General features: G+C 57.6%; 3 non-coding genes across 3 annotated transcripts; 2 read left to right on the forward strand and 1 right to left on the reverse strand.

Annotated features, from left to right (window-relative positions):
• Positions 1-4,683: 4,683 nt before the first annotated feature.
• Positions 4,684-4,755, forward strand: TRNAE-UUC. The gene has a single exon. It is a non-coding gene; the product is annotated as a tRNA-Glu (tRNA).
• Positions 4,756-28,588: 23,833 nt separating this feature from the next.
• TRNAT-UGU lies at positions 28,589-28,662 on the forward strand. The gene has a single exon. It is a non-coding gene; the product is annotated as a tRNA-Thr (tRNA).
• Positions 28,663-48,612: 19,950 nt separating this feature from the next.
• LOC120376329 lies at positions 48,613-48,802 on the reverse strand. The gene has a single exon (XR_005587215.1). It is a non-coding gene; the product is annotated as a U2 spliceosomal RNA (small nuclear RNA).
• Positions 48,803-70,146: the final 21,344 nt, after the last annotated feature.

The following is a 70,146-nucleotide window of genomic DNA, read 5'->3' on the forward strand; positions in this document are numbered from 1 at the left end:
AGCCTCACGGTGCTGCCGGTAGTAGTGGCAGGAGCCCCCAGGGCCTTCAAATCACCCAGGCCAGCTGATCTGACTTTCTGATAGGAAGCCACAGGAGTGGTCATGCACCCCTCATGAGCAGTTCTGGGAGTCTTTGGGGGCTCCTGGAGTAGGCAGCAGAGAGGTGCAGCCTCACCACAGAGTCTGTTTCCTGGAGAAGAGAGGGGGCTGCAAGGTGATCTCCACCTCTGTGCTTTCAGGAGCCTCTGCTCCTCTACCATGCTGGAGCCTCCACATTTATTTATTGGCAAATAAAATTTGCAGAATTTGAAAATATTGTGCACAGAATTTTATTTTTGGTGCAGAATCTCTCAGGAGTGAAACTGACTCAGGGAACCTCCTTGGATTGTCACCGCTGGTGAACCACTCACCACCACACCAATGTACAGAGAGTGCCAAGTCCTGCTGCTATGTGGGGCTGGGGCTGGGGCCGGGTCACACACATTCAGACTGTTCGCTCCCCAGCTACAAACCGCTGCTGATTTCCCAGTTAGACATTAGCCGTTACTGACAAGGTTTGTCCAGGTTCTTTTCTTTATCTCATGCTGCTAGTTAGAAGGATCAGTACTGATTTTGTTTTTCAAAAATACACAACCCCCTAAACCTGCTTTTAGCAATCAGAATAATTTACTGTCACCTTATTTTTGTCTACACCAGTACAAAATAAGAGGCTTTTGTGGGTTTCCTGACTCAGAGGATGAAAATGACTGTGTGTCGGGCCGCACTGCTGTGAATCGTTGTCGAGCGGAACCCGTTGTTGGCATTGGTAGTGTAGACACAGCCTCAGACTCGGTGCTGGCCAGGGAAGTATTGCTCTAGAGACACCTAGGTGGTGTGGGATTGTCCCAGGTTACTGGGTGGGGGCTCGAGCGGGTTCTGTGTTGTGTTGTTAAAAAGGATCCCAAGATATTGAACCCTGGGCCATGTTGCTGCTGACTCCCAGTGGCAGAAGGGTCACAGAGAGAAGCGGGGGGAGGGGAGGAGCACCAGTGAATTTACGCAGTTATTCAGGGAGGCAGAGGCCTGGCAGAAGGAACTACCTGTGCAAGCCCCCTGGGCAGAGAGGGGATCTGTGATGTCCTCGGCCCTGGAGATACAGCCCAGGGATGGGGCAGTAACTGGAGCGGGGAAGATTTGTGAGCTGGGAACCCCTCTCCCCGGGGATTTCCCCTGCAGGCCTGTTTCAGGGTCTCTTTGCTCTTTCCCTGTGTAACCCAGTGGGGCTCAAACTTTTGGCACTGGTGACCCCTTGCACAAAGCAAGGTACCGAGTGCGACCCCCCCCCCACCAATTCAAAACAATTTTGTTCATATTTAACGTTATTTGAAATGCTTAATTTATAACCCAGTTCTTTAAAATGAGTTTAACTTTTCTCCCACTTTTAAATTCAGCCTAGAACACACAGCGATTGAATTATTGTTATAAGCAGAAAAGGGTTTTTAAATAGTTACTGATTAATACTGGGGGTGTGAAGACATTTGTCAATATCACTTTTCACAGCAGACTTTGCTCCATTGCCACCCTCACTGCTGCTGCCTGCAGAGCTGGGCGGTTTGTGACCCCCACATAATAACCTCACCCCCCCCACGAGGGGCTGTAACCCCCCGTCTGAGAACTCCTGGGCTGCCCCCTTCCCGCTCTGCCTGGGACACTTGGCCCCTGTCCCGTTCCCAGGGGGCACCTGCTCTCCTGGAGCTGGATCGGCCACTCCTGAGGGGAGCCAGAGCCGGGGTAGGGGATGTCAGTGGGGCCAGCAGCGCTGGGAGCCACAGACACAGGGGCAGAGATGGGCTGAGGAGGGGCCGCTTGTGCAGAGTCACTCCTGCCAGCCCCAGTGCTCCCCAGCTCCCCATCCCCTGGGGCTGCCTTAATTCAGACAGTCCCTTTCCGCCATATCCCCAGCACATCAGTGATTGCGATAGCAGGGGGCAGGTTTTCTGGGGCACTGAGCTTTGCCAGGGGGTTGGTGGCTCCTTTCTATCCTCACCCTGGAGTAAACTCAGCTTTTTATACCATCCTTGTTGATTAAAGGAATAACAACAGCAGCAAGAAGAAAGAGGTGGGCACAGCGGGTCTCAGGGGGGGAGCAGAGAGGTGCAAGCGGTGGGGCTGGGCTGGGCTGGGCAGGGGAGGGGAGGGGCAGAGAGGTGTGAGTGGCAGGCAGGAGGGGTGTCACGGATGGGGCCGAGAGGTGTGGGGGGGGGATAGGATGGGTGTCCCAGGAGGGGCAGGGAGGGGGGGGTGGGGCGCAGGGCGGGTCTCAGGGGAGGGGCAGAGAGGCGTGGATGGCAGGCAGGACGGGTGTCACAGGAGGGACAGAGAGGTGTGGGTGGCAGGCAGGTCGGGTGTCATAGGAGGGGCAGAGAGGTGTGGGTGGTGGATAGGATGGGTGTCACAGGAGGGGACAGAGAGGTGCAAGTGGTGGGCTGGTCTGGGTAGGGTGGGTGAGGGGTGGGGCTGAGCGGTGTGGGGGGCTGGCAGGCTGGGGCAGAGAGGTGTGGGTGGTGGGCAGGACGGGTGTCATAGGAGGGGCAGAGAGGTGTGGGTGGTGGATAGAATGGGTGTCACAGGAGGGGACAGAGAGGTGTGGGTGGCAGGCAGGACAGGTGCCATAGGAGGGGCAGAGAGGTGTGGGTGGCAGGCAGGATGGGTGTCACAGGAGGGGCAGAGAGGTGTGGGTGGTGGGCAGACCTTGGGCAGAGGGGTGTAGAGGCACGAGCAGCAGGTAAGGAGGAGGGAGGAGAGGAGCGAGCAAGAAGTGGACTAACTTCTAGGGAGCTTCCAGAGCTCATGCCCAGCCTCCCCACATGCAAGAGTCATGGGCCACCTGTTCTCTGGGTCTTCACTAACCAAGTCACTCCCAAGCTCTGTTGATGGAAGAAGCCCTCCTGTTGACACAGCGCTATCTACACATGGGTTAGGTTGATAGAATTGCATTGCTTGGGGGCAGGGGTGTAAATTTTTTTACACCCCTGAGTAATGTAGTTAAACCGACCTAATTTTGCAGCATAGACCTGTGCAAAGAATCACACACCCACCTTAGGAGTAAAACGTCACCTGCTCCTCTGCTTTACAGAATCCAAACAAAAGCAAAGCTTGTCAGGCCCCAGTGGCGATGGCAGGGAGTCAGGTGTGGGCAGACACTGTGTTATAGCTACCCACAGGCACCCTGGCTTAAAACATCTGTTTTGTAAACAGGAGATCCTGGGTTCAACTCCCAGTGGTGCCTGGTTGTTGGGGCACCTGGTATTGGCTACTGTCAGAAGACAAGATTCAGAGCTAGATGGGCTTTTGGTCTAGCCCAGTGTGGTTTTTCTTATGGTTTAAATTACACTCACAGGCACTGACAATAGAGTTACTGAAAGTTTGGGAGTTAGGAGCAGGTAGGTCAGTGGTCCAGTCCCCACACAGATGACACCCTCCTCTGGGACAGGGGCAGGTCTGAGCTCTCACCCGAATGCTCATTGTGGCTGCCAGAATCTGTGAGCAGCCTGTTTAGTTTACGCCAAAGGTTGAGTCCTGCTTTGTGCACCGTGTGTGAGACTGAAAATCCTAAACCGCCCTTTGAAATAACGAATGCAGCAGGACGTGTTATTGTCCCTGCCCCCAAGCAGACAGACCAATGGGGAAATGCCGTCAAGTCCAAGGTAATACTCCCCTGCCATTTTACCTTTTTTGCTGGCTAAACTCCTTCTTATCTGCCCGGCCCAGGCTGTCCTCTGCCTCAGCTGCTGCTCCCGGCCTGCTCTAGAGTCAAACACGCAGGGCCCCTAGGGGAACAGAGGCTGGGACAGGGCAGCAGCCTGGGCTGGCTGGGAAGATGCTGGGAGTTCTCATTCCCAGAGAACTGGCCTGGCTCCTTCTCAACAGCAAACAAATCAATTCCACGTCCCTCCCCAGAAAACCAGCCTGGAGCCAAGGGCAGCAGGGGACGATTCCCGCCAGTTCCCACCAAGGCAGGAGAGAACCCAGGTGTTTCTAGCAGAGCTTATGGAACTGATGTGGGAAACCAGCCTTTAATAACAGGCAGTTCCAGTTTAAGCTAAGAGTTTTTAACAATTTCGACACTATTAAATAACCCTTTAATCGTAGTGTCACCATCCATAACATTGCATCAGCCCTATAGGGTCCCAAGTGCAAAACTAAACATCTCTTCAGATCCAAGGGAGTGGAGACCAGTCAATGTTCAGAGTCATCCCACAGAAAAGAACCATGTTGTGGTACATACTGGCTCCATCATGTGGCCATCACCTTTCCCTCCTCCTCCAGAGTCAGACTATGATCAGCTGACACCCAGGGGGAGCAACACCCCTCCCTTGGTCTCTATGCCAGAGTTTCCTATCAGCTCAGCGTCCTTCCCACAAGAGTTGGCTGCTGAGAGGGTTGTGATGGGGTAAATGAAGGCAGAGGAGGATTGTTCCTGCTGGGTTTTCTTTGTGTTGCTCTGTGATCCTGCTGGAGGAAGCATCATTTGAGTTTGTTTCAGTGTCTTGGGCTGGGCTGAGGTTGTGACCCTGAGTACAGGGATTCCTGCGCTTTCTGCCTTAGCCCTCAGGGAATGGACAATGGAACAACTTCAGAAATTGGATAGAAAGTAGCCTAAGAAAGTGTAGCATAAGTGAGAAGAAAAACAGTGTCATCACCTCCCTGGTGGTCTAGTGGTTAGGATTTGGCATTTTCACTGTCACGGTCTGGGTTCAATTCCCAGTCAGGGAAAACTGACTGTAAACCAAAACTGCTTCAGTTTTTCACTTACAACATAAACAAATCCCTGGTATTTTCCTGATTCCCCCCATCTTCCCAGTGTCTCCATAGCAGGGGCCTAGGCACCAGCACAGCAAGCAGGTCCCTGGGGCGGTCAATGGAAAGGGGAGGCTGCAGCAGCAATTCGTCCCTCTCAGAGCGAAGGACTTGAGGCCAAAAGCGGCAGAGGTAGAGCTGCAGCTTTTTTTATTTTTTTTCCACTTGGGGTGGCAAAAACACTGGATCTGGCCCTGCTCCATGGAAGAGAATTTGTTAAATCCCAGATGAGTGCAGTTCTATCAGTTCTCAGCCTAAATCCTTAGGTCTTGATCCTGAGGATCCTGGGGCCATTTCCCGCCTCTCTTTCATACAGAAGCACAATTTTCCTTGCACAGACACAGGAACAGCAAGATCTTTCTCTGTCCCTTGTGCAAAGCAGGGGGCCAAATTCCATGGAAACAATGGACAAGCAGGGGGCCCTGGGCACATCCAGCCCTGGCCGTGAGATGTTCCCTCCTCTTCTTTATGCCCTGTTGTTATTTCATGGATTGTCTGGGATGGGGGAAAAGCTGAGTTCACTCCAGGTGGAGGGGAAAAAGGACCCTGAAAATCTCAGGCCCCAACCCCTGCTACCAGGATCACCGAGGTGCTGGGGATTTGAGTAGGAAAGGGACTGTGTGAATTGTCAAGGTGGGGAATGAATAACAATCTACAACTAGATCCACCTCATTAACCACTGACACAAGCTAATCCTGCTGCAGATAGAAGGGAAACTGGGAGTGATTCTTTGCTGCTCAGCCATGGAAACAGTGACCCAATTGCACTGCAGTGAATGTGCTGGGGAAAGCTGGACTTCACAGGCAGGTGGTAATAGCAGATCCTAGAAACACCTGGAGCTCCCCACAGCACTTCTGACTCCAGGGTCAGGTGTTGAGCGACTCACAGCGCCCCTCCCCTCCCATTACCTTCCAGCAGGGGGTGGCAGCACCCCCCACCCAATGCAGGGGAGAGGGCTGAGTGTATCTCTGCACCCTGAGCCCAGGGCACCCACTCTCTCTGCCCCACACATCGAATGTGGCCCTGCTGCAAAGTGACCCTAAGAACCAGCAATCTCCAGGACAGCAGGTTTGCCCTCAGAGCAGGGAATGTGTCCCCATGCTGCTCTTAGGCCACTGGGTGCTCTGGAAACAGGAGGGATCTGAGTGTAACTCAGGTCAGCAACCTTTCAGAAGTGCTGTGCCGAGTCTTCATTTATTCACTCTAATTCAAGGTTCCGCATGCCAGTGATACATTTTAACATTTTTAGAAGGTCTCTTTCTATAAGTCTCTAATATATAACTAAACTATTGTTGTATGTAAAGTAAATAAGGTTTTTTAAAATGTTTAAGACGCTTTATTTAAAATTAAATTAAAATGCAGAGCCCCAGGACTGGTGGCCAGGACCTGGGCAGTGTGAGTGCCACTGAAAATCAGCTCATGTGCCACCTTTGGCACACGTGCCATAGGTTGCCTACCCTGGTGTAACCCATAGCAAATAAAGGCTATCTGGGGATGTAGCTCAGTGGTAGAACACATGCTTTGCATGTATGAGGTCCTGGGTTCAATCTCCAGGTTCATTTTTCACCCTGTGGCTTTGCTCATGCCCAGAGGGGATGTGGCCCAGCAGTCTCCCTGCAGGAGCTTCAATCCTGCGGAGTGAGGGGCAAGTGCCAATTGCATGGAAGGTCTGGGGGGGTTTCTGCTCCTAAGTCACCTCAGTACATGTAAGATTCCCACCTGCTGTGCTGCTGGGGACAAGGGTAGATGAGAAGGAGAATCCTCCAGCACTGCAGGGAAAGAACCAATCTGCACAGACTGACAGTCCAGGAAATAGAGGGGCAGTCAGTGCTCAGAGAGGAGGGAGGTCAGTGATTTACACCCACCAGGGGACACTGTCTTTTTGAGGTGAGTGCAGCTTGCTTGGGATGGTGCTGACGATGGACAGAAAAAAGGCTGGAGTCAATGACTGATGAGACCACAGAAGGAAGGGGAATGGCAGCCCCACAGAAGGTCCTGGTGCTCAGATGCCCCAGTTATTGCACCCTGGCCCATCACAGAGAGAGAAAAGACACAGCGGGACCCAGCTGCCCACAGTGATCCCATGGACAAGTACCTGGCTGGGAGTGGGGTGAAGGTTCCCGCTGTGCAAAGGGGATCTGAAATCCCTCAGTGTCCTGGAGTTTAAGCAATGGAAGCTTCAAACCCTGCACGGGTGTGGGCTGAGGTGCATCAGCAGAAGGTTGGGCTGGACAGGGCGGCAGGTTTGGATAATTCTTGGTGGCGCCCAGAATGGGACCAAGTCCTGCCACACCCCACCCCACCCCGACACAGGACCAGCTTTAGGCCGATTCTCCCAATTCCCTGAATTGGGCCCCACCCTAAGAGGGCCTCGTGCCCAAGCCCTGGTACTGTACCAGCAAGAGCCGGTTCGCCGCACTGGGGTGGCCCGGCTTCCCAGGGGCAATTTAAAGGGCCAGGGGTCCCAGCAGGGCTGGGATAGGGCTGTAGGGCTGCAGGTGCTGGGGCTATTTAAAAGTCCACGGTTCCCATTGCTTCTACCACCCCGGCCCTTTAAATAGCCCCAGAGCCCCGCCGCCTCCCAGGGCTCCCACAGCTATTTACAGGGCCGGGCGTAGAAGCAGGGGAGCCCTGGGCCATTTAAATAGCTCCCAAGCCCTGGCTGCTGCTGCTACCCTGGTGCTGAGGGAGGAGGAGGGGCATTTACTGTACAGGGTGGGCTGTACCTCTGTACCTGCACCCCTGCCTGCAGCCAGCCCCTGCTGCACCCCCTGCCCTGCCTGCACCAGCCCCTGCCCCCAGCCAGCCCCACACCACCTGCCTGCAGCCCGTCCATCGCCAGCCAGCCCTGCACCCCCTGCCCTGCCCGCAGCCAGCCCTGTCTCCAGCCAGCCCTGCACCTCCTGCTCACAGCCAGCCGCTGCTGCACACCCTGCCTGCACCAGCCCCGCACCCCTGCAGCCAGCCCTGCACCCCGTGCCCTGTCTCCAGCCAACCCTGTCGTACCCCTGCGGCTCTGCCTGAAGCCAGCCAGCTCCCACACCCCTGCCCGCACCAGCCCTACACCACCGGCCCCGCACCTCCTGCCCTGCCTGCAGCCATCCCCTGCTGCACCCCCCTGCCTGAAGCCAGCCAGTCCCGCACACCCCATCTCCAGCCAGCCCCGCACCCCATGCCCTGCCTGCAGCCAGACCCTACCTCCAGTCAGCCCCTGCCCTGCCTCCAGCCAGCCCCATGTCCACTGGTGCCTGCAGTTCCCAGGGCAGTAACCCTGCACACCTGCTTCAATGAGGGGCAGGAGCAGCTGGGACCCACACATGTGCACACCGTAGGGTGACCAGACAGCAAGTGTGAAAAATCGGGACAGGGGTGGGGTTATTAGGATCCTATATAAGAAAAGTCCCAAAAATTGGGACTGTCCCTATAAAATCAGGACATCTGGTCACCCTAGCACACCCCGGGAGTGGCGGGGACCCACACATGTAAACGGAGCTCGTTTCTAGTTCAGGCCCATCTTTTTAAAAGAACTTTAGGTAGGGTTAACATACACCTGTATTTTCCTGGACATGTCAGGCTTTTGGTTCTTAAATCACTGTCTGGGAGGAATTTTTAAAATTTAAAAATTTAAAAATTCCTCCTGGGAAAATACGGACGCATGGTAACGCTTATTGGTACAAAAATACATACTGTGGCACATCCCTTAAATCAGAACTTTTATAGGTAACCGGTTCCTAAGGAATGGAAGTCTTTTTATATATACATATATATATCTATATAAATTTTTAGTTATCCTGCCGTGGCCCGGCCGAAAATGACTGCCCAGAGTTCGAGAACTGTCCCTGTTCTCATTGGACAGATGGGGAGACGCCTGAAGTACAAAGAAGGGAAGTGACCTTCCCAAGGGCCTACACAGCAAGGTGGTGACAGAGCCAGAAAGAGAAGCCAACAGTCCTGACTCCTGTTCTAATGGACAAAAAAAAACAGAGAAAGGGATAGAGCCCAGGAATCGAGATGGTGGGAAATTTCATTGAAACCATTTCTGTCAGAAAATCCCCTTCAGACTAAACCAGTTTGTTTCTCGAAATCAAAACAAGTGAGATGAAAGTTCTTTGCAAAAATATTTTGTTGCAAAACAAAAGCATCTCCTGTTTGTCACAGTGTGATAAATTGTCTGTCGCACACAAAGAGGAGACACTTAGATCTCAAACATTAGATAAGATGCTTCAGTCTGAGCTAAGTAATTGCTGCTCTTAACAATTTCAAAATAAAAATACAAATCAAATAGACTATTTCAGCTATTCTATTATGTCATAATCTGCTCAGAGTAAATGTGATAGGACACCTCATATTACACACTACTCCTAGTGACACTCTCCAATGGATCCCCACCCACCGAGAGGTAGGTAGGAGCGGATCATTATTATCCCTACTTGAAAGAGGAAGAAGCTAAGGCTGAGACAGGAGAATTGACTTGTCTTAGGTCACACAGCCAGCCAGTGGCAGAGTTGGGAATAGGACCCAAGAGCCCTGATTTTCAAACTAACCATCAGATCTTGAATTTCAGACACTGAATGACCTGAATAAAGTGCTCTCAGATGAGCTCCAGACCAACACCAGTGCACAATAAATATTCAGCAAGTATTTGAGGAGAACTGCAATGTTAGAGAGAATCATGAACTGCTCAGAGACAATTAATGCAGAGAAGCAGCAAAATCCATCAAACATATGACTGGTTCTGACTTATTTCCTTGGGCTTAAAAGAGAACAACAAGGACCTGAGTCTCCTCCCTGTCAATAACCCCCTGCTCAGCCAATCAGGGTAAAGACTGAGGACGGGAGGCTGAGGGTTCTCAGCAGGGAGCCTAAAGGATGGCCCAGGTCACTGGTGGGATCATTGCCTGAGCACTATTTCAGCCCCACACTTTCGGGTGGACCTCCCACAGTGGGAGCTGCAGAGCATTCCCCTGAGACACATATGCACACCCCTCCTGGTGTTGGGAGGGGAACAGGAGAAAGGACAAAAGAAGCAAGAGACAAAGAGAAAGGAGGGAAGGATGGATGGAGGAAAAGGTGAAACCAAAAGGACAAACCCTAATGACCCCTGTGATTCTAAGGGACAAAATCCCAGGTGCACAATAAAATTCTGCCTCCTTAAGCTCGTGTTTTCCATGCCTAGAATTCAACTGTCACCAGATGGATCAGACTGAACAGGTTTCAAACCTCGAGGAGGCTCTTACCTTCTAAACAAGGACGGCTGTTTTCTAGTAAAATCAGGAAAAGGGAAGGAGAAAACTCGAAAGAGGTTCCTCCTGGCACTCACGTACGTGAACCCGAATACTCTCTCAGTCCTCAAAGAGAGACCTGGAGAAGGAGACTTGCTGAAGCAAAGCCACAGGGGTCTCTGAGGTTTCCCTGGCCCCTCGCCCTGTCCTGCCTGGCTGATGTCAGCATCTCTCTGTGAGGTCACCACCTCCCCACCACCTTTGACCAATAGTCTGAGGTCCTGCAAAAGGCCTTTGTGATGTCACTGCCACACCCCTCCCTTGCTGTGCTAATGTCCTGCCACTGGCCAGGCACTTTGCAGGTTTGAGCTGCTCCCTGTGGATCACCCCACTCAAGGAGCGTTCGTTCTAGGAAGCAAGCCGGCTAGACAGGAAAACAGCAGACGCTGCTCCCAATGCTACACTCAGTTATTCAGAAATTAGTCGTCTTGATCGCCAGAAGAGACCAATAGAGCATCAAATCTGACCCCTGCATATCACAGGCCTCCTGTATGACACAATAGCTACTTTTGGGGCAAACACATTCCAGAAAAGCATCTAAATGACATCAGGAGATGGTGAATCCAGCACTTTTCTTGGTAGCTTGTTCCTGTCGTGAATCATCCTCGCTGTTGAATATTTGTGTCTTATTTCTAATATGAATTTGTCTCTTTCACCTTCCAGCCACTGAGTCTTGTTATGCCTTTCTCTCGTTGATTAAAAAGCCCTTTAATGCCCAATATTTTGTCTCCATTAAGGCCCTTCAACACTTCAATGAAGTCACATTTCAATCTTCTTTGATAAGCTAAACAGGTTGAGCTCGTTCAATAGCTCACTAAAAGCATTTTCTCCAGCCCTCAGAACACTTCGTGGCTCTTTGGTCATCAGACTCCTGAACTGCAGCTGGATGTGGTTCTTGTTCTTCTGCACAACATAGCTCCTGGAGAAGAGGGATCTGCAAAAGTACATTCATATGATCCCTTTGTTTAACTGATGAAAACAGAAACTAGACACTTAGAGGATTGGAACTGATTTCAGCTGATGGACAGCTTTGCTAGGTTTTATGCATTTGGACAGCGAAATGTTGATTGTTTACATTGATATCAAGCACTCCTGTATAGAGAGCCCTGAACATAATTGAGAATGGAAATGAAAATGTTTTCCTTTTTTTAAAAAAAAGAAAGAGGGTTATAAGAGAACACGGCGGTTTGAACTGAGAACTACTTGAACTGCAGTCAAGCACTGTAACACTGAGCAATATCCCCATGACACTAAGAGTGTGGAATCGTGATGTTCAGGACTTTGAAGGACAAACCCTGAATCCTCGAGCTCCTTTGCAATTCCCAGACCACAGCTGGTTTTAAAAATGGGGTTTGATTAAACTTCTTAAATGTGGCAAACACCACAGCTTGCACCCACCGATATAGTTTCTCCAACTGACATAGCTGCCACCTCTTGAGAAGTGGATTAACTGCACCCCCAGGAAAACTCTCTCCCATCAGCATAGAGCAGTGGTTCTCAAACTGTGTCAGGACCCCAAAGTGGGTCATAACCCTGTTTTAATGGGGTCGCCAGGGCTGGCATTAGACTTGTTAGTGCCTGGGGCTGAAGCCAAAAGTCTGAGCCCCACCATCCAGGGCTGAATCCCTCAAGCTCTGGTTTTGCCCTCCCCTCACTGGGGCAGGGCTCAGGCTTTGCCTCCTCTGCCTGTGCTCAGTGTGGAGGGGCTTGGTGCGTCTTTCTAGGGTCATGTAGTAAGGTTGTTTTGTTTTGTTTTGTTTTGTTTTTTTGCAAAAAGGGGTTGCAGTGAAAGGAAGTTTGAGAAACCCTGGCACAGAGCCTCTGAATATGTCTAGACTTGGCTCCCTGTGGCAGATCAGACACTGAAAGTGCAGCCATGGAGACACCACACACCAGCCTGGCCTAACAGGCAAGAATCAAACCTCCACAGACAAATGCCTGTTGCTTTCTAACCCATCTCCCTCAGCCACCACCACTTAACAAAGGGGTTTTTCTACACTATGGTTCTGGTCTCACTGAAGGGTCATTTCCAATTGTTTGCTCAGTCCAGCATTAGGGAAAATGGTGCCCTGGGCAAAGCTTGTACTTTGGCACTTCCCCATTGCCCCTGGACGATCCCCACTCCCCCTTCACCACTAGCTCCTGCACTCCCAACCCTTGCACCTCCTTCACCCCTAACTCCTGCCCCCTCCTGTGCCCCCTTTGCCCTTAACTCCCTGGGCCACCAGCCATTGCCCCTCTCCTGCAGCCCCTCACATGGCTCCAGTGCTGGGGGGCCTGCACTTGTTCTCCCTTGCCCTGGGCTTTGGCATCACTAGCCCCTGCTTAGCGAGTAGGGTTCAGTGGTTCCCAAAAAGTGGGGCATGACTCCTAGGGGGACACAGAGGAACATTCATAGAGTCAATGAAATCAATTGAGCTTCTTCAGTCTCTCGCTGTAGACATTTTCCTTGTTTTTAAAGGCAAAAATCCTGATCTTTCCAACGGAGCTGCTGCCCCTTCTGGGTAATAGTAGAGTGTGTGGGTGTCCCCCCACCCATTAAGGATCCGTGTTGTGCGGATGCCCCCGTTCTTCTCATTAAGAATGGTGCAACGGAGCATATGGGTGTGTGTCCCCCCATGAACTAGCGCCCGTGTGTGGTTCTCCTGCCCCCATCCAGGCTCTGTGGTATGTGGGTGTCGCTGTTCCTCTTTCAAGATCCGTGTTGCAGGGGCATCCCTCCCCAAGTCAGAATCCCCAGCATGTGGGTGCTCCCATCCCCCTCCAGGCTCTGCGGGGAGGAAGGTCTAAAGAGACCACGTCTCACTCAGGCTATGCTGCAGGGGCTATTCACAGGTGTGATCCCACTACTGATCAGCACAGGAGTTTTGACCTGCTCTGTTTCTGATCTGGGCCAGTTCACCCCTCCTAAGGCAACCTGGAGACCCCAAGCTTCCCCGGGATCACCATATTGATGCTGAACTTAGTGCAGACACCTGATCGGCACAGCCCCCTACAGCCTAAAACTCCTGAGCTCAAGTGATCCGCCAGCCTCAGTCTCCCCAGGAGCTGGGATCACAGGCACCAGCCACAGAGCCCAGCTTGCTTTGTGGCCTGGCAGCTGGAGCTTTAAACTCTGCTTGTGAGCTCTGTGCCTTGGCCAGACGGGAGAGCCTGGAACTGGGAAATGCTCCTGCTCCCGCCCCGTCTCATGTCAAGCTCCAGGCGCCGCTGTCCTCCCAGGTAAGATCCCGGATGTTTTGGTGCCCCCCATCCCCCATCCAGGAGCCCAGGTGTCCGGGTACCTCTGCCCTTCCTACAGAATCCTGGATGTGTGGGTGTCCGTCCCTCTGCAGAGGATCCCGGAGTGTGGATGCCCTTGTCCCTCTCTAGAAGATCCTGGGTGTGTGGGTGCCACTCTCCCCCCCCCCAGAAGATCTCTGGTGGGTAGGTCCCCAGGGTGTGAGTGCTCCCATCCCCCGATACAGGCTGGGGGAGGGGAGGGGTATAACTGGCTCTCCCTGTCCTGCCCAGGCGGTGCTACAGCAGCTGTTCACAGGGGCAGCAACCCCACTGTCACCCTGCAGCTTTAACCTGCTCCAGGGGTGACCTGCTTCACCCTCCTGTGGGAGCCCGGGGACCCCGAACTTCCCAGAATCACCTGATTGATGCCGAGCTTAGCACAGACACCGGCTCAGCATGGCAGGGTGCAGCCCTGACCATAGGCGGCAGGTTTGTATAATTTTTGGAGGGGCCCAAAATGGTGGTGCCCCCCCCCCACTCCCACCCTGTAAGCCGATATAAAATGAAGCTACAACACGTCAGTACCACAAGATTACAAGGTTGGAGAAGGGGTAGGGGGTTCCAGGGGCCAGTCAAGGGACAAGGAGCAGGGGGGGTTGGATGGGGCAGAGGTTTGGAGGGGCAGTCAGGGGACAGGCAGCAATTGGATAGGCATGGGAGTCCAGGGGTTTATCAGGGGACAGGTAGGGGTGGGGTCCTGGGGAAGTTGGGTGGGGTCTCAGGAGGGGGCAGTTGGGGACAAGGAGAAGGGAGGCTTAGATAGGGGCTGGGGTACCAAGGGGCAGTTAGGAGCAGTTGTCTCAGGAGTGGGTAACGGGGACAAGGACCAGTGGTGCTTAGATAGGGGTGGGGTCCTGGGGGCAGTTGGGGCAGGGGTCTGGGAGGGGGCAATCAGCGGCCAGGGGCTGGGATTCAAAGGGCTCTGAGCTGCTGGCAGCCGCGGGAGCCCTGAGCCCTTTAAATCCCAGCCGCCGCGGCTGGGATTCAAAGGGCTCTGGGCTCTCTGCCCCTGTGGGCAGCCCAGAGCCCTCCGATTCCCAGCCCCGGCTGAGATTTAAAGGACTCTGGGCTCCCCGCTGCTGCCGGCAGCCCAGAGCCCTCTGATTCCCAGCTGCGGCTGGGATTTAAAGGGCTCTGGGCTTCCCGCGGTTGCAGGCAGCCCAGAGCCCTCTGACTCCCAGCCGTGGCTGAGATTTAAAGGACTCTGGGCTCCCCGCTGCTGCCGGCAGCCCAGAGCCTCTGATTCCCAGCCGCGGCTGGGATTTAAAGGGGCAAAACCTAGCTCCAAATATTGGTGGAGCAGAGCCCCTGATTTTGAATATTCCTGGGGCTTTAGCTCCACGAGCCCATATAAGTTGGCGCCCATGGCCCTGACCCCTGACAACCAGCTTCCCTCCGCCTCCTGCTGCACAGCGAGGATCCCACGTGAGAGCCTTTGTGCCCCACGTGTCCAGCCAGGTCCGTTCCAGCTCCAGCTTTCAACTCTGCTTGTGAGCTCCCATCTCCGGCCACACGGGGGCAGCACTAACGGCCTCATCTAAATTTGACCCTTCAGACCGCAGATTATAACCCAGCGGCAGATTATAGCCCAGGAAGCCAAATCCTTCCCCAAACTGACAGCTGAAGCAGAAGATCCCCTTGGAAAGATCAGGAATTTTGCCTTTAAAAACAAGGAAAATGTGCATTGGTCTCTTCTGTCTACAGCGAGAGATTGAAGAAACTCAATTGATTTCATTGACTGGAGGTTAAGAGGGGATTTAGTCACTGATTTTAAATACACAGTTTTAAAAATTCCCAGAGGGGGGAATATCTGATTTGAAAGGGTTCTTTAATTCACCAGACAAAGGTTGAACACGACCCCCTTGGTTTGCAGTCAATGTCACAAAACGCCAACTGGAAATTACCATTTTTTAACCGTGAGGCTAATTATCTAGTGGAACAAGTTCTGCGCAGGAATTGGTTAAATCCCCATCACTGCCCTGTGTAAATGAAGACCACAGCTCTTGCTGCAAGACACCTGGTGTGTGGGTGTCCCTGTTCCCCCTTCAGAACCTCTGGTACATGGCGCTTCCCTCCTCCCAGTTCAAGATCCCCATCATGTGGGTGCTCCCATCCAGGATCTCTGGTGGGTGTCTCTGTCCCCACCCCATGAACTAGCTCCCATGTGTGGTTTCCCCTGCCTGCCCCCATCCAGGATCTGTGGCTGTCTCTGTTCCCCTTTTCAAGATCTGTGTTGCTTGGGTGCGTCCCTCACCCCAAGTCAGAATCCCCCGCGTGTGGGTGCTCCCATCCCCCCCTCCAGGCTCTGCGGGGGGGGGGGGGGGTCTGTGTAAAAAGAGACCATGTCTCACTGTCTTGCCCAGGCTACGCTGCAGGGGCTATTCACAGGCACAATCCCACTGCTGATCAGCACGGGAGTTTTGACCTGCTCCATTTCTGACCTGGGCCAGTTCACCCCTCCTTAGGCAACCCCAAGCTGCCCCAGGATCACCATATTGATGCTGAACTTAGTGCAGACACCTGATCGGCACAGCCCCCTGCAGCCCAGAACTCCCAAGCTCAAGGGATCCGCCAGCCTCAGCCTCCCCAGGCGCTGGGATCACAGGCACCAGCCACAGAGCCCGGCTTGTTTTGCAGTTTGGCAGCTGGAGCTTTAAACTCTGCCTGTGAGCTCTGTGCCTTGGCCAGACGGGGACAGCCTGGAACTGGGAAATGCTCCTGCTTCCCCTGCCCACGTCTCATGTCGAGTTGCAGGCGCCGCTGTCCTCTGATGTAAGATCCCGGATGTTTCGGTGCCCCCTTTCCCCGCCCAGGTGTCCGGGTACCTCTGCCCCCCATACAGAATCCTGGGTGTGTGGGTGTCCGTCCCTCTGCAGAGGATACCGGAGTGTGGATGCCCTTGTCCCCCCCTACAAGATCCTGGGTATGTGGGTGCCACTCTCCCCCCCTAGAAGATCCCGGGTGCGTGGGTGGGTGCCCCTGTTCGCCCTTACAGCATCCCTGGTGCACGGGGGCCTCCCTCCGTCCCAACTCAGGGCCCGAGGGTGTGAGCGCTCCCATCCCCCGATACAGGCTGGGGCGGGGGAGGGGTATAACTGGTTCTCCCTGTCCTGCCCAGGCGGTGCTACAGCAGCTGTTCACAGGGGCAGCAACCCCACTGTCAACCTGCAGCTTTAACCTGCTCCAGGGGTGACCCATGCGGGTCGGGAGTGAGGGGCACCAGCAGAGCTGAGAGTCTGGAGGTCAGGACTGGGATAGCAGGGGCTGCGGGTCGGGAGTGAGGGGCACCGTCAGAGCTGGTTGACGCCTAAGGGGCTGCGGGTCAGGAGTGAGGGGCACCAGCAGCGCAGTAACTGGGGAGCTCAGCGAGGAATCGAGGGGGCTGCGGGTCGGGAGTGAGGGGCACTGTCAGAGCTGGAGGAGCGCAGGGGCTGCGGGTCAGCAGTGAGGGCACCAGCAGAGCTGATTGTCGGGAGGTCAGGACTTGGATAGCAGGGGCTGCTGGTCGTGAGTGAGGGGCACCGTCAGAGCTGGTTGACGCCTAAGGGGCTGCGGGTCGGGAGTGAGGGGCACCAGCAGCGCAGTAACTGGGGAGCTCAGCGAGGAATCGAGGGGGCTGCGGGTCGGGAGTGAGGGGCACCAGCAGAGCTGTGAGGCTGGAGGTCAGGAGTGGGACAGGAGGGGCTGCGGGTCGGGAGTGAGGGGCACTGGCAGCGGAGTGTCTGGGGAGCTCAGCTGGAAATCCAGGGGGCTGCGGGTCGGGAGTGAGGTGCACCAGCAGAGCTCTTGGTGTGGAGATCAGGATTGGGATAGGAGGGGCTGCGGGTCGGGAGTGAGGGGCAGCAGCAGAACTGTGAGTCTGGAGGTCAGGACTGGGATAGCAGGGGCTGCGGGTCAGGAGTGAGGGGCACCACTAGAGCTGGGGGGAACCCAGGGGGCTGCGGGTCAGGAGTGAGGGGCACCGGTAGAGCTGAAGGAAGCCCAGGGGTCTGTGGGTCAGGAGTGAGGGGCACCGGCAGCACAGTGACTGGGGAGCTCTGCGGGAAGCCCAGTCGCTGCAAGTCGGGAGTGAGGGGCACCAGCAGAGCTGTGGATCTGGAGATCAGGATTGGGATAGGAGGGGCTGCGGGTCTGGAGTGAGGGCAGCAGCAGAGCAGGAGGGAGACCAGGGGCTGCGGGTCGGGAGTGAGGGGCACCGTCAGAGCTGGTGGACGCCTAAGGGGCTCCGGGTCGGGAGGGGCAGCAGCAGAACTGTGAGTCTGGAGTCAGGACTGGGATAGCAGGGGCTGCGGGTCGGGAATGAGGGCACCGGCAGAGCTGGAGGGAGACTAGGGGGCTGCGGGTCGTGAGGGGCACCAGCAGAGCTGTGAGGCTGGAGGTCAGGACTGGGATAGTAGGGGCTGCGGGTCAGGAGTGAGGGGCACTGGCAGCGCAGTAACTGGGAGCTCAGCGGGAATCCAGGGGCATGCGGGTCGGGAGGAGGGGCACCAGCAGAGCTGTGGGTGTAGAGATCAGGATTGGGATAGGAGGGGCTGCGGGTCGGGAGTGAGGGGCACCATCAGAGCTGTGAGTCTGGAGGTCAGGTCTGGGATAGTAGGGGCTGCGGGTCGGGAGTGAGGGGCACCAGCAGAGCTGTGAGTCTGGAGGTCAGGTCTGGGATAGTAGGGGCTGCGGGTCGGGAGTGAGGGGCACCGGCAGCGCAGTAACTGGGTAGCTCAGCGGGGAATCCAGGGGGATGCGGGTCGGGAGTGAGGGGCACCAGCAGAGCTGTGGGTGTGGAGATCAGGACTGGGAAAGCAGAGGCTGCGGGTCGGGAGTGAGGGGCACCGTCAGAGCTGGTGTACGCCTAAGGGGCTGCGGGTCGGGAGTGAGGGGCACCGGCAGCGCAGTAACTGGGGAGCTCAGCGTGGAATCCAGGGGGCTGCGGGTCGGGAGTGAGGGGCACCAGCAGAGCTGTGGGTCTGGAGATCAGGATTGGGATAGGAGGGCTGCATGTCGGGAGTGAGGGCACCGTCAGTGCTGGGGAACCAAGGGGCTGCGGGTCGGGAGTGAGGGGCACCAGCAGAGCTATGGGGCTGGAGGTCAGCACTGGGATACCATCCAGCCTGATGGTAAGTGATGCCCAGCTGAGCCCATGGCCAGTATGTCCTGCTCCACCCACGGCCGGGCTGGGAGTCAGGACTCCTGGTTCTTCTCCCCAGCTGTGGGAGGGCAGTTCAGGCTAGTGGTTAGAGTGGGGGTTGGGAGCCAGGGTATCCGGGTCCCACCGCTGGCTCTGGGAAGGGAGTGGGGGCGAGTCTTGTGCACCCCCTGGCTTGAAGTGGTTTCCATCCTGTGCAGGGTTTACAGGTTTGTTCACTGGCTCTCAGCACCTCCCAGTCTGCAAATTGTCCCAGTGCCGCTGGGTCTAGTGGTTAGAGCCGGGGAGGCCGGGAGCCAGGCCGGGGCGGTGGGGCGAAGGGGCCCGGGGGGGCACCTGGCCTGTGCTCCACCCAGCGGCCCTGCTCCCACTGTCCTCTCCCCGCAAGGCCCCATCCTCACTTCGCCCTTTCCCAAGCTCCATCCGGCCACATGGGGCCGTGGGAGAGGCCAGGGTGCAAACGGCAGAGAGGCAGTTGGGGGCCTTGGGGTGGGGCGAAGAGGCACAAGTGGCAGGGCCTCGGGGAAGAGACGTGAGAGGTGGGCGGGGTCAGGGGAGTGGAACAAAGGGGTCCTGAGGGGCGTGTGGGCGGGGCTGAAGGGGCGTGTGGGCGGGGCTGAAGGGGAGTGTGGGTGGGGTGGAGGGCGTGTGGGCGGGGCTTTGGCAGGAGGAGGCTGAGTGGCAGCAGGCCTTGGGGCAGGGCCACAGTCCGGGCCCGCCCAGCCTCCCAAGTGGAGGAGTCCCAAGCTGCCCATGGAGCCAGGACTCCTGGGTTCTATTCCTGGCTCTCCCCCAGACTCCCAATCTGAGCTGGTGCAGCCCATCTCGCCCTCCCTGGTGCCTCAGTTTCCCCCGTGTGAGGCGGGTCCCAGTGTGAACGGCTGCAGCGCCGTGGAGAATCTCGTCCCTTCTCCCGGCGGCTCCTTGGTAGCCCTGGGAAGCAGCCAACTGCTGCAGCCCCGGCTCCCGTCTGGGCAGCCCGGGGTGGGGGTGGGATCTGGGCAATGGGAAGAAGGAATCCCCCCTTCCCCCACCCCACCCCGGGGACATGGGGGGAGGCTGGTGCTGCGGGGGCAGGGAGTCCTGCAGCCCTCGCAGGAGAAGGGCAGGTTCGGCTTGGCTGCTGATGGGGCGGGCTGGGGGCACTGCTGGACTGGGGCTCCCCCTGCGGGGTGGAGATGGAGCACGGCCTGCTGGGAGCGGACGTCTCCTCTGGATGGGGGAGGGTGACACTGGCCAAATTGTGGGAGCCCTGTCCCCCAGACAAGGGAGGGCCTCTCAGCCTTGCCGGCTCGTCTCTCTTTCACCAGGATCGGCCCAGCACCTGGCCTGGCCCAGACCCCCTTCCTCAGCGCCAGCAGCTGCCCATTGTGGGGAGTGGAGCGGCCGGGGGTGGGGCTCTCAAGCCCCCGCCCGGGAGCAGGGCCGGGGCACTGGGGGCAGAGGCTGCGATGGGGAGGTGGGTTGGAGAGATGTCGGGGTGAAGCTGGGACTCAGGGGAATGGGGCAGGCTGCAGGGAGGAAGTGTGGGGCCACCGGAGGAGCTGGGGGCTGGGAAGCTGCGGGGACACAGCCGGGGGTAGTGGTGACACCGCAGGGGGCTGCTCAAGAGGCAGTGGGCTGGGAAGGGCGGGAGCTCGGACAGGGGTGGGGGTCAGGCTGTGCGGGTCTCCTGTGAATGGCACCAGGCTGCAGGAACCCCCGGCCGGCAGCCCCCCTGCTGGGGGCTCTGGTCACTGCAGCCCCCACCGCTGCACCCTGCTGGGGGGTCTGGTCACTGCAGCCCCCCCCGCGGCACCCTGCGGGGGGCTCTGGTCCCTGCAGCCCCGATGCACCCTGCTGGGGCTCTGGTCACTGCAGCCCCGATGCACCCTGCTGGGGGTTCTGGTCACTGCAGCCCCCGCTGCACCCTGCTGGGGCTCTGGTCACTGCAGCCCCGCTGCACCCTGCTGGGGCTCTGGTCACTGCAGCCCCCAACCTCACACTGGAACTGGGCGGGGAAGGTTTCTTCTCGCGCTCCCCTTGGTCAGGGCTCTGCCTCCTCTTCCTATTGGCTGTCTCGGGAGAGGCGGAGTTTCCGAGAGGGCGTCACGTGGCCTTGAGGCGTTCGCGAGGCGGCTCCTGAGCAGCCCAACACCCCCCCGAGCTCCCCCTCCCCCACTGCCGCCCCTCCCCCTCTCTGCCCCGCCCCCAACCCGCCCCGAGCTCCCCCTCCCCGGTGCCGCCCATCCCCTCTCTGCCACCGCCCCTAACACCCCCACCTCCTCCCCACTGCCGCCCCTCCCCATCCCCCCCGCCCCCAACCCCGACCTCCTCCCAGTGCCCCAACATCCCCTCCTCCCCGCCCCAACACCCCAGGCTCCCCTCCCCAGTGCCGCCTCCCCTCCTGCCCCGCCCCAACACCCCAGACTCCCCCTCCCCGGTGCCGCCCATCCCCTCCTCCCCGCCCCAACACCCCAGGCTCCCCTCCCCAGTGCCGCCTCCCCTCCTGCCCCGCCCCCAACACCCCGACTCCCCCTCCCCAGTGCCGCCCATCCCCTCCTCCCCGCCCCCAACACCCACCGAGCTCCCCACCCCAGTGCCGCCCATCCCCTCCTCCCCGCCCCAACACCCCCAGCTCCCCACCCAGTGCCGCCCTCCCCTCTCTGCCCCTGCCCCCACACCACCAGGCTCCCCTCCCCACTGCCGCCCTTCCCTCTCTGACCCAGCCCCAACACCCCCAGGCTCCCCTCCGCCAGCGCTGCCCATGCCCCTCTGCCCCTGCCCCAAATACCCCTGAGCTCCCCTCCCCAGTGCCGCCCATCTCCCTGAGCTCCCCTCCCCTGTGCCGCCCCTCCCCTCTCTGACCCCGCCCCAACCCCCAGGCTCCCCTCCCCGTGCCGCCCCTCCTCCTCCCCGCCCCCAACACCCCCAGGCTCCCCTCCCCACTGCCGCCCTCCCCATCCTCCCACGCCCCGACCTCCCCCTCCCCCGATGCCGCCCATCCCCTCTTCTGCTCCTGCACTCAAACACCCCATGAGCTCCTCCCACAGTGCCGCCCATCCCCTCTTCTGCCCCCACCCCAAACACCCCAGAGCTCCCCTCCCCAGTGCCGCCCCTCCCCTCTCTGCCCCGCCCCCAACACCCCCAGCTCCCCCTCCCCGGTGCCGCCCATCCCCTCTCTGCCACCGCCCCTAGCACCCCACCTCCCCTCCCCACTGCCTCCCCTCCCCATCCTCCCCGCCCCCAACCCCCAGAACTCCCCTCCCCGGTGCCGCCCATTCCCCTCTCTGCCCCCGCCCCTATCACCCCAGCTCCCCTCCCCAGTGCCACCCATCCCCTCTCTGCCCCTGCCCCAACACCACCTGAGCTCCCCCTCCCGGTGCCGCCTCCCCATCTCTGACCCAGCCCCAACACCCCCGGCTCCCCCTCCCCACTGCCGCCCATCCCCTCTCTGACCCCGCCCCAACACCCCAGGCTCCCCTCCCCACTGCCGCCCCTCCCCATCCTCCCACGCCCCCAACCCCCGACCTCCCCTCCCCAGTGCCGCCCATCCCCTCCTCCCCGCCCCCAGCACCCCTGAGCTCCCCACCCCAGTGCCGCCCCTCCCCTCTCTGCCCCTGCCCCAACACCCCCAGGCTCCCGATGCCGCCCATCCCCTCTTCTTCCCCCAAACACCCCCAGCTCCCCTCCCACAGTGCCGCCCATCCCCTCTTCTGCCCCCACCCCAAACACCCCAGAGCTCCCCTCCCCACTGCCGCCCATCCCCTCTTCTGCCCCCACCACCAAACACCACCGAGCTCCCCCCCAGCGCTGCCCATGCCCCTCTCTGACCCAGCCCCAACACCCCCGGCTCCCCTCCCCACTGCCGCCCATCCCCTCTCTGACCCAGCCCCAACACCCCCAGCTCCCCTCCCCAGCGCTGCCCATGCCCCTCTCTGCCCCTGCCCCAAACACCACCCTGAGCTCCCCCTCCCCAGTGCCGCCCCTCCCCTCTCTGCCCCGCCCCCAACACCCAGGCTCCCCTCCCGGTGCTGCCCATCCCCTCTCTGCCCCGCCCCTAACACCCCCACCTCCCCTCCCCACTGCCGCCTTCCCATCCTCCCCGCCCCCAACCCCCGACCTCCCCTCCCCAGTGCCCCCAACATCCCCTCCTCCCCGCCCCCAACCCCCCCGAGCTCCCCCTCCCCCACTGCCGCCCCTCCCCCTCCCTGCCCCGCCCCCAACACCCCCGAACTCCCCTCCCCGGTGCCGCCCATGCCCCTCTCTGCCCCGCCCCTATCACCCCCAGCTCCCCTCCCCAGTGCCACCCATCCCCTCTCTGCCCCTGCCCCCAACACCACCAGGCTCCCCCTCCCGGTGCCGCCCCTCCCTCTCTGACCCAGCCCCAACACCCCGGCTCCCCTCCCCACTGCCGCCCATCCCCTCTCTGACCCCGCCCCAACACCCCCAGCTCCCCTCCCCACTGCCGCCTCCCCATCCTCCCCGCCCCAACCCCCGACCTCCCCTCCCCAGTGCTGCCCATCCCCTCCTCCCCGCCCCCAACACCCCAGGCTCCCCTCCCCAGTGCCGCCCCTCCCCTCCCTGCCCCGCCCCAACACCCCCGAACTCCCCTCCCCAGTGCCGCCCATCCCCTCCTCCCCACCCCCAACACCTCCCGAGCTCCCCACCCCCAGTGCCGCCCCTCCCCTCTCTGCCCCGCCCCCAACACCCCCGAGCTCCCCTCCCCCGGTGCCGCCTCCCCTCTCTGACCCAGCCCCCAACACCCCCGAGCTCCCCTCCCCAGTGCCGCCCATCCCCGTCTGCCCCCGCCCCAAACACACCCCGACACTGCTCCTGGTTTTGGGAGGGGAACAGGAGAAAGGACAAAAGAAGCAAGAGACGAAGAGAAAGGAGGGAGGGATGGATGGAGGAAAAGGTGAAACAAAAAGGACAAACCCTAATGTCCCCAGTGATTTAAAGGGACAAAATCCCAGGTACAGAATAAAATTCTGCCTCCTTAAGCTCGTGTTTTCCATGCCTAGAATTCAACTGTCACCAGATGGATCAGACTGAACAGGTTTCAAACCTCGAGGAGGCTCTTACCTTCTAAACAGGGACGGCTGTTTTCTAGTAAAATCAGGAAAAGGGAAGGAGAAAACTTGAAAGAGGTTCCTCCTGGCGCTCACGTCCGTGAACCCGAATACTCTCTCGGTCCTCAAAGAGAGACCTGGAGAAGGAGACTTGCTGAAGCAAAGCCACAGGGGTCTCCTCTGAGGTTTCCCTGGCCCCTCGCCCCTGTCCTGCCTGGCTGATGTCAGCATCTCTCTGTGAGGTCACCACCTCCCCACCGCCTTTGGCCAATAGTCTGAGGCCCTGCAAAAGGCCTTTGTGATGTCACTGCCACACCCCTCCCTTGCTGGGCTAATGTCCTGCCCCTGGCCAGGCACTGTGGAGGTTTGAGCTACTCCCTGTGGATCACCCCACTCAAGGAGCGTTCGTTCTAGGCAGCAAGTCAGCTAGACAGGAAAACATCAGATGCTGCTCCCAATGCTACACTCAGTTTTTCAGAAATTAGTCGACTTTATGACCAGAAGAGACCATTAGAGCATCTAATCTGACCCCCTGCATATCACAGGCCTCCTGTATGACACAAGAGCTACTTTTGGGGCAAACACATTCCAGAAAACCATCTAGTCTTCATTAAATGACATCAGGAGATGGCAAATCCACCACTTTCCTTGGTAGCTTGTTCCTGTGGTGAATCATCCTCGCTGTTGAATATTTGTGTCTTATTTGTAATATGAATTTGTCTCTTTTCACCTTCCAGCAATTGGGTCTTGTTATGCCTTTCTCTGCTCGATTAAAGAGCCCTTTTATACCCAATCTCTTCTGTCCATTAAGGCCCTTCAACACTTCAATGAAGTCACCTTTCAATCTTCTTTTGATAAGCTAAACAGGTTGAGCTCGTTCAATAGCTCACTAGAAGGCAATTTTCTCCAGCCCTCAGAACATTTATTGGCTCTTTGGTCATCAGATTCCTGAACTGCAGCTGGATGTGGCTCTTGTTCTTCTGCACAGCACAGCTTCTGGAGAAGAGGGATCTGCAAATGTACATTCGTATGATACCTTTGTTTAATTGATGAAAACATAAACTAGACACTTAGAGGATTGGAACGGATTTCAGCTGATGGACAGCTTCACTAGGTTTTTATGCATTTGGACAGCGAAATGTTGAGTGTTTACATTCATATCAAGCACCCCCGTATAGTGGAGCTCCTGAACAGAATGGAGAATGGAAAAATAAATGTTTTCCTTTTTTTTTAAAAAAGAAAGAAGGTTATAAGAGAACACAGGAGTTTGAACGAAGGACCACTTGAGCTGCAGTTAAGCACTCTGCCACTAAGCTATACCCCCATGACAACAGGATTATAGAATTGTGATCTCCAGGACTTTGAAGGACAGACCCTGCTTCATTGAGCTCCGTTGCCATTCCCAGACCACAGGTGGTTTTAAAAATGGGGTTTGATTAAACTTCTTAAATGTGGCAACCACCACAGCTTGCGCACCCACCGATATAGCTTCTCCCACTGACATAGCTGCCACCTCTTGGGAAGTGGATTAACTACACCCACAGGAAAACTCTCTCCCCTCAGCATAGAGCAGTGGTTCTCAAGCTGTGGGTCAGGACCCCAAAGTGGGTCATAACCCTGTTTTAATGGGGTTGCCAGGGCTGGCATTAGACTTGTTGGTGCCTGAGGCTGAAGCCAAAAGTCTGAGCCCCACCACCCAGGGCTGAATCCCTCAAGCTTTGGTTTTGCACTCCCTTAACTGGGGCAGGGCTCAGGCTTTGGCTCCCCCCTGCCCCTGCCTGGTGTGGAGGGGCTTGGTCCCTCTTTCCAGGGCCATATAGTAAGGTTTTTTTTTTTTTTTAGCTGAAGGGGGTTGCAGTGAAAGGAAGTTTGAGAAACCCTGGCATAGAGCCTCTGAATATGTCTAGACTTGGCTCCCTGTGACACCGTGGGTGATTAGACACTGAAAGTGCAGCCATGGAGACACCACACACCAGCCTTGCCCAGCAGGCAAGAATCAAACCTCCACAGAAAAACACCTGTTGTTTTCTAACCCATCTCCCTAAGCCCTCAGCCACCACCACTTAACAAAAGGGCTTTTCTACACTATGGTTCTGGTCTCACTGAAGGGTCAGTTCCAATTGTTTGCTCAGACCAGCATTAGGGAAAATGGTGCCCTGGGCAAAGCTTGTACTGGCACTTCCCCATTGCCCCTGGATGATCCCCACTCCCCCTTTACCGCTAGCTCCTGCACTCCCAACCCTTGCACCTCCTTCACCCCTAACTCCTGCCCCTCCTGTGCCCCCTTTGCCCTTAACTCCCTGTGCCACCAGCCATTGCCCCTCTCCTGCAGCCCCTTCACATGGTTCCAGTGCTGGGGGCCCCGCACTTGTTCTCCCTTTCCCTGGGCTTTGGCATCACTAGCCCCTGATTAGTGAGTAGGGTTCAGTGGTCCCCAAAATGTGGGGCATGACTCCTAGGGGGACACAGAGGAACATTCATGGGGGCACCTCAGGGCCCGAGCCAGCCCCCATGGAGGGAGCAGCACTCAGCCCCACTCAGCCCCAGCTCTTCCCCAACCCCACCCTCAGCCTGGGGCTCTGATTCCCTGCTCGGCCTCCACCCCCTTACCCCTGTCTGCACCCCTCTCCCCAGCAAGCAACAGCCCCACTCCCAGCCTCAGTTCTTGACTGCGGCCTCTGAGGGGCCACAGCCAGGGATAAGAGGGCACAGTGTAAAATGTTTGGGGACCACTGTTTTAGGGTGACGTTCTCAATCACTTCTATGAAGTCCAATAAAGCTATTCCTCACCCATCCACCCACCCTTCCATCAGGACAGACTAGGTATGTTCTGCTGCCCTTCACTCATGCAGGAAGGATAATAACATTTAATTCCACTCAATCCTAAAGTGATTTGTAACCCGCCACCAGCCAAAACTGGTCATTTGGGGGAAGCGGCCCCATCATGCTGCATAGCTAGGCAGAGTAGGTGTGTCTGTGCAAACACGCTCTGTTCCTGAAGTCTTTCCCCCAGCTCCTCACTGGATGTGAGGGGGGAGCTCATTCAGCCCCTGCTTCCACTTAGTATTTACAAACTCATTATTGTCCCTAGCTCTGCTGGCCTTAGATTTCTCCTCCTGTCTCTTTCCTAACAGCTCAGCTGAGATGGCCAAGTGGTTAAGGTGATGGACTGCTAATCCATTGTGCTCTACACACATGGGTTTGGATCCCATCCTCATAGGATGCACTTAGTCTTTACCCCTCCTTTGTAGACAACCATCTCCCCTTTGGTACAATGACAGATTGTACAATGTTGCTTCTTGCAAACAAAAACCTTCTCAGAAACTCACTACTCCCTTGCTTTAAATAAAATGTCTAAATCCCAGATTTCTTAAAAAAAATTCTCTAGTGCTGTATTTCTTAGTTTTTATCTCAAAGGGAACATCCTCATCATCTCCCCAAATACCCTGGGACCTGCCCAAATTATTAAAATACCATCAACCGAGCAAGGCCAGGCGGTGAACCAGAGCTAGTGTCTAGGCCAAGCTGCTCTGAAGGAGGCAACTCAAACATTTTCTCCCTGCTTCCCTTGGCAAGCTCTGACTGAGAAAACAAAATTTCCCAAACTGAAAATTTTCTGCTGAAAAACCAATACTAGTCTGGTTGGGGACTTTGGTTTGCAAGTATTATTGTTATTATTCTCTTCTGATTTCTGAATCATTTCAGTTCAGTCTTTGTCCTCCTGGTGTGTTTCCAGCTGCTGAGTTGTGGCGGAGAGAGGCCAAGTCATGATGTCTCTACCCCTCTTTCATAGTTTCTTCCAACTTGCTAGGAAGCTCCTTTGCTACGATGTGAGTCAAGCAGTGTCCATTGTCGCTGTGCTATCTCGGAGAAGCCTGCATTGTACACAGTTCCTGGGCTAGTCCTTGGGAGTGTGGATCCCTTCAATGGGCCAGCAGCGAGTCTGGCTCCTCCCTTGTCACACCTGAAAGGCTGGTGGGGGGCATTTCTCAACCTCATAACATATCTCAGTAATGCACACAGAGCAAAACTTCATAACTTCCCAACCAATGCGAGCACACACAATCCAACAAGATATTAATGTTCAACAGATCAAGACTTTTGAAATGATACATCACAAGGCAGACTTTGTACAAACCATGTCATCATTATATGAGAGTGGTGAATATGGGGCTTCCAGGTGCTGCTCTGAGCACAGCCTGCCACACCTGGGCTTACACTGCAATGGAGACGTACCCTTAGAGTCCATCTCTCCTGGGATAAAGATGGCCCACACCTGACTCTCTGCCAATCCCCACTGGGCCCTGACAAGTGTTGTTCATGTTTGTATTCTATAAAGCAGAGGAGCAGATGAAGTTTTGCTCCCAAGGTTTGTGTGTGATTCTTTGGACAGGTCTACACTACAAAATTAGGTTGGTGTAATTACATTACTTAGGCTGGCAATGCAGTTCTATCAACCTAATCCCGGTATAGATAGTGGCTCAGCTGTCAGAACTTTCTGGAGCTATGAAAGGGGAGGGGCCCAGCCTCTGTAGCAAGAATGCAGGGCAGGCGAGTTCACGGCAGATGTGGTGGGATACTGGTGGAGGCCAGTTATGGTGATATAATGACCAGCAGCATTTACACTGACATTTGTCACTTTAAGTTTGCTGCAAAAAGCTCTAGGCCTCTCGTCGAGGTGGTTTTATTTTGTCACCATAACAGGGCAATTTTGTCGCCAGACGTGGCATTGCAGTGTGTGCACCAGCCAAAAACTGCTGACCGAGGGGCGTTGTGTGTTTTTCACACATCTGAGCAATATAATGATGCTGAAGTAACCTTGTAGTGCAGACCTGGCCAAAGATTCACACACACACACACACACACAGAGCTTGCAAGGAAAACCTCACCTGCTCCTCTGCTTTGCAGAATCCAAACACAAGCAAAGCTTGTCAGGCCCCAGTGGGGATGCAGGTAGTCAGGTGTGGGCAGACAGTATGTTGCTGCCACAGGTAGGCACCATGGCTTAGCTGGCTAAAGCGCCTGTCTTGTAAACAGGAGATCCTGGGTTCAGTTCCCAGTGGTGCCTCATTGACTAACTCTTGAGCAGCCTGGTATTGGCTACTGTGGGAGGACAAAACACAGAGCTCTTTGGTCCAGCCCAGTGTAGTTGTTTAAATTATACTCACAGGCATGGATAACAGAATTACTGAAAATTTGGAAGTTAAGAGCTGATAGGTCAGTGTTCTAGCCTGTCACAGATGATCCTGCTTCCTCTGGGACAGGGGCAGGTCTGGGCTCTCAGGATGAATGGCTCATTGTGGCTGCCAGAATCTGTGAGCAGCTCATTCAGTTTGCACCGAGGTTGAGTCCTGCTTTGTGCACCGTGTGTGAGAATGAAAATCCTAAACTGCCCTTTGAAATAACGAAAGCAGCAGGACGTGTTATTGTCCCTGCCCCAAAGCAGACAGACCAATGGAGAAATGCCGTTGAGTCGAGGGTAATACTCCACTGCCATTCTACCTTTTTTGCTTGCTAAACTCCCTCCCAACCTTGAGGGCTCCCAGAGCCCGGTATTGAGCATGAGCCGAGATGTCTACGCTGCAAATTTACCACCCCATGGCTAGCCTGGGAGCCTGCACTGGCACGGGACAGCGCTGGGTGTTTCATTGCAGTGTGGACACAGCCTAGCATTATGTCTACACTGCCATTAACACACCCAAGTCACTATTCTCAAACCCTGGGTCAGTTGATTCAGGCTTGTGAGGCTTGTGCTGCAGGGTTATAAAATAACAGCATAGAGACTTGGGCTTCAGCCCAGCCTCCGAGACCCCACGAGGGGTGAGGGTCTCTGAGCCTGGGCTCCAGTCTGAGCCCAGATGTCTACGCTGCAGTTTTTAGCTCCACAACCTGAGCCCCAGGAGCCCAAATCAGACCATCCAGGTCAGCCAGGCCAGCAGGATTTTATCACAGTCTAGATGCCCTCTCAGGATATGTCTACACTGCAATGTAAGTCCAGGGTTAGTAGAAGTCATGTCAGCAGCCCCAACACATAAACATAAACCACAAGGGAAAGACCCACCCCCCCAAATAAGCTGGGCAGTGTCCTTCTCCCTACGGTTCGTAAGTCCAGCAACCAAAAGTCCTTTAACATGAGCCATCCCCTCTCTGCACCCCACTCACAGCTGTTGTCCTTAGTCAGTGCAAGCCCAGAGGAGCCTCTGTAGAGTTCACCTGCCATCCTGGGTGGAAAAGTGGGAAATAAGAAGGCCCCGTACTCACTATGTCCCCTGCCTAGCAAGTGCTATTGAATTGAGGGTGAGTCCCTCTATCGGGGTCTGCCAAGCACAGTTGTGCTGCCCTCAATTCACACAACAAGGATAACAACCCTTTATTTCTCCTTCCCCTATAACATGGAGACTGGGAATCCAACACCAGACAAAAATGATTATTTCGGCAAGCAACCCAACATATTTCCAAAATACTGTAAAATCCACATGCAGACTCATATACGAAACCTTGCAAGAAAATCTTCCTGAGGGGGTCTGAAGGACCTGCTGCTGGAGGGAAGGAGGGAGCTGTGGGTTGGGATTGAGGGGCTCTGGGAATAGGAGAGGGCTGTGGGTTGGGACAGAGGAGAAGGGTGAAGAGGAGCAGGCTCTGGTTGGGAGTGAGGAGCAGTGAGCATAGGAGGGACTGAGGGTTGGGTCTGAGGGGCACTGGGAAAAGAGAGGACATGGGTTTAGGCTGAAGAGCATCTTCATTTGGGGATCCAGCAGGACAGGGGAAGGCAGCAGGTGATTCTAATTCCTTAGGGATATTCTGTGTGTTTGTATGTGTGTGTGTGTGTGTGTGTGCAGGGGAGGAACATGCTCTATGCCCAGAGGCCTTTATTCCTCCAGGCTGCAAGGACAGAGGGGCTGTCAGGAAGTTGCCCCTTCAAACCCACACACAAAAAGGCCCTTCTGAGGAAAGGGAAAATCCTGAAGAGAAAAAGTAACATCAAAGAGGACTCCAGCAAGACAGTTTAAGATCTTGGTGAGTAGTTTATCACCTGACCAGGGACTTGAACCCTGGACCCTCAGATTAAAATCTGATCCTCTGCCAATTGAGCTAGCCAGGCTCACAAAGCAAAATAGCAAGTTGGTGCAGAGGAGAAACTAGTCAAGAAAACAAAAGGGGGAAACAATAGGGGAAAACTGCTGCTCTCTCTGGCCTGGTGAGGGGGCTGTGCCGATCGGGTGTCCGCACTAAGCTCAGCATCAATATGGTGATCCCGGGGAAGCTTGGGGTCCCCAGGTTGCCTAAGGAGGGGTGAACCGGCCCAGGTCGGAAACGGAGCAGGTCAAAACTCCCGTGCTGATCAGTAGTGGGGTCACGCCTGTGAGTAGCCCCTGCAGCGTAGCCTGGGCAAGACAGTGAGACACGGTCTCTTTTTATACACCCCCCCTCCCCCGCAGAGGCTGTATGGGTGGATGGGAGCACCCATTGTGGGGATCCTGAACTGGTGGGAGGGAGGCACCATGTACCAGGGATCCCGAAACGCGGAACAGGGACACCCACACACCAGGTATCTTGCAGCAAGAGCTGCAGTCTTGATTTACAAACTGCAAGTGATGGCGAATTTACCACCTCCCTTGCGGAGCTGGTTCCACTAGATAATTAGCCTCACGGTTAAAAAATGGTCATTTCCAGTTGGCATTTTCTGACACCGACTACAAGCCCAGGGGGTCTTGTTCAGTGTTTGTCTGGTGAATTAAAGAACTCTTCAAATCACATATTCCCCCCTCTGGGAATTTGTAAAATGTATTTAAAACAGTGATTAAATCGCCTCTTAACCTCCAGGCAATGAAATCAATTGAGCTTCTTCAATCTCTCGCTGTAGACAGAAGAGAACATGCACATTTTCCTTGTTTTTAAAGGCAAAAATCCTGATCTTTCCAATGGGATCTTCTGCTTCAACTGTCAGTTTGGGGAAGGATTTGGCTTCCTAGGTTATAATCTCCCGCTCGGTTATAATCTGCAGTCTGAAGGGTCAAATTTAGACGAGGCCATTAGTGCTGCCCCCGTCTGGCCAGAGAGGGGAGCTCACAAGCAGAGTTGAAAGCTGGAGCTGAGAGGGACCTGGCAGGACACGCGGGGCACGAAGCCTCTCACGTGGGATCCTCGCTGTGCAGTAGGAGGCTGCGGGCAGCTGATTGTCAGGGCTCAGGGCTGCACCTGCCATGCTGAGCCGGTGTCTGTGCTAAGCTCGGCATCAATCAGGTGACTCTGGGAAGTTCGGGGTCCCTGGGCTCCGCAGGAGGTTGAAGCTGGTAACCCCGTGAGCTGGTTAAAGCTGCAGGTTGACGTGGGGGTTGCTGCCCCTGTGAACTTCTTCTGTAGCACCGCCGGGGCTGGACTGGGAGTGCCAGTTTTACCCCCCCCCCCCAGCCTGTATCGGGGGATGGGAGCACTCACACCCTGGGGACCCACCCACCAGAGATCTACGGGGTGGGGGGAGAGTGGCACCCACACCCAGGATCTTGTAGCGGGGACAAGGGCATCCACACTCCGGGATCCTCTGCAGAGGGACGGACACCCACACACCCAGGATTCTGTATGGGGGCAGAGGTACCCGGACACCTGGGCGGGAAAGGGGCACGAAACATCCGGGATCTTACCTGGCAGGACAGCGGCGCCTGCAGCTCGACATGAGACGGGGGCGGGGGGAGCAGGAGCATTTCCCAGTTCCAGGCTGTCCCCGTCTGGCCAAGGCACAGAGCTCACAAGCAGAGTTTAAAGCTCCAGCAGCCAAGCTGCAAAGCAAGCCGGGCTCTGTGGCTGGTGCCTGTGATCCCAGCTCCTGGGGAGGCTGAGGCCGGCGGATCACTTGAGCTCAGGAGTTCTGGGCTGCAGGGGGCTGTGCCGATCGGGTGTCCACACTAAGTTCAGCATCAATATGGTGATCCCGGGGAAGCTCAGGGTCTCCAGGTTGCCTAAGGAGGGGTGAACTGGCCCAGGTCGGAAACGGAGCAGGTCAAAACTCCTGTGCTGATCAGTAGTGGGATTCCACCTGTGAATAGCCCCTGCAGCGTAGCCTGGGCAAGACAGTGAGACACAGTCTCTTCTTAGACACCCCTACCCCGCAGAGCCTGGAGTGGGGGATGGGAGCACCCACACGCTGGGGAATCTGACTTGCGGGTTAGGGACGCACCCAAGCAACACGGATCTTGAAAAGAGGAACAGCGACACCCACAGAGCCTGGATGGGGGCAGGGGAACCACACATGGGAGCTAGTTCATGGGGTGGGGGACACACCCATATGCTCCGTTGCACCATTCTTAATGAGAAGAACGGGGGCATCCGCACAACATGGATCCTTAATGAGCTGGGGGACACCCACACACTCCACTATTAACCAGGAGGGACAGGGGCACCAGACACCCCCAGTAGCGTGGAGAACCCCCACATCCACCGGATCCCTCATGGGGGGTAAGACAGAGGGGATTGTAATGGGGCCCAGCGCACCCACGCACCAGGGATTGTTAAGAGTTGAAGGGACAGGGATACCCACACACACTGAGATCACGTCCTTGGAGGAACGCAAACCCTCCACAGAAAGACCTGGTCTGTTCCATGATGGCAGCCCAGCCTGGGTGAGTCAAAGTCTCTTTTTATACAGCCATGCCCCAGAGATCCTGACTAGGGGGAGACACCCACCCACCAGAGATCCTTAATGGTCTAGGGTGCACCCACACACCAGGGATTCTTATGGGTGGGACGAATGGAGACAGCCAGACACACTGAGATCACTTCCTCCCAGGAGCCTGGGCCAGACAGGGAGACACAGTCCCCCTTTACATATGTAAGGGGACTGTTGCCCCCTTACTAACATTCAGTGGGGGTGTTTTGGTTGCTAGCTCCCAGCACTAAAAGGGGAGGGATCGATGGCAAATCAGGACCCTGAGACTGACAGTCCCCAGGAACAATGGCAAGAGGCCAATGCTCCAGGTCAGCCTGATTGACAGGGCAGGCCGGCTAATCAGGAAGACAGAAGGCCAGGGTGGGTCCCGTCCTCCGTGTGAGCAGGAATGTGCCGGAGTCAGACGGAGTGGGGCCGAGCAAAGGAGAAAGCAGGGGCCCAAGCTGAGCTGGAGAGCAGAGCCGGGCCAGATCCAGAGGGGCCAGAGGCACAGCCCAGAGAGAGCAGATCCTGTGCTGGGAGCGGAGCTGCAGCCAGAGGCGCAGCGCAGAGAGAGCAGACCCTGTGCTGGGAGCGGAGCTGCAGCCAGAGAGCCACAGGCACAGCGCAGAGAGAGCAGATCCTGTGCTGGGAGCGGAGCTGCAGCCAGAGAGCCACAGGCACAGCGCAGAGAGAGCAGACCCTGTGCTGGGAACAGAGCTGCAGCCAGAGAGCCACAGGCACAGCCCAGAGAGAGCAGACCCTGTGCTGGGAGCGGAGCTGCAGCCAGAGAGCCACAGGCACAGCCCAGCGAGAGCAGATCCCGTGCTGGGAGCGGAGCTGCAGCCAGAGAGCCACAGGCACAGCGCAGAGAGAGCAGATCCTGTGCTGGGAGCAGAGCTGCAGCCAGAGAGCCACAGGCACAGCGCAGAGAGAGCAGATCCTGTGCTGGGAGCGGAGCTGCAGCCAGAGAGCCACAGGCACAGCGCAGAGAGAGCAGACCCCGTGCTGGGAGCGGAGCTGCAGCCAGAGAGCCACAGGCACAGCCCAGGGAGAGCAGATCCTGTGCTGGGAGCGGAGCTGCAGCCAGAGAGCCACAGGCACAGCGCAGAGAGAGCAGATCCTGTGCTGGGAGCGGAGCTGCAGCCAGAGAGCCACAGGCACAGCGCAGTGAGAGCAGACCCTGTGCTGGGATCAGAGCTGCAGCCAGAGAGCCACAGGCACAGCCCAGAGAGAGCAGATCCTGTGCTGGGAGCGGAGCTGCAGCCAGAGAGCCACAGGCACAGCGCAGAGAGAGCAGACCCTGTGCTGGGAGCGGAGCTGGAGCCAGAGGCACAGCGCAGAGAGAGCAGATCCTGTGCTGGGAGCAGAGCTGCAGCCAGAGAGCCACAGGCACAGCCCAGGGAGAGCAGACCCTGTGCTGGGAGCAGAGCTGCAGCCAGAGAGCCAGAGGCACATCCCAGGGAGAGCAGATCCTGTGCTGGGAGCAGAGCTGCAGCCAGAGAGCCAGAGGCACAGCCCAGGGAGAGCAGATCCTGTGCTGGGAGCGGAGCTGCAGCCAGAGAGCCAGAGGCACAGCGCAGAGAGAGCTGATCCTGTGCTGGGAGCGGAGCTGCAGCCAGAGAGCCAGGTGTAGTGAGCAACTGGGGCCAGCCAAGGGGGGACCTTGGGCAAAGGGCCCACCACAAAAAGACACCCCCAGCCAAGGGTCCATGCAGGCCAGGCTGGGAGGGGGACTTTAACCTGCCGGGGGGCTGGCACTGGGAAGAAGGATCCCACCACCCAAAGCCCGGAGGTGTGTGGTCACCACCATTTCAAGTGTCCCACCCACAGCATCCCTGCAGCACAGCCAGGGCCTGAGAAGGAGGCCTGGGGCCTACAAGGAACAGACTGCAAAGTGCCTTGATGTCCAGAGACATTGTTTGTAATGTTCCCTGCCACAGAGCAGGGTGATGTGTTTCCCTGTAACCGTTCCCATTTATTCTTATTCTTTTCTTCAAATTGATTGTTAAGTAAACAACTTGTATTTGCTTTAAATTGTCTGGAATAATCAGTGGGTCAGGGAGGTGCCCAGTGCAGAGAGGGTACCCCGGAGTGGGGACACCTTAGCCCCTGTCCTAGGTGGCCACAGCAGGGTTGGGGGTTGAGCCCCCCAGGAATCCTGGGCCCAGTCTTGTTGGGGCTACGAGAACTCTGCCAAACAGGAGAGTCCTCAAGGGCAGGGAGGCCTCTGGGTAAAGGAAGTGGGAGCGAGGACTCAGATCCTTTCGCTAGCCCACTTCACCGGGGTAGCACAGAAGCCAGGAAAGTTCCCCACAGTAGCGGGACCATTCCCCCACTTACACATCTCTGCCAGACAACCTTCCTCCCACCCCCTCCACAGAATGTTCTTATCTGGAGGTGAAGCCAGGGAAATCACATGGAGGATTCTTACCTGGGGAACTGGGGGGACCCACTTACCACCAGAGATTCTTAAGGGCAGGAGGAACAGGGACTCCCACCTCTGTAGCATGGGGATGGGTCGCCTGCTGGGATCATCTGGGCATATTTCACCTCGTCAGTTCCCTGCCATTGCCTTGGGGGCCCCTTGTTCGCTGCCTCTGGTACCCAGTTTAGCCTCCTTCCTGAGGGCTGAAACGCTTTGATCTATCTAAGGTCTGTGGGATCAATACGTGCCATGGTGTAATTCTGTGTTATTCGGGGGTCAGACTAGATGAGCTAATGGCCCCTTCTGCCCTTAAACGCCATGAAAACATTTCCCTGGTTTCTCCTTGCGCCTGACAGACACCACTGTGAGGGGCCCAATAGAAGATCCCGCACACAGCGCTCTGGCTCTTACGTTACTTGGGGACGTCAGCGCTTTCCTAGCAAAGCTGCTGCTAAAGCGCTGGATTTGGGGAACGGTTCGGCTCCGGTTCAGAGATCTGCCTGCGGGGTGTGAACCTGCCACGAGGAGCGGGAAACTCAACCAGCAACGGGAGGCGTTGGCTGAGCTCCAGGCTGCCCCCGTGTGGCCAAAGCTTAGAACTGAGCAGCGGAGTTTAAAGCTGGCGCTGGGAGGGACCTGAACACGTGGGGCACGAAGGCTCCTGCGTGTAATACTTGTTGGGTGGGCAGCTGAGCGTAGCTGATTGCCGGAGTTCAGGGCTGCACCCCGGGGTGCTGAGCAGGTGTCTGTGCTCAGGTTGGCCTCGCTATGCTGGTTTCTGGGAAGTTTGGGGCCACCAGTTCCCCCTAGGGAGAGGGGAGCCCGCCGAGGAAAGGAGGCCGGCAAAACTCTGGTACCAATTGGCAGTGGGACTGCCCCTGTGAAGAGCCGCTGTAGCCCCGCCAGGGAGAGCTGGTCTCTCTTTATGCAGCCCCCCCCGACCCCATTCCTCAGGATGAGGGTTGTGCTCAAAGATCTGTGCCCCGTGTTTTCACCTCCATGTAGGCGCACAGTGCAAATAACCCTCAGTGCATCAGCTCAGTGCCAGGCTCCACTTCCACCCACTCAGAACGCAGAGCTCCCAGGCTGAGCCTGAAATTGGAAGCAGGAGACCTTGTAACCAGCCGGGCCCCGTGGCTGAGCCTGTGATCCCAGCTCCTGGGAGGCTGAGGCCGGCGGATCGCTTGAGCTCAGGAGGTCTGGGCTGTAGGGGGCTGTGCCAATCGGGTGTCCGCACTAAGTTTGGCATCAATATGGTGATCCCGGGGAAGCTTGGGGTCCCCAGGTTGCCTAAGGAGGGATGAACCGGCCCAGGTCGGAAACGGAGCAGGTCAAAACTCCTCTGCCATTCAGTAGTGGGATTGCACCTGTGAATAGCCCCTGCAGCGTAGCCTGGGCAAGACAGTGAGATATGGTCTCTTTTTATACACATCCCCCCACAGAGCCTGGAGGGGGGATGGGAGCACCCACACGCTGGGGATTCTGACTTGGGGGGGAGGGACGCCCCCCTGCAACACAGATCTTGAAAAGGGGAACAGAGACACCCACAGAGCCTGGGGGCAGGCAGGGGAAACCAGACACGGGAGCTAGTTCATGGAGTAGGGGACAGAGATCCTGGATGGGAGCACCCACATGATGGGATCTTGAACTGGGAGGAGGGAAGCGCCATGTACCAGAGGTTCTGAAGGGGGAACAGGGACACCCACACACCAGGTATCTTGCAGCAAGAGCTGCAGTCTTCATTTACACACGGCAGTGATGGGGAATTAACCAAATCCCGTGCGGAGCTTGTTCCACTAGATGATTAGCCTCACTGAAGTACCCAGACCTTTTAACAATAAGAAGTGAAATGAAATGGCCACATGATGGCAACAGATCCTGAGAAACATGTTAGTCTCCATAGGCGCCGACTTATATGGGGCTCTGGGGCTTTAGCCCCAGGAATATTCCCAAGCAGGGGCTCTGCCCCACCAATGTTTTCTCCCCTGCTTGGAGCGCACCCGCCGCCGCCACCGTCGCCACGGCTGGAGCTTCCCCCCTCCCCGCCCAGCAGGGGCGGCTCTAGGCACCAGCAAAACAAGCTGGTGCCTAGAGCTGGGGCCCCAGCTCATCCTGCCGCTGCGAGCCGAGGTGCGGCCCGTCCCCTGCAGCCGGGCAGGGCCGCGCTACCGGCTCCGCTTGGGGAGAGGGATGGCCTTACCGGTAGCGCGGCCCCGCCTGGCTGCAGAAGACGGGCCGCTCCTCCTCCGCTTGTTCGCGCCCGGGTCCTACACAGCGCAGCAGCAGCAGCTTGGCTGGGGCTAAGCTCCGCCCGCTCAGAGCCGCGTGGTCAGGGGGCGGGGCTGGGAGCTCCGGGCCGAGCGGCTCCTCCCCTGACCACGCGGCTCTGAGCAGGGAAGAGCTCAGCCCCCTCCGGGAGCCATGCGGCTGCAGTGCTGGGCAGGGCCGCTTCTCCAGGTGCGCAGTGAGCGGGGGGTGAGCAGCCGGGGCCGGGGGGTTGGCTAAGGGGCAGGGAGTCCCGGGGACACTCAGGGGGCAGGGAGGGGGCACAGGTTCTGTGGGGGGAGGGGCAGTCAGGGGCCAGGGAAGGGGGGTTGGATTGGGGGTCTCAGGAGGTGGTTGTCAGGCACCCCCGACCCCATTACCCCCAGGCCTAGCCTGACCCCAGCTCCAAACCCAGCCCCACTGAGATGGGCACCCCAAACCCATCCTCCCCACCCAGCCCTGTCCCCCAGCTCCAAGCCCAGCCCCTCTGAGGTGGGCACCCCCCCAAACCCATCCTCCCCTCCCAGCCCTGACCCCCAGCTCCAAGCCCAGCCCCACTGAGATGGGCACCCCCCCAAACCCATCCTCCCCTCCCAGCCCTGACCCCCAGCTCCAAGCCCAGCCCCACTGAGATGGGCACCCCCCCCAAACCCATCCTCCCCACCCAGCCCTGACCCCAGCTCCAAGCCCAGCCCCTCTGAGATGGGCACCCCCAAACCCATCCTCCCCACCCAGCCCTGTCCCCAGCTCCAAGCCCAGCCCCACTGAGATGGGCACCCCAAACCCATCCTCCTCCCAGCCCTGACCCCAGCTCCAAGCCCAGCCCCTCTGAGATGGGCACCCCAAACCCATCCTCCCCACCCAGCCCTGACCCCAGCTCCAAGCCCAGCCCCCCGGACCGGGGCACACCCCCCTGCCCCACCCCCCTCCCAGCCCTGACCCCCAGCTCTGAGCCCAGCCCATCTGATCCGGACATCCCCTGTACCCATTCCCCACAGCCCTGACCCCAGCTCCAAGCCCAGCCCCTCTGATCCGGGCATCCCCCTGTGCCCAGTCCGCCCACAGCCCTGGCCCCCGCTCCGGGCCCCGCCCCTCTGATCCGGACACCCCTGACCCCATTCCCCACAGCCCTGACCCCAGCTCCGAGCCCAGCCCCTCTGATCCGGACACCCCCCTGTACCCATTCCCCCCACAGCCCTGACCCCCAGCGCTGAGCCCAGCCCCTCTGATCCGGACACCCCTGTACCCATTCCCCACAGCCCTGACCCCCAGCTCTGAGCCCAGCCCTCTGAGCTGGGCACCTAACACCATCCCCACAGCCCTGACCCCCAGCTCTGAGCCCAGCTGCTCTGAGGGGGGCACCTGACCCCATCCCCACAGCCCTGACCCCCAGCTCTGAGCCCAGCTGCTCTGAGGTGGGCACTCCTGACACCATCTCCCTCACCCCAGACCCCAGCTCGAGCCCAGCCCCGTTGAGCTGGGCACCTGACCCCATCCCCACCCCAGACCCCCAGCTCTGAGGCGAGCCCCTCTGAGCCAGACAACCTCCGACCCCATCTCCCACAGTCCTGAGCCCAGCCCCTGTGAGCCAGGCACCCCAGAGCCCAGCTCCCCACCCAGCCCTGGGCAACAGCAGCACCACCTCCAGGCAGTGACAGCCCATTGGCACCAACCATCACCCAGCAACAGCCCATTATGTAATTGCAAATGTAGACAGACCAGTAAAGCATTTAATGTTTTTAAATAATGTATTTGGTGTATTTTCAAATTATTACAAATTAATTTTCACTAGTTATTTTTACATTTCCAAATACATGTTACTATAGTATTGCAACTTTTTTTTATGGAAGGGGCCCCCAAAAATGCTTTGCCCCAGGCCCCCTGAATCCTCTGGGCGGCCCTACCCCGTGTGTGTGAGGAGCTGGGGAGGGACGGAACCGGGGTCCCCTGGAGCCGAGCCCGGGCTGCGATGGCGGCGAGGGGCTCCTGGAGTGTGTGAGGAGGTGAGCGGCCGGCTGGGTTCGTCGGTGCTGAGCAGGTAGCCCCGCAGCCGGAGATCCTTGCCTTCCCTCCCGCCGGGGCTGGGCCAGGGCACCGTGAGGCTGAAGAGCAGCAGGTCCAGGGGGCTCTCCAGGTCCTCGGCTGCCAGCATGTCGGGGGTGAGGGCGGTGAGTGCGAACTGATCCACCTTGGCCACCAGCAGTGCTGCGAAGCCCAGGGAGGGGGCCGTGTTCTTTGCGCCACCCCGTAGCCGCGCCGCCACCTGGAAGTACTCCCGCTCCGCGCCGCCCAGCAGCTCCACCCGCATGGGGACAGAGTCACAGCTGGGCCAGGGTTTGGCTGCAGTGTGCTGGTAGCGGATCCCACATTTGGGGTGGAGCCCAGTGCTGGGGCAACAGGGGGTGTGCGGGGGCTCATTTCTGGGGCGGGGAGGGCAGCCAAAAATGTTTTGCTTGGGGCGGCAAAACCTAGAGCCGGCCCTGCCGCCCCAGAGCTTCCCTGCCTGAACACAGACCAGACAGCGTGTCTCTCTCCCTTGCCTCTGCTGCTGCCGGCTGCTGCCTAAGGCAATGCAAGCTGCTGTTGCTTGCTGGAGCACCGGCCGGGGGAGGGGAGCGGAGTGGAGGGGGCTGTGCCATGTTTGGCAGCCCTCCCCTCCCCCTACCTGGAGGAGAGGCAAAGGGGACTTCCGGCCAGGACTCGGAGACTGACCTCACTCACCTGAGCAGCTGCTGGGGCTTCCGTGAGTGTTTGACCCTATGATTCCCACCCCCCAGCCCCAGCCCCAGCCCCCACTCCTGCCCAACGCTGGGGAAGGGGCAGCCCCATGCCATCCTCCCACCGTCCCCAGTGAAGCTACGGTGAGGGCAGCAGGCTGCAGCCTGCAGCAGGGGTCAGGGAGGCAGGAAGCCATATATGAAGGCAGTGCCCCTCCCCTCCAGCACCCACCCACCACAGGGCAGATGGGGGAGGGGATTCATAGACCTACCTGAGCAGCTAGGGCTTGGGTGAATTTTATGACACCCTGCTCCCCTGCCCCATAGCCATCACCGTGCAGACCCCACTTCTGCCCCATGCTGGGCAAGGGGCAGCCCCATCCACAGTGAAGTTATGGTGAGGGGCAGTAACATGGAAGGCCACCTGTGATGGCAACCCCCACCCCCTAGTACCCATCATAGAGGAGGTGAGTGAGCTTTCTGGACCTGAGAGGGGGGCCTAGGAGCATGTGCAGTGACTGTGGTGCAGAGTGAGTGTGCTGTGGGGGGTAGGGGGGCAGAGGAGGGGTCCCTCCCCTGGAGCTTGCTGCTGCCAGTGGTGGTGATGGGGAGTCCTCTCTGGCCCTAGCCCTGGGGCAGCCTGTCTGCACCCCAAGTTCCTCATCCTCAGCCCTGGCTCACCCCAAAGCCTGCACCCCCAGCACCGAGCACGCTCCTGCACTGTGAACCCCTCATCCCCAGCCCCACCCCAGAACCCTCACCTGAGGGGAAAAACATGCAACTTAAATTTGGTGGTCAGTTTGGAGTATCATTGTATTTAGCACAATATTTGATTATTTTACACCCTTCAAAGTATGTAACTGGTCATATACAGGTGTTTTCTCTGAGTACTGTCTGTGTGCCTCAGTTTCCCCAATGCATTTCTTAAGGCTCTAGATGGTGGGATAAGGGGGTGTGATTGTTGTAAAGCCCTAGAGGGCCAGTGTGATGCCGTCTGCACAGAGAATGGCCGACACCCTGTCTCCAGGCAACTGATGGCCTGGGCCACTCTCCTGCAAGGTGCCAACTGAAGGTGTTGGAGAACAAAGAGATCAGGTGGCCTCCTAATGCCTGGAAAAGAGACAAAGGCCAGAGGAGGGAGTGTCAGTGCCTGTGCGGACTTCCGGGAAGCGCATGGTGTGGAAGGGGATGCTGGGATGCTTTGGAACAACTCCATACAAAGCCAGTCAGGACTCTGGGGGAGCCTCCTCTCTGAGCATACTGTCTCCAGGGCAAGAAGCTTACACATTCCTGGGTCTGACCTCAGAGCATTCAGCCCTTCCACACCGTGTGCTTTCCACAGCGAGTGTGCCCAGGCAGGTCCTGGGGCAACCAGAGGTCCCTGCACCCCAACTCCGCAGTCAGACGTGACTCTCAGCCAGACAGTAAAACAGAAGGTTTATTAGATGACAGGAACACAGTCTAAAACAGAGCTTGTAGGTACAGAAAACAGGACCCCTCAGTCAGGTCCATCTTGGGGGGTGGGGAGCCCAGACCCAAGTTCTGGGCCTCTCCCGATTTCCCCAGCCAGCTCCAAACTGACACTCCCTCCTCTGGCCTCTGTGTCTCTTCCGGACAAGGAGGCCACCTGATCTCTTTGTCCCCAACACTGTCAGTTGGCACTTTGCAGGGGAAACTGAGGCACCCACACAGTATTCAGAGAAAACATTAAGAACATTCCCACTTTGTCACAACAGGTGCAACAAAATTTAATACTGTATATTAAAGCAGGCAAGTGCTGCTTCTGACTTTCCACTTTTAATTGACCCTTGTAATCTTGTAGTGCTGACGCATTGTAGCTTCATTTTATATCAGCTTACAGGGTGAGAGCGGGGGGGGGGACACCACCATTTTGGGCCCCACCAAAAATTATACGAACCTGCCGCCTATGGGGGCAGGGCCAGGCCAAGACCCCGGGACACGGGAGTTCGCGTCAGGAGCCGGAGGGGGCGGGGCCGGGGCTCTCTGGGGGCGGGGCGGAAAAGTTGCTCAGACAACGCCCCCTCCCGGTGCACTCTGGGAAGCGTAGTTCTCTCTCTCTCACACGCGGCCTCTATTGGAGGAGGGGCCGTAGCTCGTCACTTCGCCGCACCCCTCCCCGCTCCCTGATTGGCGGAGAGAGCGCGGGACAGAGACTCGGCGCGTGGGGGAGGCCCCGGTTCCCTCGCCCCGAGGCTTCGCTGCCCCTCCCCCCGCGGGGCACGCGCTGCGGCCGTTGGGATTTGAATCCCGCGTGGGATCCGGGCGGGGGGGGCACAGGGCAGAGGCAGCGCGGAGTGAAAGGGCTTCACACCCCCCCAGCTGGGCCTGGGGGGCAGCAGCGGGGGGGGGGCTGAGCTGCAGGGGAGCAGCCCCAGAAGCGGCAGCCTGGGGCCACGGGGCCCCTCAGCCCCCCCCAACCTGCCCCCGCAGTGTCCCCCCCCCCGCTGTGACCCTCCCGCCAGCCCGCCCCGCGTCCTCCCCACCCTGTCCGCTCTGCCCGGCCTTTCCCTTCGCCTCCCCGCCCTCCTCCTCCCCATCCTCAGCGCCCCGCCCCAACCTCCTCCCCATCCCTGTCCTCAGCACCTCCCTCTCCTTCCCCAGCACCCCACCCTCCTTCTCCTCCCCATCCTCAGCACCCCTTCCTCCTCCTCCCCCCATCCCCATCCTCAGCACTCCCCTCCTCCCCTCTGTAGGGCCCCGACAGCCTTCAAGCCCCCGTGTTTCCCCTTCTGTTGTGACCCTCTCGCCAGCCCCACCCCCATCTGTGGGGATCCCTCAGCCCCCAGTGTCCCCTCCCCCATCCTGTACACACTGCCTGGCCTTTCTCTTCGCTGCCCTCCTCCTCCTCCCCTGCTCCCCCCTGTCCTCAGTGCTCCATCCCCCCTTCCTCCTGCCCCTCCCCGTCCTCAGCGCCCTGCCCCTAATTGATTCCAGCCCATTTCTCCATTGCTGGGCCCCACTTTCTCATCCCCCCACTGCCCCAGTCCATCCCCAGGGTGTGAGGTTCCTCATCTCCCATCTCTGCTACCCCCCAACCTGCCGGGTTCCCCTTTTCAGCCACTGTGGGGCCCTCCAACCCGCCCCCACCCACCCACTCTGGGCTCTAAATCCCACATTCCCACAATGCACCTTGGTAACCCCACCCTCCTCTGTCCCTAATCCCCCTAGTCCCTTCCCTTGGGTCCTCCTGGACACCCCAGCCCACAGTCCGGCCCCCACATACACCCCAGTCACTCATTCACACGCTGAGCTAGTTCTTCAGGGGCCCCCACAGCCCCCCAAACTCCTCCATCCATGAGCCCCGTGGGCCTGTGGCCGGGAAGTGGGGGAAGCTCCCACTTTGATGCCCAGAACCCCCCTTATCTCCTGCTAGCTCCTGGTATTCTGGCCGGTGTCCAACTTCCCCTTCGCTGTTGGTCTTCAAACCTCCTCCAAGCAACCCCCCCCCCCAGTCCCTTAGCTGCCAAACCTCCCCTGGAGCCCAACCCTGGGGGGGGCACCCCACCTGAAAACCCTACGGCACCATGGGAGTGGTAGTGTCCACTGCCATCTCCCCCCAGCCAGGGTGGGCCCCCTGCACCATGGGATTGGTAGTGTCAGGAGAAAGCAGGAGGAGTAGGTGGGGTCTGTGCTCCTGCGGGGAGGTGCTGCCCTTGCTGTGAAAAGGCCCCACCCTTAGGGGAGATGTCATCTCCCTGCCCTGCCACGCTCTGCACCAGCCCCTGCTTGTCACGGGAGCAGGGCTGGCTCGAGGCACCAGTGTAGCAGCAGGCGCTTGGAGCGGCCAGTTCAAAGGGGCGGCCCGTCCGGTATCGGGGCAGCACGGCTGGGTCTTGGGCGGAAATTCGGCGGCAGGTCCCTCATTCCCTGTCTTAGTCTTTGAGCTGCCGCCGAATTGCTGCCAAAGAGGAAGGGAGGGAGGACTCGCCGCCGAACTGCCGCAGAAGCAGCAGTGTGGTTGAGCTGCTGCCGAAGAGCCACAGCTTGTCCTTTTCCCCCCTCCTGCTTGGGGTGGCAGAAAAGCTGGAGCTGGCCCTGCACAGGAGGAGCAGGCTCCAGTCTGCGGAGCTGCAGCAGGGAACCCCGCAGCAGGGAACCCCGCAGCCCAACGCCTGTCAGGCCCCCCCGTTCTCCATGCCCCTAATCCCTGCTGCCCCCCCCCCCCATCAGTTATAGAACAGGAGGCAACTTAACTTCCGCTCACTGTTCCCGGTGGGGCTCTAACAGAGCGCGAACCGGAGCCACTTAACTTCCATTCGCTGTTCCCTTTATAGACGCACAGTCAGAGCTCTCACAGGCTGGGCAGCAAGGAGCTGATGCCGTTTGTCTCACCCCAGTGGATATTGCAGCCCTTAGTATAGAGGTTTGTTCTTTAAACATGGGGTCAGTCTCCTGTGGGGTTGGGCCATGCCCCTAACCCTGTGCCCCCCTCTGCACCCCTAACCCTGTGCTCCCCCCTGCACTCCCTCCAGCACCCCTAACCCCTACATCCCCAACCTCTGGCTCCCCTAACCCTGTGCTCCCTCCAGCATCCCTAACCCCTAGATCCCCAACCTCTGGCTCCCCTAACCCTGCACCCCTCCAGCACTGTTACATCCCTCACCCCTAACCCTGTGCCCCCCTTGAACCCTAAACCTGTGACCTCTGGCACCCCTACACCCCAACCCTGCTCCCCTCCTGCTCCCCTCACCCTGCCCCCTAACCTCTGCACCCCTAACCCCTGTGCTCCCTCTCTGGCACCCAACCCCTGAACCCCTAACCCTGCACCCCATCTGGTGCACCCAACCTCTGCACCCCTAACCCTGTGCCCCACCTCTGCACCCCTAACCCCTGCCTCCTTCCGCACCCGTAATCCCTGCACTGTGCCCCCTTTTCCCCTAACCCCTGCACCCCCTCCTGTGCCCACTTGGGGAAACTGACCTGGATGCACGGAGTAGCTGGCATTGCTGCTCGCTCCCCCCACCGCCCCGAACACTGCTCCTCCGCACATCGCTAGGGGGCTGTGAGAGGGGGAGCAATGAGCGACATCAGGGCTCCCTGCCTCCAGGTCACCTTCCCCACCTGGGCTGCTGCTCTCTGTCCTCCCCTTATGCAGCCCAAGTGGTGGAGAAGGTGACCTGGAGGCAGGGATCCCCGATGTCGCTCCTTGCTCCCCCCTCACAGCCCCCTAGGGGGGCACGGAGGAACATTGGGGGGAGCAGTATCCGCTTATCACCGCTCTCTCCCCCTTCTCTTCCCCTCCCTCCCCCCATGTTCCTATGCCGGGAGGGAGCAGGGAGAAATCTGGGCACCACCCCAGGCAGCACTCCCCTGCCAGCCGGGAGCAGTTTCTGACTTTACACCTGCAGCACACACCTCTCTGCCACCGTACAGCACCGCCCTTGACCATGGTACCCCTGGGCAATTCCCTGGTGGCACCCACCCCTAAGGCTGGCCCTGGCTATGGGCTTCAGAGGGAGTGAGCAGACCAGGCGGCCATGGAGAGGTCCAGCCCCTGTTCTCCTCTCCGAGCTGCTAGCAATCAGAGGCCAGGGACATGCTTCCATGCTGATGACAGGTACTGCTCGATAATGATCCAAAGTACAGGGGTGGCTCCACACCCCAGCACGCCAAGCGCGTGCTTGGGGCGGCATGCCGCGGGGGGCGCTCTGCTGGTCCCAGGAGGGCAGCAGGCGGTTCTGGTGGACCTCCCACAGACGTGCCTGCGGAGGGTCCACTGATCCCGCGGCTGGGGTGGAGCATCCGCAGGCACGTCTGCGGGAGGTCCACCAGAGCCGCGGGACAGGCGACCGGCAGAGCGCCCCCCGCAGCGTGCCACCATGCTTGGGGTGGCGAAATGGCTAGAGCCGCCCCTGCCAAAGTACATTCATATTCCTCATCTGAGTCAGATGCCACCAACCGAAGATTGATTTTCCTGTCTAGTGGTTCAGGTTCTGTAGTGTTTGCATCAGAGTGTTGCTCTTTGAGGACTTGTGCAACATGTTTCACACCTCGTCCCTCTTGGATTTTGGAAGGCTCTTCAGATTCTTAAACCTTGGCTCGAGCGCTGTAGCTATCTCTAGAAATCTCATGTTATACCTGCTTTGCGTTTTGTCAAATTTGCAGTGAAAGTGTTCTTAAAGTGAACAACATGTGCTGGGGCATCACCCAAGACTGCCATAAAATGAAATATATGGCAGAATGCGGATAGAACCATGGAGCAGGGGACATACAGTTCTTCATCAAGGTCTTGAGTCACAAATTAACACTTTTTTTAAATGAGCGTTATCAGCATGGAGCATGTCCTCTGGAATGGTGTTGAAGTATGAAGGCATATGGATGTTAGCACATCTGGCACGTTAATACCTTGCAACTCTGGCTGCAAAAGTGCCACGAGAGAGCCTGTTCTCACTTTTAGGTGACGTATACAAGACACGGGCAGCATTATCTCCAGTAAGTGTAAACAAACTTGTTTGTCTTAGCGATTGGCTGAACAAGAAGTAGGACTGACTGGACTTGAAGTTTTACATTGTTTTCTTTTTGAGTGCACTTCTGCAACAACAACAACAAAAATCTACATATGCAAGTTGCACTTTAATGATAAAGAGATTGCACTACAGTACTTTATATTTTACAGTGTAAATATTTGTAATAAAACTATATATAGTGAGCACTGTACACTTCATATTCTATGTTGTAATTGAAATCAATATATTGAAAATGTAGAAAAACAAAAAAATAAATTTCAATCTGTGTGCAGGGAAAGAGCCTGGGGGGAATTGTGCTGTGAAATTATTTCCTGTTCTGACATGTTCCCAGTTGCCTTTTTTGCCCTAACAGGCTGCAGTGCAACATCCATGTTTTGCTCCAGCTCATTCCGTCCTCCCAGGGGCCGGGGAAGGGAAATGGCTGCAGTGGAGCCAGTTGAGGGAGGGATTAGCAGGGAGTTGCTGGCGGGTTCCCGTGGCGGGGAGAAAGGGCAGTAAATACATAGGGGGTGGGAACTTCCAGGAAGGTTGGTCTGGGTGGGAGAGGGCAGGAAATCCCCAGGGTGGGGGACAGGGTGTGACAAACCTGCTGGGATTTGTTTACTGTGAAGCTCCAGCATTTCTCAAATGTGGCCACCAGGGGCTTTTATTGTGGCCACAGCCTCCCGGGCTGTAATTGAGGGGGATTCGGGGGCAGCAAAGCAGCGGCTCATCCCCCTGACTGCCTGCAGAGGCTGGTCCCTACCCCCTTCCGGAGTCATAAACACGGCAGGAGCCAGCAACCAGCGGGAGTTCCCCTCCTCCCCACGTGCGGTGGGGCTCAGGCTTCAGGCTTCTGCTCTGGGATGGTGGGCGACAGGCTCAGTCAAGATACATGGAACATAGGCTGGGTGGGGAGAAGTCTGTGTAACTCATCCAGTTATTGATATACATGTGACCTTGAATATTGCCAATCTGTGTCCCCCCCCCAACCATCTCCCAAACAGACCCTCAGTCTGGAAAGCATTCAACCCTCATGTTGTTGAAAAAACTCACAGCAAACAGAAGAATCTCAAAGAATCCTGTGGCACCTTATAGACTAACAGATGTTTTGCAGCATGAGCTTTCGTGGGTGAATACTGCTTGCACTGCTTGCATCCGAAGAAGTGGGTATTCACCCACGAAAGCTCATGCTGCAAAACATCTGTTAGTCTATAAGGTGCCACTGGATTCTTTGCTGCTTCTACAGAACCAGACTAACACGGCTACCTCTCTGATAGAAGAATCTCAGCTTTTAAAACAATTTTCCAGCAAGACAAAGAAACTTACAGCTGTAGACTCAGAAAACACTCCCAAGGAATTTTAACAATACATTGTTATGAAGAACTTAAGTGCTAAAGAAACCTGATTTTCCAACTAATTTTAAAAAAATCTTCTCAAATCAGCATCTTTAGAGTGAATCTTATTCTGCTTTTTTAACCACACAATTCTCCCCAAAAGGAGAGGCACTGGTCCTGGAGACACTGCAATACCAGGTCAATGCATGGGGTGGTGAGAGCAAGCTCCTATTCCATCCCCTTGTTTCAAAAATCAATTTAATATACAGTCCTCACATAAAGGACCTATCAGATATTAAGCTGATAAGAACAGACACTACACTTATCTTAGCCAAAAGGCCAAGAAGCGATGCTGTTAGTCTCGGACGTTAGGCAGCTGCTCTTCCCCCACTTCTTTCTACTTCAGCACGAGGAGCACCCAGACACGCACCAAACACCATTCACGACACTTGATAACTAGGTAACTCGAAGTGATGATCTCTTCCCCGAAATGACTCCACTGGAAGAATTCAAAGCAAGAGCCCTTAACACACAATTCTGTTCAAAGACAGAGAAGTCTTTCACCCTCCTTCCTCTTGCTGGTTTCCCTGTACACGCCTAATTTGCATAAACCCACCCACTGACATGTGACTAACAATCTCTCACTGTTAACTCTTACAGCAAAACAGGCCAAAGAAAGCCTATGCAAGCGCTATACCGCAGCCCCACTGCTCTTTTCTGCTCCTTCTCAAACGTACACACAAGTGTTTTGCTCCATACCAGTCCAGTTTCTTGTCTAACCACTGCACACACATGGTATAACCCTACCCTGAGCTGATTCCCGACTTTTGCACTCAATACAGGAAAACGAGAATTGAGAGAGAAGCTGTGCAGGGAAGTCTTCCTCAACTTGCACTGCACTCCCCAAGGGCCTTTCGGGGTCTTCTGTGGACTTCAGGTTCCATTTGATTGCCAAGGTTTATGGTCTTATTAATTAGCCATCTCCTAATGCAAGGATGCTACATGACAGACTAAAGATCGATTTTCCAAAAGAGCTGAGAAACAGAACTAAAGCTGAGCACGAGGTGTTACATTTCCATGAGCATCCAGAATCTGACTGTGCCCTGGCAAGTTCAATGCTTCCGAAAGAAATCAGACAATAAGGAGCCCGTCAGGTCCCCCTGCTAGCACCCAGAACTAATCAATCTGCTGGGAAATAAGGAAAAGGTGATGAATAAAGAAGTCAGGAAATAACAAGGAAATGAAGAGGTTTGTCGAACGGGTTTCTGTCCGATATACCATCTTCTCAGCTACCAATCAAAGTTAAAGACCTAAAGTCGACCTATCGGCATAAGTACAGATGGTTGGATGGAAGTTAAAAGGAGCTGCTGTGGCAAGTGTTAGGAGCCCGCAAGCAGCATGCAGATCGTTTAAAAATGCTGCAATTAGAGGCTGCGACAAAGTTCCTCCTCTACCTAGGTGGGTCCTGCGCTTATTAGCAGATTTGCTCACCACAGTGATTTTCCCCTCTGGTGGAACCCACAGTCTGGGTCAACCCCTCCTGGGTCTGATCAGGAGTTGGGAGGTTTGAGGGGAACCCGGGCCTGCCCTCTACTCCGGGTTCCAGCCCAGGGCCCTGTGGATCGCAGCTGTCTATAGTGCCTCCTGTAACAGCTGCATGACAGCTACAACTCCCTGGGCTACTTCCCCACGGCCTCCTCCCAACACCTTCTTTATCCTCACCACAGGACCTTCCTCCTGGTGTCTGATAATACTTGTACTCCTCAGTCCTCCAGCAGCACAGCACAGCACAGCACAGCACAGCCACAGCCACAGCCTCAGCCTCAGCCTCAGCCTCAGCCTCTTGCTCCCAGCTCCTCACACGCACACCACAAACTGAAGTGACTCCTTTTTAAATCCAAGTGCCCTGAGTAGCCTGCCTTGATTGGCTGCAGGTGTCTAATCAGCCTGTCAGGGGTGCAGAAAGCCCCAGGGCGGGTGCAAGGAAGTTTTGGGCCCTAGGTGAAACTTCCACCTTGCACCCTCCCACCCAGATAACCGCGTCTGTCCGTTCCCCCACCCCCCGCAGCTAACTCAGCCCCCCACCCGGGGAGCCCCCCTGCAGCAACTACTCCCCCCGTGGCAGCTACCCCTGCCTGGGGAGACTTCCTCCCCACCCCACCCCCTGCCACGGCAGCTTACCCTGCCTGGGGAGACCTCCTGCGGACATGGGTGGCAAGTTTGTAGAAATTTTGGTGGTGCCCAGAACCCGCCCCCCAACTCTGCCCCCCCCAACTCTGCTCCCACCTGCCTAATGCTCTGGGAGGGGGCTCGGGAGGGGGAGGTCTGGGATGCAGATCCTGGGCTGGGAATTAGGGTGCAGGAGGGGTGCAGGCTTTGGGATGGAGTTTGGGTGCTGGGTGCAGGCTCTGGGCTGGGGCAGGGGGTGGGTGTGCAGGAGGGGGTGAAGGGTGCAGGCTTTGGGATGGAGTTTGGGGTTGGGACGGGGTATGTGGTACGGGGGAGGGGGTGCACCTTGTGGGGAGGGAGTTGGGGGATTGGAGGGAATACCGGGGGGAGGGCGGTGGGGCTGAGGATGAGGGATTCATGATGCAGGAGGGGACTCAGGGCTGGGGCAGAGGATTAGGGTGCGGGGGGATGAGGGCTCTGGCTGGGGCTGAGGATTAGGGTGCGGGGGGATGAGGGGTTCATCCTGCGGGGGGCTCAGGGCTGGGGCTGAGGATTAGGGTGCGGGGGATGAGAGGTTCATGCTGCGGGTGGGCTCAGGGCTGGGGCAGAGGATTAGGGTGCGGGGGGATGAGGGGTTCATGCTGCAGGGGGGCTCAGGGCTGGGGCAGAGGATTAGGGTGCAGGGGGCTGAGGGCTCTGGCTGGGGTTGAGGATTAGGGTGCAGGGGATGAGGGGTTCATGCTGCGGGGCGCTCAAGGCTGGGGCTGAGGATTAGGGTGCGGGGATGAGGGGTTCATGCTGCAGGGGCTCAGGGCTGGGGCTGAGGATTAGGGTGTGGGGGATGAGGGCTCATGCTGGGGGGCTCAGGGCTGGGGCAGAGTATTAGGGTGCGGGGGGAGGAGGGGTTCATGCTGCGGGGCTCAGGGCTGGGGCAGAGGATTAGGGTGTGGGGGATGAGGGGTTCATGCTGCGGGGCTCAGGGCTGGGGCAGAGGATTAGGGTGCAGGGGATGAGGGGTTCATGATGTGGGGTGCTCAGGGCTGGGGCAGAGGATTAGGGTGCAGGGGATGAGGGGTTCATGGTGCGGGGGGGCTCAGGGCTGGGGCAGAGGATTAGGGTGTGGGGGGATGAGGGGTTCATGCTGCAGGGGGCTCAGGGCTGGGGCAGAGGATTAGGGTGCAGGGAGATGAGGGGTTCAGGATGTGGGGGTGCTCAGGGCTGGGGCAGAGGATTAGGGTGTGGGGGGATGAGGGGTTCATGCTGCGCGGGGGGCTCAGGGCTGGGGCAGAGGATTAGGGTGCAGGGGGATGAGGGCTCTGGCTGGGGCTGAGGATTAGGGTGCGGGGGGATGAGGGGTTCATGCTGCGGGGGGCTCAGGGCTGGGGCAGAGGATTAGGGTGCGGGGGGATGAGGGCTCTGGCTGGGGATGAGGGTTTGGGGCATTGGGGAGGCTCAGGGCCGGGGGAGAGACCCAGCTCCAAATATTGCTGGAGCAGGGCCCCCAGCCCTGAATATTCCTGGAGCCCGGGCACCGCACACAGATATAACCTGCCGCCCCTGCCTGCGGAAGCTAAGGCTGCCTGGGGAGCCCGCCCCAGCTCACCTCGGCTCCACCCCCTCCACTGAGCACCCCGGCATGGCTCTAATTCTCCTCCCCGCCCAGGCTTGCGACGCCGATTGGAGGAGACTTAGAGCTGGGCTGTGTGCTCGGCGGAGGAGGCAGAGCGGAGGTGAGCTGGGATGGGGAGCGGTTCCCCTGTGCGCCCCCAATCCCCCATTACTGGGGACAGCCCTCCCCGCGCGCCCCCCCACCCAGCTCACCTCCGCTCCACCTCCTCGCCTGAGGGGGCTATTAGGCACCTCCAACCACTAGGCGGCCACCTAGTTTGCCCAAATGGTTGCACCGGCCCTGGTGTTCACAAGCATTGTGAAAACGTGCAATTCCCGCTCACACTGCACAGGGGCAGCAAAGCTCAGGGGTTCTCTGGAATCACACAATAATGCTGGCTTTCTTCCCACAGCACCTGGAGCTTTGCACAGTGAGACATGGGGGTGCTGCAGCCCCCGCCGCAGCCCTCGGTCCCGCACCTCTGCTTCTCTGCAGGGAACTTGTTATGCCACGAGGGGAGACTGTGCAGGAGACCTAGGCCCACGCGCTGAGCACTGCAGCTCCAGTGCTGTGTTCGGGATTCATTTCTGCTCTCTGATAAAACTGCCCCAGGCTCCTCTGGCCAACTAATATTCGTCCAGGCTCCCCGGCGCTGTTAGTTTCTGTCCAGAGCTCTCGCCAGCCCTGCCCCAGGAGAGCTGGGCGCTCGCCCTGCTCTAGGAGAGCCAGGCAGGCCCTGAGCACTAGACGGTGACCCTAGGCCAGTGGTGCCAGAACAATCTGTATAGTGGGGGGGGGGGGCTGAGCCACCGAACCAACTGTAACCCCTGGGTGTGATGGAAACCACATCAAGCCAGGGGCTGCTGCAGCCCCCCCAGTTCCAGCCCCTCTGCCCAGGCAGCTCCCCCAGCCTGACACACACACACAGCCCCTGCACCCGCCCCACCCCAGGTCTCCTCAGCCCAGAGGGGAGCCCCCCGGCTGAGTGGGGAATCAGAACCCCCCGAAATTACCCTGGGACCCGCATGATCTGCCTCCGCCCTGCCCTGCTCCGCATGTATTCGGAGTGAGTCAGTTTCCCTGTCCCAACATGTGTCCTGCCCTGTGTCTCTTCTCCTCCCCAGTTCCTTCCAAACCAGCCCCTTTCCTCTGCACCCCGGGCTGGGTCTCTGCCAACCCCCCTTCTCCCCTTCTGCCCCCAATGTCTCCCTGTCCCTACAGGTCTATAGGGCTGGATCCCTCCCTCCCCCCTTCTCCCCTCATTTCCTGCCTCTGGGGGTCTATGGAGATGGGTCTCTCCTCCCTCCATCCCCTCCCCTGCCCCCAATATCCCCCTGGGGCTCTGTGGGGCTGGGGCTCTGTCACTGCCTCCGTGCTCCCCCCTGCACAGCATGTCCTGGGAGTGACTCAGATTCCCTGGACCAACATTTCACTCCCCCCCCTCATGTCTCTTATCTCCCCCAGCTCCCTCCACCCCACCCCATTTCCCCTGCACCCCAGGCTGGGTCTCTGCCAACCCCCCTTCTCCCCTCCTGCCCCCAATATCTCCCTGCCCCTGCGGGTCTATGGGGCTGGGTCTCTCCCTCCCCCCTTCTCCCCCCATCCCCACATCCCTTCCCCCAATATCTCCCTGCCCCAGGCTGTCTATGGGGCTGGGTCTCTCCCTGAAGCCCCGCCCCCAGCGCGGGGCTCACAGACAATCCCCGCCCAGCGGCTGTGACGTGTACTGACGTAATCACTCCCCGCAGGCAACTCATTCACTTGAGACTAAAAGGACAGAAGGTGTCACGTGTCCATGGGCGGGGTTATGCAGATGAGCAGTGTCTGGCGGCAGGACGGGGAGCAGCGAGAGGAACCGAAGGAGCCCGGCGGAGAGAATTCTCTGCGTGTGGCCAGAATCCGGTGTGGGGAGTTCGTGCAGTGGGTGCCTGCGCCGGAGTCACTTCGGGGCAGTGATTGCCACTGAGCTACCTAGTGACCAAAGGCGTGTGAATGGGGTGTGGTGCCTGGCAGGGAGCAGCTCCTGGTGAGAAGGTGCCCCTCACTCCTGACCCGCAGCCCCTGCTATCCCAGTCCTGACCTGCAGACTCACAGCTATGCCGGTGCCCCTCACTCCCGACCCGCAGCCCCCACTATCCCAGTCCTGACCTCCAGAATCACAGCTCTTCTGGTGCCCCTCACTCCCGACCCGCAGCCCCTGCTATCCCAGTCCTGACCTCCAGACCCACAGCTCTGCCGGTGCCCCTCACTCCCGACCCGCAGCCCCTGCTATCCCAGTCCTGACCTCCAGACCCACAGCTCTGCCGGTGCCCCTCACTCCCGACCCGCAGCCCCTGCTATCCCAGTCCTGACTTCCAGACCCACAACTCTGCCGGTGCCCCTCACTCCCGACCCGCAGCCCCTGCTATCCAGTCCTGACCTCCAGACCCACAGCTCTGCTGGTGCCCCTCACTCCCGACCCGCAGCCCCTGCTATCCCAGTCCTGACCTCCAGCCTCACAGCTCTGTGGGTGCCCCTCACTCCCGACCTGCAGCCCCTGCTATCCCAGTCCTGACCTCCAGAATCACAGCTCTTCTGGTGCCCCTCACTCCCGACCTGCAGCCTTTGATATCCCAGTCCTGACCTGCAGAATCACAGCTCTGCTGGTGCCCATCAATACTCCCGACCAGCAGCCCCTGTTATCCCAGTCCTGACCTCAAGACTCTGCTAATGCCCCTCACTCCCGACCCGCAGCCCCTGCTATCCCAGTCCTGACCTGCTGTGATGGAGTAGGGGCTGTCTGTGTGGGAGTTGGGAGAGCCAGGGAGGATTTTAGGTGAGGGACAGGTATTCAGCCTGTACCATGAGCTAGGCGGGGGGAGGGGAGGTCAACACATTTGCCCGGGGAGCTAGACAAAGCCAGGGAGCCGGCTGGAGGGGGTTGGGTCAGTTTCGGTTTGGGGCTTGGGGGGGAGAGTTCAGGGAATCCTATGCTGGGATCCCTGCACCCTGAACCCCAGAAGGACTCGATTGATGGGGTCTTGGTTGTGCTGTAGCCTGTATTCCTGTTGTCCAATAAACCTTCTGTTTTACTGGCTGGCTGAGAGTCACTGTGAGTCCCAGGAAGAGGGGTGCAGAGTCGGACTCCCCCACACTCTGTGACAACTGGTGGCAGCGGCGGGACCTACTGCACCCCGTGGACGGCGCTTCCTGCAGTAAGTGACTGGGGAGCAGCAAAATGAAGGGGGAACTGATGGGGACCAGGTGGGCTGAAGAGACAGAGAGAGACAGTTTCAGGAGGCGATTAACCCCTGGGATTGTGTGACCAGAGAGAAGGACTTTGCAGTAACAGGGTCCCCCGGGGGAGTGCAGGAGCAGTCCCAGGGGCGGAGGACTCTGCAGCTCGATCCTGGCAGAGAGTTGGTGACCTGAAGAAGGGCTGGTGCACGAGGGGTCTCCCTGGAACCGGTGGGGAGCTGAGAGCACAGGCCGGCGAGGGGCCAGCAGGAAGATGTTTGCTAAGCACCTTAAGATCGACCTGGGGGAGCTGTGCAGGCAGAGGGGGCTGCGCATTGGGAGGTCCACCAAAGACCAGCTAATTGCCCAGCTGGAGGAGACGGATCGCTTGGGTGAACCGAGCCCTGTCCCAGAGGGAAGCCACCCAGTGGACACAGTGTGGGCCCCGGGGCCTGACATGGCTGGGAGGGGCCAGACTGCTGCCGAGGACACCCCGAGACCTGCCCACCTATACCTAGGGGAGGGGTTGGGGGAAGCCCAGCGAATACCGAGGGCACCTGGACTGTGGCGGCCAGCAGGGGATCGTCCCAGCGGAGCACCCCGTCCCTGGAACAGATGCGGCTGGAATATGACAGGGAGGCGCTCGAGTTAAGGAGGCAAGAACTGAAGGAGCGGGAGAACCAGCGTAAACATGAGGAGAACCAGCGCCAGCGTGAGCTGGCACTGGCCCAGCTGAGAAGCAGCGGGGCCCCGGCTGCGGTGAGTGAGGGGGGACCCAAGCCTACAAAGAGCTTTGATAAGAGCTTCCTGGCCCGGCGTAAGGAGGGGGAGTAGATAGATACCTTCCTGACGGCCTTTGAGAATGCCTGCGAGCTGCACCGGGTTGACCCTGCAGACAGGATCCCGTTTCTCACCCCCTTACTGGACTCCACCGCCGTGGAGGTGTACAGCCGAATGAGAGGGGCGGAGGCAGGGGACTACGAACTGTTCAAACAGGCCCTGCTCCGTGAGTTTGGGCTGACTCCTGAGATGTACCGGAAGAGGTTCCGGACTCAACATAAAACCCGTGAGGTCACATACCTACAACTGGTCAACCGGGCGCAGGGGTATGCCCGCAAGTGGACAGCCGGGGCCCAAACTAAAGAGGACCTGCTTGACCTATTCCTACTGGAGCACCTGTATGAGCAGTGCCTGTCTGACCTGAGGCTGTGGTTGATGGACCAGAAGCCGGAGAACCCGTAGCACGCAGGCCAGCTGGCTGACCAATTTGTGGACAGTCGGGCAGGGGATAACAGGGAGGAGTCTCGAAGGAGCAGGCCTGCCTCAACGCAGAGAGAAAGTCACCATGGGACCTCCCAGCGGGGGCCTATGGAGAACCCCCACCAAAGGGGAACATCCAGCGTCAGGTCCATCCGACCCACTCGAGGGGACCCACGAGACATGGGCTGCTATCACTGTGGCCAATGAGGCCACATACGGGCCCAGTGCCCCAAGCTCAGGGACAGACCGAGCAGACCCAACCTGCAGAGGGTTGACTGGGTAGAGACCCAATCAGATGAGGGGCAACATTCCCAGGAAAGGGGGGCTGGCCACGTGCCACCTGCGAAGGAGGGAGCAGGGCCCCAGATCTGCTCCTCTGGGGGGCTGGATGCTCCAGACTCCGGGTTTTTGGTTTACAGGGTGGGCACGGGGCTGCCCCTCCGGAACCAGTGCCTTGTTCCCCTGGAGGTGGATGGGAGGAAGGTCACTGGGTACTGGGACACGGGCGCAGAGGTGACGCTGGCCCGGCCCGAGGTGGTGGCCCCAGATCGGATGGTGCCCGACACCTACCTGACCGTGAGGGGTATGAGCGGGACCCCATTCAAGGTGACCGTGGTGAGGGTGCACCTGAAGTGGGGGGCCAAGGAGGGCCCCAAGGACGTGGGGGTACACCCACATTTGCCCACGGAGGTGTTAATGGGGGGGACCTCGAGGACTGGCTAAGCAACGCCCGGGGTGCCCTGGTCGTGACCCGTAGTCAGAGTCGGCGCAGGGCACTGCGCCCTGACAACGGGGAAGGTACTCTGCCCGAGGTGCCGGACCCTAACCTGGTGGGGAGGGAACGCTCAGGGACACGACCCAGAGAGGCTGCTACCTCAGTCCCAGCTGGTGAGAGAGAGCAGGTCCCCATCCCTGTCCCAGCTGCCGAGTTCCAGGCTGAGTTGCAGAAAGACCCCTCCTTGCGGAAGCTCAGGGACCGGGCTAACCTCAGTGCAGTACAGACCATGAGGAGAGGTTGCAAGGAGAGGTTCCTGTGGGAGAAGGGGTTCCTGTACCGAGAATGGGCTCCCCCCCGGGGAGGTGGAGTCATGGGGGATCAGGAGGCAGCTGGTGGTTCCCCAGAAGTTTCACCACAAGCTCCTGTACCTGGCCCATGACATTCCCCTCGCAGGGCACCAGGGAATCCGACGCACCAGGCAGAGGCTGCTACAGAACTTTTACTGGCCTGGGGTCTTTACCCACGTCCAACAGTACTGCCAATCCTGTGACCCCTGCCAGAGGGTGGGGAAGGCCCAGGACAAGGGGAAAGCAGCTTTGAGGCCGTTGCCCATCATAGAAGAACCTTTCCAGAAGGTGGCCATGGACATAGTGGGACCTCTCAGCAAGGCGACCCGGTCGGGGAAGAAATACATCCTGGTGGTGGTAGATTTTGCCACTCGCTACCCTGAGGCGGTGGCCTTGTCCTCTATCGAAGCAGACACTGTGGCAGATGCGCTGCTGACCATTTTCAGCCGGGTGGGGTTCACCAAGGAAGTCTTAACGGACAAGGGGTCCAACTTCATGTCGAGCCTGCTCCAGACCCTGTGGGAGAAATGTGGGGTCCGGCACAACTGGGCCTCAGCGTATCACCCCCAGACCAACGGGCTGGTGGAGAGGTTAAACGGGACGCTAAAGATGATGCTAAAAACATTTAGGAACCAGCACCCACAGGACTGGGACAAGTACTTACCTCACCTGCTGTTCGCGTACAGGGAGGTACCCCAGGAATCTACCGGGTTCTCACCTTTTGAACTGTTATATGGGAGGCGGGTAAGGGGGCCCCTGGACCTGATGAGAGACGAATGGGAGGGGAAGGCTGCCCGATGGCGAGTCAGTGGTGGAGTATGTCCTGACCTTCTGGGAAAGACTTGCCGAGCTCATGGGCCTGGCCAGGGAGAATCTGGCTCGAGCCCAGAGGAAGCAGAAGGTCTGGTACAACCGCACGGCGCAGGCCCGCGCCTTCGCCACCGGGGGGGTCAAGTGATGGTTCTCATCCCCGTGAGGAAAAACAAACTCCAGCCTGCCTGGGAAGGGCCCTTCAAGGTTATCAAGAACTAAATGAGGTAAACTATGTGGTGGAGCTGTCTAACCGGGCTCATCACCGCCGGGTGTACCATGTGAATATGATGAAGCCATACTATGACAGGGGGAATGTGGTGTTGGCCGTGTGTGGACATTGGGAGGAGCCGGGAGCTGACCCTTTAGTGGATCTATTCCCGGGGAAAAAGGCTGGTTCCCCCCTGGAGGCGATTCCCCTCTCTGATCAGCTGACCCTGGCCCAGCAGGCTGAGATCAGAGGGGTGCTGCATCTGTACCGACAGATGTTTTCCAACCAGCCCGGGCGCACTAATTTGACTGTCCACAAGGTGGAGACCGGGTCACCCCCCCCCCCCATACGATGCTCCCCTTTTCGGGTCACAGGAAAAACTGCCCAGGACCTAGAAAGAGAGGTCAGGGACATGCTGGCTTTGGGGGTGATCCAGCCATCTTCCAGCCCTTGGGCCTCGCCGCTGGTCCTGGTCCCCAAAAGGGATAGGTCGATCCAGTTCTGTGTGGACTATCGAAAGCTCAATGCCATCACTGTATCTGATGCCAACCCCATGCCCAGGCCTGACGAGCTCCTAGACAAGCTGGGAGGCGCTCGGTACCTCACCACCATGGATCTTACAAAGGGCTACTGGCAAGTGCCGCTGGACGCAGATGCCAGGCTGAAATTGGCCTTTATCACCTCTCTGGGGCTCTACGAGTTTCTGACCCTGCCCTTCGGCCTCAAGGGAGCGCCGGCCACCTTCCAGCGTCTGGTGGATCAGCAACTGAGGGGGATGGAGAATTTTGCCGTGGCGTATATTGACGACATCTGCGTCTTCAGCCAGACCTGGGAGGACCACGTGTCCCAGGTTAAACAAGTGCTGAACCAACTCCGAGAGGCTGGGCTAATCGTAAAGGCTGAGAAGTGCAAGGTGGGGATGGCTGAAGTATCTTACCTGGGCCATCGGGTGGGGAGCGGCTGCCTAAAGCCGGAACCAGCCAAGGTGGAGGTGATCAGAGACTAGCCTGCTCCCCAAACCAAGAAGCAGGTCCAGGCCTTTATTGGGATGGCGGGGTACTATCGAAGGTTCGTGCCCCACTTTAGCGCCATAGCCGCCCCCATCACTGAGCTGTGCAAGAAGGGGAAGCCAGACAAGGTGGTCTGGACCGAGGAGTGCCAGCAGGCTCTCCAGGCGCTGAAGGAGGCTCTGCTCAGTGGCCCAGTTCTGGCAAATTCAGACTTTGACAAGCCCTTTATGGTGTTCACTGACGCCTCAGACACGGGGCTGGGGGTGGTGTTGATGTAGGAGGATGAAAAAGGGGAGAGACACCCCATCGTGTACCTGAGCAAGAAGTTGCTACCCTGGGAGCAAAACTACGCGGCCATCGAGAAGGAATGCCTGGCCATGGTGTGGGCCCTTAAGAAACTGGAGCCATATCTCTTTGGGCACCACTTCACCGTGTACACAGACCACTCTCTCCTGACCTGGCTGCACCAGCTGAAAGGAGCCAACGCCAAGCTCCTGAGGTGGAGCCTGCTCCTGCAGGACTATGACATGGACGTGGTCCACGTGAAGGGAAGTGCCAACCTGATAGCAGACGCGCTGTCCCGGAGAGGGGGCCCTGAACTTCCCCGGGTCACTGGGCAGAGTGACCCTGCTCAGTTCAGTCTCGAAAGGGGGAGAGATGTGCTGGAGTAGGGGCTGTCTGTGTGGGGGTTGGGGGAGCCGGGGAGGACATTAGGTGAGGGACAGGTATTCAGCCTGTAACCTGAGCTAGGCAGGGGGGAGGGGAGGTCAACATCTCTGCCAGGGGAGCTAGACAAAGCAGAGAGCCGACTGGAGAGGGAGAGTCAGTTTCGATTTGGGGCTGGGGGAGGGGAGTTCAGAGAATCCTAGGCTGGGATCCAAGCACCCTGAACCCCCCAGAAAGGCCAGATTGAGAGGTCCTGGCTCTGCCCACAAGCTCTGCTGTAGCCTGTGTTCGTGTGTCCAATAAACCTTCTGTTTTACTGGCTGGCTGAAAATCACTGTGAGTCCCAGGAAGAGGGGTGCAGAGTTGGACTCCCCCGCACTCCAAGAGGCAGCGGGGATCAATGCCCGCATCCTCCAGCGGCAAGGCAGCCGCGTGACCTTCTCTTGCCCTTCTTTTAGAAGCCATGGACAGTCAGCCGGCTCAGCTCCTCCAGTGGCCTCCATCCCTCTCCCCGCTTGGCCTCCCAAAAGGCCAGCCCTTGCGGAGCACAAAGCTCTTCCTCCCCGGCCCTTCTCCCCCTTGCGCTGACTGGGAGGCTGGAGACAGCTGGGGGAAGTTAGCTCAAATGGAAGAGCCTGCTCTGCTCTGCTTTGCTCTGCTGTGCTGGGCTCTAGTGGGGGACCTGCACCTTTCTTTCTGAGCTCTCACTGGAGCACAATCCCTTTCCTCCTCCCTCCCTGCTAGTCTACGCCAAGCTGATTGGCCGGGAGGGAGAGCCACTCAAATACAGAATTACTCACATCCCAGGGGTCCATGAAGGGAATGAGGAGATGGGCGGGGTGGCACGCGATACCAGCTCAGCTGAGACCGTGAGACCTCGCAGCCTCCTGATCTCAGGCAGCATGGCAGCCGTGGAGCAGAGCAGAGCACGCAGACAGCTTGGAGACAGCCAAAGGGGGAAGGGCTGCGTTGGTCTGGAAGAGGGAGTCGGTGGCTGTCTATCCTGGCGGAGGCAGGGTCGCTTTGCTGTATGCTGGGCCAGGGGCCAGGGAGTCTGCTAGAGTTGCTGAGCTGGGCCTGCTCCTGGCTTTGCTTGGGTTAGAGGAAAGTGGTGAAGATAGGAACGGCCCTCCTGGGTGAGACCGATGGTCCATCTAGGCCACTATCCCATCTTCTGACAGTAACCGATGCCAGGCGCTTCAGAGGCAATGGCCAGAGCAGGCAATCGTCAAGTGATCTATCCCTGCGTTGTCTTCTGAAGTTTGGTGCTTGTTTCAGGGGCTAACTCTCAGCCCAGACACACTCCAGGGAGGGAGCGTTGGTGTTTGTGCCGAGGAGCGTGGCTGGGACTCGGACCCCCTTCCCCAGCTCTGGGTAGCGCCCCGCCCCCATTTCAGGCTGTGTTCTGCTTAAGGCCACAGAGCCCTTGCCTTTTTTTGCCCGGTGCCTGAGAGTCAGGCCAGCTGCGGGGAATTAGCTCAAGCGGCAGAGCGCTCGCTTTGCATGCGAGAGGTAGTGGGGGGCGATGCCCACATTCTCCGAGCCTGTCGACTAAGGGCTCCTGATGAGCGTGGTGGACGGGAGAGCCGGCCATCTGACTTTTGGCCTTGCTGCCCGTAGCGGTCAGGCCGAAAAATCAAAAGCCACCCTCCCCAGGCCCACAGCCACCCAGGGGCTCCTCTGCACCATCTTGCCTGAGCCAGTGGAAGTGGATCCTGGAACTGAGCTGATGCACTGAGGATTGTTTGCACTGTGCACTTCACATGGAGGTTAAAACACGGGGCACAGATCTTTGAGCACAACCCTCGTCCTGAGGAATGGGAGGGGGGCTGCATAAAGAGAGACCGGCTCTCCCTGGCGGGGCTGCAACAGCTCTTCACAGGGGCAGTCCCACTGCCAATTAGTAGCAGAGTTTTGAAAGCCTCCTTTTCTGGCCAGGCTGCCCTCTCTCTAGGTGGACCTGGGGGCCCCAAGCTTCCCAGATACCATCATAGCGAGGCCAACCTGAGCACAGACACCTGCTCAGCACCCCGGGGTGCAGCCTTGAACTCCGGCAATCAGCTGCACTCAGCTACCCAGCCAACAAGCACTACACGCAGGCGCCGTCGTGCCCTGCATGTTCAGGTCCCTCCCAGCACCAGCTTTAAACTCCGTTGCTCAGTTCTAAGCTTTGGCTACACGGGGGCAGCATGGAGCTCAGCCAACGCCTCCCGTTGCTGGTTGCGTTTCTCACTCCTCGTGGCAGGTTCACACCCCGCAGGCAGATCTCTGAATCGGAGCCGAACCGTTCCCCAAATCCAGCGCTTTAGCAGCAGCTTTGCTAGGAAAGCGCTGATGTCCCCAAGTAACGTAAGAGCCAGAGCGCTGTGTGCGGGATCTTCTATCGGTCCCCTCACCGTGGTGTCTGTCAGGCACAAGGGGAAACCAGGGAAATGTTTTCATGGCATTTAAGGGCAGAAGGGGCCATTAGCTACGCTAGTCTGACCCCCGAATAACACAGAATTACACCATGACACATATTGATCCCACAGAGCTTAGATAGATCAAAGCGTTTCAGCCCTCAGGACGGAGGCTAAACTGGGTGCCAGAGGCAGCGAACAAGGGGCCCCCAAGGCAATGGCAGGGAGCTGACGAGGTGAAATATGCCCAGATGATCCCAGCAGGCGACCCACCCCCATGCTGCAGAGGTGGGAGTCCCTGTTCCTCCTGCCCTTAAGAATCTCTGGTGGTAAGTGGGTCCCCCCAGTTCCCCAGATAAGAATCCTCCATGTGGTTTCCCTGGCTTCACCTCCAAATAAGAACATTGTGTGGAGGGAGTGGGAGGAAGGTTGTCTGGCATATATGTAAAGGGGGACTGTGTCTCCCTTTCTGGCCCAGGCTCCTTGGAGGAAGTGATCTCAGTGTGTCTGGCTGTCTCCATTCCTCGCACCCATAAGAATCCCTGGTGTGTTGGTGCACCCTAGACCATTAAGGATCTCTGGGGGGTGGGTGTCTCTCTCTCCCTAGTCAGGATCTCTGGGGCGTGCCTGTATAAAAAGAGACTTTGACTCACCCAGGCTGGTCTGCCATCATAGAAGAGACCAGGTCCTTCTGTGGAGGGTTTGCGTTCCTCCAAGGACGTGATCTCAGTGTGTGTGGGTGTCCCTGTCCCTTCAACCCTTAACAATCCCTGGTGCGTGGGTGCACTGGGCCCCATTACAATCCCCTCTGTCTTACCCCCCATGAGGGATCTGGTGGATGTGGGTGTTCTCCACGCTACTGGGGGTGTCTGTTGCCCCTGTCCCTCCTGGTTAATAGTGGATTGTGTGGGTTTCCCCCCACCCGTTAAGGATCCGTGTTGTGTGGATGCCCCCGTTCTTCTCATTAAGAATGGTGCAACGGAGCATAAGGGTGTGTCCCCCACCCCATGAACTAGCTCCCATGTGTGGTTCCCCTTCCCACATCCAGGCTCTGTGGTGTGTGGGTGTCGCTGTTCCCCTTTTCAAGATCCGTGTCGCAGGGGGTCGTCCCTCCCCGCAAGTCAGAATCCCCAGCTTGTGGGTGCTCCCATCCCCCCCTCCAGGCTCTATGGGGGGTGTCTAAAAAGAGACTGTGTCTCACTGAGGCTATTCACAGGCACAATCCCACTACTGATGAGCACAGGAGTTGTGACCTGCTCTGTTTCCAACCTGGGCCAGTTCACCTCTCCTTAGGCAACCTGGGGACCCGAAGCTCCCCTGGGATCACCATATTGATGCTGAACTTAGCACAAACCCCCAATCGGCACAGCCCCCTGCAGCCCAGAACTCCTGAGCTCAAGCGATCCGCCAGCCTCAGCCTCCCCAGGAGCTGGGATCACAGGCACCAGCCACAGAGCCCAGTTTGTTTTGTGGCCTGGCAGCTGGAGCTTTAAACTCTGCTTGTGAGCTCTGTGCCTGGGCCAGACGGGGACAGCCTGGAACTGGGAAATGCTCCTGCTCCCCCTGCCCCCGTCTCATGTCAGGGTGCAGGTGCCGCTGTCCTCCCAGGTAAGATCCCGGATGTTTTGGTGCCCCCCATCCCCCGTCCAGGAGCCCAGGTGTCCGGGTACCTCTGCCCTTCCTACAGAATCCTGGATGTGTGGGTGTCCGTCCCTCTGCAGAGGATCCCAGAGTGTGGATGCCCTTGTCCCCCCCTACAAGATCCTGGGTGTGTGGGTGCCACTCTCCCCCCCAGCAGATCTCTGGTGGGTGGGTCCCCACGGTGTGAGTGCTCCCATCCCCCGATACTGGCTGGGGGGGTATAACCGGCTCTCCCTGTCCTGCCCAGGCGGTGCTACAGCAGCTGTTCACAGGGGCAGCAACCCCACTGTCACCCTGCAGCTTTAACCTGCTCCAGGGGTGACCTGCTTCACCCTCCTGTGGGAGCCCGGGGACCCCGAACTGCCCAGAATCACCTGATTGATGCCGAGCTTAGCACAGACACCGGCTCAGCCTGGCAGGGAGCTGCCCTGAGCCCTGACAATCAGCTTCCCTCAGCCTCCGGCTGCACAGCGAGGATCCCACGTGAGAGGCTTTGTGCCCAGTTTGTTTAGGAGCGTCCCAGGCTCCAGCTGTAAACTCCGCTGCTCAGTTCTAGTCTTTGGCCACACGGGGGCGGCACTAACGGTCCCATCTAAACGCTGTTTGCGTTCGGCCCTTCGGATCGCAGATTGTAACCCGCGGGCAGATCTCTGAGTGCAGCCAAATCCCTCCCCAAACTGAACATTGAAGCAGCAGCTCCCGTTGGAAAGATCAGGATTTTTGCCTTTAAAAACAAGGAAAATGTCTCCAGCGAGAGACTGAAGAAGCTCAATTGATTTAATTGACTGGAGGTTAAGAGGCGATTTAATCACTGGTTTAAATACGTTTTACAAATTCCCAGAGGGGGGGATATGTGATTTGAAGTGTTCTTTAATTCACCAGACAAAGACTGAACAAGACCCCATTGGCTCGCAGTCGATGTCAGAAAATCCCAACTGGAAATGACCATTTTTTAACCGTGAGGCTAATTATCTAGTGGAACAAGCTCCGCAAGGGAGGTGGTGAATTCATCATCACTTGCAGTTTGTAAATCAAGACACCTGGTGTGTGGGTGTCCCTGTTCTGCGTTTTGGGATCCCTGGTACATGGTGCCTCCCTCCCACCAGTTCAGGATCCCCACAATGGGTGCTCCCATCCCCCCATAAAGTCTCTGCGGGAGTGGGGGAGGTGTCTAAAAAGAGACCGTGTCTCACTCTCTTGCCCAGGCTATGCTGCAGGGGCTATTCACAGGCGCGACCCCACTACTGATCAGCACGGGAGTTTTGACCTGCTCTGTTTCCGACCTGGGCCGGTTCACCCCTCCTTAGGCAACCTGGGGAGCCCAAGCTTCCCCGGGATCACCATATTGATGCCGAGCTTAGTGCGGACACCCGATCAGCACAACCCGCCATAGCTGGGAGCTCTGGGATCCACCCACAGTAGCTGAGAGCTGTGGGGTCCATCCATGGTGGCATGGGCCTGTGGGAGCTCCTTCCGACACTGGTGGCTGATAGCTGTGAGGCCCCCACCGGCCGACAGCTCCAGTCTTGCTGCCCCAGGGCTGAGGCGGAAAATGTCGCTGAGATCTCTGAAAGTCACAAATTTTGTGAGCCCCCTTTATATAATCTTAGCCTTAATAGTTGTTGACTGTCTCTCTCAATCTAGTGGTCTGCCCTAGTGCAGATGGGACAGGGAAGACAGACACTCACCCCCCACCACAGGTTTGGGCAAAAATGGCTCTTGAGCTATTTGCTGAGCATGCAGAGGACTTGTCCAGGCCGGTGGAGCAGCTCAGCCAGATGAGAGCTGGAAGAAGGAGACCTGAGCAGCCTGGACATCAAATTTTTTCTCCACAGAGACTGCCTGTCAGCAGGATTGCTCCTTCTCCTCAGTGAGACCAAATCTAAGTACCTAGATAGCTGGTCTGTCCGCTGCACCCCAATCCCTCATGCCTGAGCCTCCCTGCCAAAGTCCTGTACCTGGCTCCAGAGAATTGTCTCATATCTCACTGGGAACTCGACTTCTTGTACCCAGAGAGTCTCGGCCCCACTCAGTAGAGGACGTGAGAAACACTGTGTCTGCCTTTTCCAAATAACTGCTTGGAAAGCTTTTGTTCCTGTGGCCTAATGGATAAGGCGTCTGACTTCGGATCAGGCGATTGAGAGTTCGAGTCCCGTTGTGCTTGTGCAGTTTTACCTTTGTGCTGAAAGTCCTGCTCCCTTCAGGGCTGGAACCTCTTCTTGGCCGCTCAGGCCAATGCTCTGGCTTCAGCTAGAGCCCCGGGAAGGAGTTGGGGGTTGGGTGTCACAAAGGCTGGGGCATAAGCCCCAGGTGCTTCCAGTCTCGCCTTTGCCCTTCCTGACTTGCCAAAGAAAATGGGCGGCTGCCCGGGCTAGAGTGTGGAGCAGTTTCCCTCTTCCAAGTGTGCGCCTGTCCCTGTGCTGGAGGGTACTTGCTACATAGCACGTTGGGAGCCTGGGTGTTTCTCTGCTTCTCGCCAGCTGCAGAAAAGCCTCTTGGGGTAAAATCTCCTGCCCCACTGCCAAAGTCAACACCGTGAGTGGGAACGGTAAGAGGCCCCACCAGGGGGGCTGGCCCTGCTTTCCTACCATCTTCTCATGTTGGCCACATCAGCAGCTGGCTGTGGGTGGTTTTCAGTGGGTGTTTGCCATGCCAGGGAGCAGGGAGCAGCCTGGCTGGGTGTCTCTGTGGCTGTCTGCTGGCCACGCATAGGCATGGTTCTCCCCTCCTCTTGCCCTGCCCTTGGTTGCTCTGTGGCTTTTAACCCTTCCCTTGGAGCTGTCAGCACCAGCCGCCTCTGTCCTAGGTGCCCAGAGGAGGAGAGGTGTGCTGGGCTCCAGCCTGGGACTCTTCCTCCCTCCTGCCTTTCCCTGACTATGAAACCTGGCCCTGACACTCCTTTCTTCAAGCGCCATGTGGGCAAGAGGAAAAGTGTGGTAGAAAGCACAAAGGCCAAACTTGCGGGCATCAGAAATCCCAAACACCCAGTCAAACCATAGTCACTTCTAGACCCCATTCCAATCAAAGACCTGGCTCCAGTGGGTATGAATCACTCAGCACAAGGTAAACAACTCATTCTTATACAGCTGGAGACAGGAAAGCACTTGGATCTCCAGGGATTTACCACAAGGTCTCACTGAGATTTGAACTCAGATTTCAGCATGCGAACCATTACACCATGGGCCCAGCTTGTGCTAGTTTCTCTGAACATTGGTGACCCTATCATAGAATACCAGGCTTGGAAGGGACCTCAGGAGGTATCTAGTCCAACCCCCTGCTCAAAGCAAGACCAATCTACAGACAGACTTTTGTCCCAGATCCCTAAATGGCCCCCTCAGGGACTGAGCTCACAAACCTGGGTTTAGCAGGGCAATACTCAAACCACTGAGCTCTTCCTTTCTCACACGGTCAGCTTGTGTAAGGGGACTGTTGGCCCTTTACTAAAACTGAGTGGGGTTTTTTGGTTGGCTAGTTCCCAGTCCCAATAGAAGGGGGAAGGGTCAATGGGAAATCAGGCCCCTGAGACTGACAGACCCCTGGGGCAATGGTCACCAACTGGTAGGGAACAAGAAGGAATTTTCCTCCAGGGAAGATTGGCAGTGGCCCTGGAGGTTTTTCGCCTTCCTCCGAAGCATGGGGCAGGGGTCGCTTGCTAAAGGAGTGGGTGGATCGGCTTATGTGGCCTGCATCTAGCAGGAGGTCAGACTAGATGATCATAATGGTCCCTTCTGATCTTGAATTCTATGATTCTATGATTCTATGAATTTGTTAATGAGTAAAATTTCTGGTGAAAATTGGCAAAGCTGTGGAGAGTTTGAAAAGTTCCAGTGAATTTACACATGAAGATACAAACAGAGAGAAAGAGAACATCACAGACTGCACAGGCCCACACAGACATAAACAAAAACCAAACCCACCCAGAACACAGAGCCATATACACATAAGGGAAAGCCACACAAAACATAGAAAGAACAAATCCACACCAAAAAATACAGCAAAAGCCCACAACAAGAAAGCACAAAAACCACATACCAAAAGAATACTTAGCAAAAAACAAGCTGCAGACAACAAAAACCCAACATACAGAAAGCCAGGCAGGGTTTGAGTCTCACAGCGAAGAGGGTGAGCACACAGGTGGTTTGGGGAGCAAAGACTGAGGGGGAGTCGGGGGCAGTGCTCTGGGCTCTGCCTGACCCCTCCTGACACAGGTGGCTGGTGGAGAGCAGAGCCTGGTAGATCTGTGGAATCTGCCCTGCTCTCTGTAAAGCACGGGGACCTTGGTGTCTTATGAGCTGCAACTGTATTTTCTGCAGGGCAAAATGATTGGCAGAAGCCATTTGCTTAAAGGAAATTAGTGCTGTAGGTGAGGTTTAAACTCACAAGTTCAGCATGACTCCACTCAGCACTGCTCTGTAAGTACTGAGCACTAACCCATTGCACCACTAGACCCTGTTTTCAGGGGCTTGTCTCCATGTTTCATGGATGGATTAGTGGAGTGGGTGGGTTGCATTAGCTAAAACAAATCCATATTAAAGGCTGCAGGATGGCAGCAGCAGAGGTGGGAAGCCTCCTTCCATGTGATAGAGCTGGTTCCCGCTTCCGTTGCTGAGGGGAAGGTTGGTGCTTTGCGCCCACCCGGTGCTGGAATGTCTCATGGGTGAGATTAACGGGACTCTTGGGAAGGGAGGGGAAGTCTTTTCTATCCCTGCCTAGCTCCATTGGTCTCCTGTGGCCCTTTCGGCTCTCTGCTCCCCTGCTGGGGAGATGCAGAGACAAGCCCCCATCTGGGTGAGTCACCGAGAGGCTGTGTCCCATGGCGTGGGGGGGGGGGTGGGATGGGGCTCAAGGGGTGAAGGTTGTGTGTGACAGTGTGTGGGGGAGGGGGAGGGTGTGTTCCTTAGGATAGAAATGATGGAAAACACAGGGGAAGTGACAGTGAAGCCCCATGTCTGAGTGTTATGACCCTGTGTGGTGCCGCCCTTCACCTTCCCCTCCTATGGTCTCAGCTTTCATTGAATCCAGCATTTTTTCTCCTGTCCTCACCACAGAGGTGCCCCACGTGCCTCAGCTACCGAGTGTCCCTCTTAGAGACGCCGAGGACTGGAACTGATTTCAGCTGCTGGACAGCTCTGCTAGGTCTTTATTCATTTGCACAGGAAAATGCTGAGTGTTTAAATTCATTTCAAGCCCCCTGCCCCCATTCAGAGAACTCCTGAACATACTGGAGATGGGTCTGGAAATCGATTTTCATTCGAAAAAGTTTTTAAAGGGAATCACTTGGATTGGAAGTAGGAACCCATCACCCTGCAGAGAAACATTCAGTCACTGACCTACCCTCACAACAGAGAGTGTCATGTATAGCCTAGAGCAGGAACAGTTTTTAACCTGGGGGTTAGTAAACTTTATCTCTATACAAACACCACAGCTTACAAACCCCCACCCCCGCTCTGTGTCACCAGAGCACAACAACAACTCTCCTTGGAGCACTCGCAGCTCCCCAGCTCCCTGCCCATCAGTCTCTCCAGCATTGCTCCAATCCCTTAAAGCAGAGTCTCAACCACAATTTACCTTAGGGCCGGTGCCAGTCCTCCAGTCCTCCCATGGGCCAATAATGTCACTCATACTGCCCAGAACCCGCC

The sequence above is a fragment of the Mauremys reevesii genome, linkage group 12 (genome assembly GCF_016161935.1).
Source record: "Mauremys reevesii isolate NIE-2019 linkage group 12, ASM1616193v1, whole genome shotgun sequence".
NCBI classification, from domain to species: domain Eukaryota; kingdom Metazoa; phylum Chordata; order Testudines; family Geoemydidae; genus Mauremys; species Mauremys reevesii.